The 72,089-nt window shown below is 42.6% G+C and overlaps 1 protein-coding gene and 1 long non-coding RNA gene across 3 annotated transcripts in view; both read right to left on the bottom strand.

Moving 5' to 3' along the window:
• The window catches only part of DDX3X (DEAD-box helicase 3 X-linked), a 15,117-nt gene extending 3,137 nt beyond the window's left edge, over positions 1–11,980 (bottom strand). For both annotated transcript variants that reach the window (XM_065916526.1, XM_065916527.1), the window contains exons 1-15: positions 11,830–11,980; positions 9,004–9,061; positions 7,411–7,458; positions 5,601–5,733; positions 4,460–4,615; positions 4,280–4,379; positions 3,512–3,647; positions 2,247–2,332; positions 1,979–2,077; positions 1,710–1,870; positions 1,224–1,368; positions 995–1,139; positions 632–813; positions 422–539; positions 1–150 (exon numbers count right to left, since the gene is read on the bottom strand). The exon at positions 1–150 is cut by the window's left edge and continues 4 nt beyond it. In XM_065916526.1, the coding sequence (XP_065772598.1) occupies positions 1–150; positions 422–539; positions 632–813; positions 995–1,139; positions 1,224–1,368; positions 1,710–1,870; positions 1,979–2,077; positions 2,247–2,332; positions 3,512–3,647; positions 4,280–4,379; positions 4,460–4,615; positions 5,601–5,733; positions 7,411–7,458; positions 9,004–9,061; positions 11,830–11,874 (1,762 nt within the window). In that variant the 5' untranslated portion in view covers positions 11,875–11,980. The remainder of the gene's footprint in view (positions 151–421; positions 540–631; positions 814–994; positions 1,140–1,223; positions 1,369–1,709; positions 1,871–1,978; positions 2,078–2,246; positions 2,333–3,511; positions 3,648–4,279; positions 4,380–4,459; positions 4,616–5,600; positions 5,734–7,410; positions 7,459–9,003; positions 9,062–11,829) is intronic.
• Positions 11,981–41,095: 29,115 nt separating this feature from the next.
• On the bottom strand, positions 41,096–61,754 carry LOC136154159 (uncharacterized). The gene is made up of 3 exons (XR_010660494.1): positions 61,476–61,754; positions 54,299–54,349; positions 41,096–41,293 (listed from the first exon to the last, which is right to left on the bottom strand). It is a non-coding gene; the product is annotated as an uncharacterized lncRNA (long non-coding RNA).
• Positions 61,755–72,089: the final 10,335 nt, after the last annotated feature.

Here is a 72,089-nt window from a genome sequence, read left to right as displayed (position 1 = left end):
TGGATCGTCCACGACTGCTACCCTTGTAGTGGTGTTCATAAGCCATGTTTTCTAACCAAGATGGCACTTCCTGTTTAGCTTCAACAAGAAGATCCAACAAATCCTTGGTAATATTTATGTTCCTCTCATTAAAGAATGAGGTGGCAAGGCCTAAAACAGTCCCAAAAAGTACATAAATTAAGGTCTTCCACAGAGCAGCACAATATTCTTCCTTTCATATTAGAAGTAGAATAATAATTTTTAAAAAAGATAATTTGCTATTTGTTCTTTGAACAAACCTTGACTCCCCCCCCACCACTTCTGATATTTTAATAGCATTCCATGAAAATCAGAGTTCATCTAAGACCCTGAAGTTTTTTGCTGTAAGAATCACACTGAAAATCAGAAATCCCCAGATCATCGTAAGTAACCACACACTTACCAAGGTTTCCCACACGTCCTGTACGACCAATGCGATGTACATATTCTTCAATATCACTTGGCAAGTCAAAATTGATAACATGTTTCACATTTGATATGTCCAGTCCTCTTGCTGCTACCTAGAATATAATTTTTGTTACATACGGTCCATTTAAAAGAAAGCAAATAGTTGAATATGCCGACCTAGAAAATAGGATTAAATTTTACATACTGCTGTAGCCACGAGAATTGGGCTTTTTCCTGAGCGGAACTGGTGAAGGGCCTCTTCTCTATCTCTCTGAGATCGGTCTCCATGGATACTGGTACAAGCATATCCTTCATGGTATAAGAAATCCTCCAGAGAATCTGCACCCTTTTTGGTCTCCACAAACACTAAGGTCAGTGAATCTTTGCCTAAAGTTAAAATATCACAAGGTTTCTGTCACTAATAGTCGTTTGGTTCTCTTTGCACTTAGTAAACTTGCAAATAGAGGCAAGTAGACTGTTTCAACAGAATGTATTGGATGAGAAGGAAAAGCACTAAAGGTGATCCAAATAGATTACCTAAGCCACCAGACTGATGCTAAAATTATACCTGTTGCATTTAGAAGATCAAGCAGAAATGACCGTTTGTCTGACTCTTCAACCCAAACTACTTTCTGTGTTATGTTCTCAGAGGTAGAGCCAACTCTTCCTACGGCCAAAAAGATATATTCATCCAAAAAGTCACGAGCAAGCATCTGAAAGAAAAAATAATATTGTTTTATCATCTATTGAGATAAACAAATTCCTAAGTAAATAAGATCTGCAGCACCAAACAATACCTGTATTTCCTTAGGGAAAGTAGCACTAAACATCATAGTGTGGCGAACTCCCTTTGGTGGCATAGTATCTTGTTCAACAATTCTACGTATCTGAGGTTCAAACCCCATATCCAACATCCGATCAGCTTCATCTAACACCAAGTACCTGCCATGAAAAAAAGTCCAGCTTAGAATTTGAGGAGAAAAGGTTGTTTCTGTTTCTATAAGCACAGTTAATTGTTCATTCAGGTAGTTTAGTTCTTCACACCATACAATCTGACCCACGTACGTAAGACACAGCACAGGATCTCTACCACTAAATCGCACAGCCAAATTAGCTCTTATACTTGACTCTTGGTCTCAAGGTAGCCTCTACTAAAAAAAAAAAAAAAAAAAAACCACTTCAAATTAAAATGACAATGAGCTAACTTTTTTTTTAATGCACTAACTTTTTATAAAAGTTGGAAGACTAAAAAGTGCATTTCACACATTTAAAAATTAACATACTTGCAGAAGTCTAATCCAATTTTTCCTCTTTCCATCATATCCACTAGACGTCCTGGAGTCGCGACTAATAAATGGCATCCACGTTCTAAGTCTCGAATTTGCTGACCAATATCAGCACCACCATAAACCACGCAAGGACGAACTCTAGATCGGTATGAAAACTGTAAGCAAAGAAAAATTTATTAATTTTAAGACCCAAGATTTTTACATGGTCATAAACACTTCATCAGAATCAATGAGAAGGCCAATAACCTGAAAGGTATACTTACTTTCCTGGCTTCCTCATAGATCTGTACAGCCAATTCTCTAGTTGGTGCCAACACCAAAGAGATTGGGTATTGTTTGCGGCGCCCGTATCTTCCATTTTCCTAAGAAATAATTTATTAAACTTAACATCCTCTCTTAAAGGTTCATTACAACATAATCCCCTTCTGCAATTTACGGATTACATGTAAATGCTGTTACTAATTATACAGATTAGAATGCAAGTCTTATTGTCATTTAGAAAACTTTCTCATTATATACAGAAATATTTACCTTCATGGCCCTCAGAGCCTCGCCAGGACCATCAGAATAAATCTGACTCAAGATGGGCAAGAGAAATGCTGCAGTTTTTCCAGATCCTATTTTAAAAAAAGCATATTCATTTAATCAAGAAAAACTGGCTTATTACTTTTGAACATATATTGGTAGATGATGGTATTTTAACTGCCCAATTACTTAGCAATTAATTAGTAATCTCATTTTAATTCCCAAATTAAATTTCTAAAAACAGGCTAATTTAAAAATATCATCAAGTGATGACTTTGATCTACCTATAATAGGAGTTAGCAAACTAAGTCTAAACTATTTATCTTTATAAAGAAAGCTTTACTGGAATATAGCTATGACCAGCAATTTACAGATCATCTATGGCTGCTTTCATACAACAGCAGAGTAGCTGCAGAGAAAACACGGTCCATCATCCAAAAAAATATTTTTGTTCATTTACCCCAAAAAAAAAAAAAAAAAGTACCACATTTTGGTCACTAACATTGTAGTAGTTTTTACTTCTTTGCTTCACCTGTGCTTCACCTGTGCAATATGTGTATGTGCTTAGTCACGCAGTCATGTCCGATTCTTTGCAACCCCATGGACTCTAGCCCACCAGGCACCTCTGGTCCATGGGGATTCTCCAGGCAGGAATACTGGAGTCGTCACGCTCACATCCAGGGGATCTTCCCAACCCAGGGATCAAGCCCTAGGTCTCCTGCATTGCAGGCAGATTCTTTACCATCTGAGCCACTAGGAAGCACTTGTGTAAAGATAGCAGGAATTCTGTCTCAAAACTGGTGTCAATTTCTAACACTTCCTTGTAGGTACTGTATATACTGATAGTAAGGTACTACTTTACCCATGAATGAACCTTCTTTTGGCCACATTCCCATGATCACAGGCTATTCTCTATCTTTCTCTAATTTTCTCTTATCCTAGATACAATAATATTCTAGTGCTCACTTCCCCACCACTGCAATCACAAAAACCTATCCACTTGTTGCAGAACTATCAGACTCATGACTTTCTATAGGCCATCCCTAAGATACCCTAGTGAAAGCACTAGAAGTAATATACCCAAAAGGCTAAGACAAGAGATACCATCCAGCTACTCCTTACCAAGGTGTACCAGTCAGGCTACATACAGGACTCAAGCTTCCTCATGAAACTTAAAATGTTCCATGCATATTTTCCTGGTATTGGTTTTATGAGAGTAAGCCAAGTCAAGGTATTCTTGACAACTTTTTACTTCCATCAAGTCTGCTTACCTGTTTGGGCACAGGCCATCAAGTCTCTCTTCTCTTTGATAATAGGAATAGCATGCTTTTGCACTGGAGTTGGGCGAGTGTAACGAGTAAGCTCAATGTTTCCCATAATAATTTCTCCCATCTCAACATCACTGAACTGTCAAGAAATTCATCAGGGTTAATTTAAACAAGCAGAAATGCTATCTGGAGCATTTTGTTTTATACAAATACAATGAGGGGGGAACAACTATCAACCAATTTGAACTTTCAAGTTGCTTTAGTAAAAGTCATCATATTACACATTGTGAGGAAAAACAAAACCAAACCACTCCCTAAGCTTAACCTACAATGGAAAAGTTTTGGGTTCTTCCTACGTTTGACCCACTTTCTATTTCTTTTTACCCCCAATCGTTTGCCTCATTTATTTCAACTCTCAGCTTAACTATTTACTTTTTAAGTTAGTTTTTAATAGGCAGACAATTACTTTACAATGATGTGTTAGTTTCTACTGTACGGCAAAGTTAAATCAACTATATGTATACACATCCCCCTTTTGGATTTCCATCCCATTTAGGTCAACACCCGACCCATTTTCTATTTCAAATTATTAGTAATGGTAACACTGAATTCACTCTCCCCCTTTCCACAAACCAATGAGGCAAGGTTTCTAAATTAACTGTCAAGATAAAGCAGGCAGTCTACATATGTCTTTAGGAAACCCATCTCATCGTGATGTGCTGTGAAAACATCTACATTTCCCTGTCTTAAAGGTCAAGCAAAAATACCTACACTTTCAATGTGTGGAGGACAGTTGTTGCCTGTTGCCTCAACTGGAATGTCATCATATTTTTCAAAGTTAATCCCAGTGTTGCCTCCAGAAAAGAGTTCTCTGAAATCAGAAGATTGTTAAGTTTGTTACACGGAGCTAATAAGGCTTCATCACAATTAACATACATTTCAGAAACTTACTGTTCCAAGCGTTCACTTGGTGGGAGTGGTTTTGACCAATCATCTTCATCTGATTTGTCACACCAGCGACTATTTCCACGTTCGTATTTGCCAAAACCACCTCTGTCACCACGGCCGCCAATGCCATCATAGTCACCTCGTCCACGATCATCAAACCTGAACAGCACAAGCAATTAATCAAAATCTTATTTAACCATTATCAGATTCCTACCACTAGAACTGTACCTGGAGAGAGGTTCATTACGGCTAATTTCAAGGATGTCACCAGTCCAATTCGGGCTTACTCTTACTTGACAAATAAGGCCCTCTAACCAGACTACACAATTTATATAACTTTATTTTCTAAATTCAGTATCCTTCTTTATTATCATATAGCCGATACAGTCCTCATACATGTTGAAATCAAGAATCAAGTCTTTGTACCTGAAACATAATATTGTAAAGCAACTACACTTCAATAAACATATAAATAAAAACCCTTGGGGCAATCAGTCTTATATGTGAAACCAGTACATTAACTTACACCTTTAAATGTTTTCATCCAAACAATTTTAGTGTAGGAGAAAAAAAGGAAAGTATCACACCAAATATCAATTGTCCTGGTTACATCAGGATGCTACTTAAAGGACAACTCAGCTGTGTGACAGACTTTGGATAAAAGGTAGAAAATAATCCTTACCTGAATTAAGATGTTTTTAGTTTTAGGCCTGTTTTCGAAAAAGCAGGACACACAGGACTAACCACAGCTATTAGGCGCATGAGGTCAGTTCATCACACTTATGTAATCAAAAATATAAGGTGTTTAAAAATTGTCATAGAATATCCACAAAAATGTCAATCAAATTAGGCCATTCACTAAACTTACTCTTTTAAGTAGAATACATAAAATTAGAGAAATATAAAAATAACTGATAATGCCAAAGGGCATATTCTTATTCTCAATTAATTTCGGTGTATTAAGTTCAATTTAGTAAAGACTTCTCACAGTTTAAAAAACTATGAATAAAAAGACATACTTATCCCAACAGGTGGTCCGCTAAGGGGGAAAGATAATCATGCTTAAGGGTCAGGGTACAGACCAATTTCTAAATTGCTTTATTGTACACATGCAAGAAAGGCAAGAAGATAATAAATCACTTACCTTCCCCTTGATCCACTTCCACGATCACTGAAGAAACTAGATTTCCCTCTTGAATCACTACGGGAACCAAAACTGCTGTATGCATCCTTATCTTTACTAGAACTCCACCCTGAACTGTCTTTATCATAGAATCCTTCAATTAAAAAAAAAAGGCAAACTCATTTTATTATAGTAATTAGAAAATAACACTACTTTAAAACATGATTTCTATGTTTCTGAATTTGAAGCCCTCCGATGACTATCACATCTCTGGACCAGAGGGACAATGGAAATATTCCTACCATGGTACTAGAACATACTATACACTGAACAAAACCATCAAGTCTGAAAATGTTCTGAATGAACACAACTTCTAAAAGGTCAGTAGGTTTGCCTTTAACACAATGACTATGGTCGTGTTACATGACCATCACAACTTAATTTCATTTTACAGACATGAATGAGTTTACTAGGAAAGAGCAATCATTATCTCTGTATTTCTTAGAAGTGATATTCATTTAAAACAATAAGACATTCACTTGGTTTAATATAGTATTTCTTGGTTTCAATAGTAAAAAGTTTAAGAACAGTGCTCTGTTCACATGAAATACATAGTACCAGATGAGAATTAGGAATACCTAGAAAAAAGGAAAATCTTGATACCTACACACTCAGTGTAGACAGGTTCCTAGGGTATAGCTATAAACATTCAGTAAGAGGGGATGACAAAGGTGTAAATTAGCCCAACAGGTATATGGTTTAAAGACAAGCAGAGGGTTTAACTAGCTTCAGTGACATTTTATTAAATAGCCTGAGATAGTTTACAAGTTAATTAGGTTACTTTCCTTCTCCCTTACGCCTCTACTAGCCCGGTGATTAACAGCCTTGGCTACCAATAAAGAGCTGAGTTAGATCTAAGACCGATTTCAGCTCCAACTCCTATAGAATACTGCCTCTCTCCCTGCTTTGATTCCTATCACTGCAATAAAGGAGGAAAAGCACTAAATACACATGGGGGTCAATTTCAACTAGTACATTCTAAGGAATAAGAATCCTACTCTACAGTAACTAAAAACAATGACGTGACAGTGAAGAAATAACATGGGAGTTCTTTTAATGTTTTTGGCCCCATGGCATGTAGGATTTTAGTTCCATTCCCTAAATTTTATATTCCATGTATTGCCTTGGATAGTGAAGCTAATACAGCCTACCTATGGATATTGAGAAATGATAGCAAATCATGTGCTCCTGTGGACTCTCCACCCTTCCAATCCTGCTTTCTTTATCCAGTATCTTCCCTCTTCATGACTTTTAGTTTTCCTGACCTTCCCTTTTCCTCTCAATCTCAGATCACCTATTTAAATGAAGCAGTTGAAGCCAGAGAACTCCTCCCATCTATCAGGAGCATGCCTAATGCTTGTTAACTATTCCTCAATAATCCCATTTCATTTTGGCACCTCTGCAAGACAGAAATAACTGGATTGTTATCACTGTGCAGCAGTTTTGTTTACACAGTAGGATCCCCACTCACCTTTTTCAAATTGAAATCATGCTGCTAATGATTACATACACAGAAGTTAAGCATAAGACTAGTGAAATTGTACAAAACCATGCCCTTGGCCTCAGAAGAGTTTGACACAGGAAATGCAGAGATTTCCTCTATCTGACATTAGATGAGTTTTTCCAAGCGAGTAAGCCCTAGTATCTGAAATTATTCTGACAGTAGCAGAGAAGAGCACAGTGTTCAGACTTCGAGGTGTCTCACTTTCCCTAAGCTCCGATTTTTAAATGCAGCAATAGTTAAGTATACCAAGTTGCTCAAAAAACTTACCTTTAGTAGCTTCTCTGTTCCTTAAGTGAGGAGGAATATAGCGCCCTTCTAAAAGAAATGACAAAGTTAATTTTCATATTCCAAAAAACTTGAAAGCTTTTTACTGAAATTTGTGATGCTAATAAAGTCCTGAAAAGAAAAAAATTAAGTCTCTAGTCTTCTAGTCTGGTCTACTTCTATTTTAAATGAGTTACTGCTTTAATAAGATGAATTTTAGAAGGGGAAGGAGAACAGGTTTGAAATGAATTAGAACCTAATAGTTGAAATCTACGAACAAATTTAATTTGCCACTAATGGCCAATTTAACACACTATTTTTAAAAAGTCTATGATTTCAGAGAACTGTCATAAATAACAAGAGTTGCAACACTGGTACTACAATAATCTAGCAAACACATAACAAAAACATTAACAAGTCTCTCATGGAGCATAAGCATTACTGTTAACAACCTAAAAAGTACTAATCGTGTATCTAGTCACCAAGAAGCTTTTTTGTTCCTGCTCTGCTTAAATCCAAAACATAGAGTACACATGTAACATGGGAAAAGCTGCAAAGAGTGAAATGATTTCAAGGAATTGTGGGTTTTGAGACTTGCACTGTTTAAGGAAGTCAACTGTTGTTCTGTATGCAAATAAAAACACAGCCTAGACTATGGGTGAGAACAAAAGCAAGTAATATATATCCAACTAAGTAACATCAACTTGCTTTATTACTAGTTAATCTGCAATTTAACCTCTTCATTTCTGGGTTGAATTAAATATTAAAGATCTCCATTAGAATGGTCAATTATTAAAAGATTCTTAGCCTGACAAAGTGAAATTTAAAACAAATACCAAGTAACTGCCCAATGAGGCCCTTCCTTCCTAAAAATAAACATGCTTTAACTATGCAATAAACAGAGTTTGAAGAAACAATGCTTTCAGACCTTAACAGTCAATATACATATTACATTTTTCCTTTCGGTTAATTCAATAGGAAGAGATCTGAGCTGAAGCAGGTCTACTGCCAGTAATAAACAGCCCTTACACCTTAATACTAATCTTTACCATGTCTCCAAAAAAACCCCTTCAAGAGAGAGAAAAAAAAAAACTTTTCAAAAAACAATACAATTCAGCATTTAAAATCCTAACCACCACTTGGAGATTCACTATAGCCTTGTTCTATTAGTAAGTCTCATGTTCTTCATGGGAAAGGAGTGGCTGTACCTGATGAGTGTGAATGTGAATATTCTCTTTATTCAGTTTAATTCCAGTAGATTCACTCTTAATAGTGAAATATACATTCCCACCACCTTTAAGCTGTGTTCAGGATTCATAACGGACATAATCAAACTCTATAATTTGTCTGTTGTATAAGGTCCTTAACGATGGTTTTCACTCAAGAAAACTACTCCTCATTATCAAAAGACCACAACGCCACCCATTCTTTACACAGTAAAAACTGGAAGGGAAATTCCTAAATTTTAAATAAATCCAATAAAATATTGTTATTATAGTTCTAATACTCAGTAACACAACATTGTAAATCAACTATATTCCGACAATTTTTTTTAAAGCTCTAATATTCAGTCAATGCATAAAATATTTTACTTACTGCTGGCTGTACTTCCTCCACTCTGATTATCTGAAGAGTTCAGGTCTAGGCCAGCAAACTAGAAGAGAGTTAAATTTTGGTTAGCAGCCCATGCGCAGAGAAAGGAAAACTTAGTGGAACTCTTAAGGAGAATGTGACTAAGAATGTGAGCAAATGCAAAATACTACAGTACTACAGTATACACTCCAGAAGCTACCTAACAAAGATGGTGGCGCTATCCAGGAGAAACTGGGTCCAAATTCATAATTCAATCAAAATGAACTTTCCCTGTAACTTATTCCATTGTAAAAGTTCAAAAAATTTAAATTATTTTAAAATGTCAAGTAGTCAGTGCATTCATTTTAGCTCCAAACATTTGGAGACAAATGTTTTCAATACCACCAACTTTCTACTTGGAATTAATTCTAAACCTACACAGCACACCTGAAAAATATTCAGAACAAAACTTGTATTGACCATTTCTTAGCTTTCATTTCTAAATACTGCAATTAGAGTAGCACTCTTCAGAACAAAAATTTACAATATAACCACTACACAATCTTATTAAGTAGGTATCTATTTATTCTTCCATTTTCACAGTTAAGCTGAGAACATTTTGTACATACATGGCACATTTTACTGCCTTTTTATTTCCATTTCTACCCATCCCTTTACACTGGTAACTTAAAGCCTCAACATTCTTAAACAGTGCTTCATCGAATTCTGTAATGACTAAACAAACTATTTACAAGCAACGAGGAGGAAACGATGTGCCAAAAGCAGTATTTCATTCTTTTAAAAATGTAACCAGCCACAGGGCACTATTGCCACGTATTTCCAATAAACCACAACGTTTAAGTCCTCTGATAAAAGCTTAAGATTATATACTGTCAAGTTGCAAGCATCAATGTAATCATTGAAAACTCTAAGATGCTAAATCTTAAAAAAATGAATACGGTTAACACTTTGAGGCAGCTCGTTTCCTAACTTCTATTAGCAAAACGCTGCCGTGTTTTCTCTGCACGATTGTCTCATCAACAGACTAACACTTTAAGGCACAACAACTTTCTTTTTGTACTTATTGCAGTACGTTTTGTTATTAATTTTACACTTGGCAAAATGAATTACGTAGAGCACTTTAAATGCTACTGTAAATTGCTAGGGTGATATTAATGCAGTGAATTTGCTTGCTGCTTACTTCTAACGACTGTGTATCTTTTTTTCCAATTATTTCGATGTCAAATTTTATTCCTGCTTACAATCTTAGATAGGTGCCGGCACCACCTATATGTTAAATTTTAAAACCGGGGACTGGCCATGTTCTTGATAACCAGATTTTTTTTTGTCTTTGCTCCATTTAACACGGAACATGTCAGCATTTGGAAGATTTATTCTGATTCATTAATGGAAAAAATGCTCCCCCCCCCCCAACAGATCGCTGAGTCCCTAAAAAATACTACACACAACTGAAAATCTATTAACAATTCATTTGTGTCACTCAAGTTCGTTTCAGAATTCTGGAGCTCGCGGTACGCAGTAGTTCACTTAAAAGCAACAAAATATCGATTGAAGAGCTTTTCTGAAGCGTGGTGCCACTGATGCTGAGGGATGCACTTCTGCCATCTCAGCCCAGAACCCCTCCTCTGCGATCACGCGCCCTCCCGTCCTCTACCTCTAAACCCTTACAAGAGGGGTTCCAATTAAGACGACAAATCCGGGACCTCTGACCGATTTCAAAATTTTCAGTCCACAAGCAGCAACAAGTCACCAAAAAAATTGCTTATTTCTTCCCAAGCCACATTCCAGGCGTTTTTTCCCAGGCCGAGCCCCGCACCAAACGCCCCCAACCTGAGGACACGGGTACACTCCGTGGTACCTCCCCAAACGACGCGTGGCTCGGAGCTAAATCTCCACACTGTGACTGCTGCGAGCACGTGAGGCGGAGCCGGCCGTGCCGGGTCGCTAACCTCCTCGCCGCGTTCCACCTCGATCTCCAGAGCCCGGCGCCACCGCGCACGCAGCGGCCCATTCCTCCCTCCTCTCCATCCCCCCCCCCTCGAATCTTCTGCGTCACAAAACTTTCCACTCCGGAAACGCGGCCTCGCGGGCCACGGAGCCGAGGCTGCGGAAACCGGGCTGGAGCGAAAGCAAAAAAAAAAAAAAAGCCCGAGGAAGGAAGCCCAGGAAGAACAAGATGCCCATCCATCCCCTTTTCCGGGCCCTCGGCGGCCCGTCTTCTCCCGCTCGGGGGGCGCAGCGCCGCCCAGCCACCCGACACCACACAAAGGAGGCCGCCGCCATTACCCCGAGCGAAGGCCGCCCCCCGCACCGCCCCCTCCCACATTCCAGGGCCGCGTTCCACCTCCCGCTCACACGCGCGTGCACACACAGACACGCCAACACCGCCTGGGTCTCCGAGAAGAATCCGAGCCGCGGACGCCCGAACTCTCAGGGCCATAAAGGTCCCCTTTCGCGAACCTCCGCGCCGCGCCCCTCCCCCCCGCAACACCCATGGGTCACTAGTCAAGTCGAGGTTCGCGCGTGCGCGCCTCCGTGAGAGCGCGCGCCCCCTCCCCCTCCGCCCGCCTGCGCACGCACACACAAAAGCCGCCATTGTGCTCTGCCCGGGGACAATACCGCCGGCCAAGCTGGGGCCCCTGCGACAGCCACAATCAGCATTCCCGTCACCTTCCCGTTCCCCCACAGCCCCGGGGCACTGATACTCGCTAGCCTGAGGGACCCAGGAAATGGGAACTGAGGGTACCAGATAGCACTGCGCCACAAGCCAGGTTAGATCGGGGGAGGGATTCCTGCAGCAACAATCCCGGTAGGCTCCTTGCGGCTCACCTGCTGGTCCAGCCCGAGCGCATTTTCCACCGCCACATGACTCATCCCTGAAGAGTACCGAGAACTCGGAGTCTTCCGCTGCTGAGCTAATGTGTTGGGTTCACCGCGAAGGCCCTCTCACGGGAGAACTGCGGCTCTGAAATGCACGGCGCGGCCACGGATCTAATATACCCGCTCGAGTGACTGCTACGTCAGCACGTACGACGTGTGCCCTCCCTCTCACACCCGCACTCCCCCCGCCGCTACGACTTTTGCCTAGCTACTGCGCGCTCGTTTAGTCCTAACCTCGCGGGATTTCCTAGTCGGTCGTGTCTGCGGCTCGTCGTCCTACCTTGGCACTCAGCGCTAAATGCTGTCCTAGATCGCTTGAGTGCCACTTCCCCTGTCCTCCGCTATTTTCTCAAGACTAGGTCTCGAGATCTCGCGAGACCTCGTCCCCTCCCGTTTTTCCGTCAACTAAGAGACCTGAAAATATAACCTAGACCTTTTTCCCCTTTTTTTCCCAAGGTCCTCAGTTTTCACTGTTCCTTTCTTTCTAGGGAGCGCTCTTTTCTTCTCAGTCCCCTAGACTTTGAAAGGTGGTGCGATTTCTCCAAACTAATAAGCCCATGTATTTTCCCGGGCAGAAGCCCCGAAATCCAAGTTAGGCAATGAGGGGCCCGAAGCCCAGGGGACAGCGGGTCACGTGACCGCAGGTGCCGAATGCGGAGGCCATTTTGTGGAGCAGGAAACCGTGGTTTTAAATAGAGTGCTCGGAATCGGGGGGGGGAGAAGAGGGGAAAGAGGGAGGGAAGAGACGGGAAGAGGAGCGGGGGAGGGGAAAAGAGGAAGGAGGAGGGAAGAGGGCGTGATGGTGACGGGGCGTAGGGGGGAGGGAGAAGTGGAGGGGTGCTGGCGGCGCGCGCGGGTGGTGGGACACTAGTTGCCTAGGCAGCGGGTGCGCCGCCTAGGAATGCCATAGCCCCTCGGTTCCCACACACATCTCCGACTCCCCCACCAAGAGAGCGCGCTCTGGCGCGCGCGTCCCCGCCCCCCGCAGTTAAGAAACAATGAGACAATCGCGCTGAACACGAGCGGGTGGTAGCACACCCTCTTGGGACCCCCGCCCTCCGCCGGCAGCACAGCTACATTAGGCCGCTGGTTTCCTACTGCGGGGCGTCTAGCGGCTCAGGGCCGATGGCCACCACCGGCGCGATGCTGCCTCCCTCAAAGCCAGAGGACTCTGGGGATGGAGAGCCGTTCTCCTAGGGAGTCGGAGACGTTCGTGGTTGGGCGCAATCTGGGCCTCCCCAAGAAAGTCTACCGCATCATCGCCCTGGGTTCAGGGTGACCCTCGGGCCACTGCGGTGGATGGGGAATGGCCGGAATGGATTGGAGGAACCCCTTATGCTCCCCTCCTAAGCAGGCGACCCCCGGTCCCAACCTCAGTGCCACAGAACCTTAAATAGAAGAAAATGTGTTGACTAGTGAATCCCTGGCTTTAAGCGAGCGGCGGCACATACACGGTTCTTAGAAACGTTTTTCTCTCTTTTCTGACCCTCAGCCTGACAGAATTAAATAATATACAGGGTTTCCAACCATCCCCCAAAGGATCTGCTGCTGCCAGAATTCAAATAGCTCGTTCACATCGCGTACTTTACCACTCTGCTTTTCTCTTCCAATTTTTAAAATTGAAACAAATTCTAACGAGACAGGGAGATAAAATAACACTTCTGTCCTGGGCAAGTTGCTTAACTGCTTTAGGTTTCGATTTCCTCTATAAAAGGAGCTGGACTACATGACCCCGCGAAAGATCAAATTCCTTTGTATAACAAATATTTGATAATGTCCCCTTTAACCATACTGAAATAGTATACCATAGATAATATAACCTAACTTAACAACACACAATTTCAAAAAACACGACCTAACTGGAGAATAAAAGCAAAATAATTATAATAAAGCAATATATTTTAATATATGAATGCTCCCACACAGGGGCACTAAATGATGATAGATACCTACCTAGCGCAGTCACAAATGCAAACTGAAAAAAGTGTTTTCACAATTCAAGTACCATAAGCAATGTTACATTGGTGACCTTATTTTTCAAAATGGCAAACTCTTGGTAATGTTTGAAACAAAAATACAATAGTCTTCCCTCGATTGGTAGTTTTATTCCTAGAATTCAGTGTATATCGAAACTAGGTAAAAATATTTTTGTTTATACGTAAAATATAGTGTTAGTTCTAAGCTTATACCATGATGAACTGTTTTTTCCGTTGGGTCAATTTTTCGCTGTATGGGACAGTTCAGATTTGAACTGTCAGATATTGAACTATTCGGATATAGCTAGAATATCTAGCAAACCTGGTCTCTGCTTACTAACTTTGGTAACCCTTGCCAATCATTGCAACAGCCAAAAAAAAAAAAATGTTCACAATGCCCCCGTGAGAACTATTAAACTTAATAATGATCATTAAGGTCCCTTTCAGCCCTATGAGCATGGGTGAGGTGTGTTTTCACTCGGTTTTGCTTCCTTTTCATATGGACCAGAGTAAACATTTGAAAACCCAGAGTTCCGACAGTTCAAACTGCATATAGCAACGATGGGATGTTCTGAGTACCCAGGTTCTGGGGTTTATTTTGCTTTTGAGTAGAGCCAATTAAAGGGTACTGCCATGGGAGTATCTAAAAGAATTAAAATATATAGCCGTTTCCCGTTTTCAATTAACCCCTGTTCACAGGCATTCTCAGTTCAAACCACTGGCATGTTTTGTTAATCAATTCGTTATCACTGGAATATCAATTTGAAAAGAAGCAAAGTAAAGATAAAACTTTGTTTTCAAACGCATTCATTCTGAAAAAGGATGGGCGCACTTGAGGTAGCTAAATGAGCCAACTTTCACAACACCCCAAATGACTTTACCTCTAAGCAGATATTTGCTATCTTTTCCATTAGGCCCTTTTTGTAGGTTTTATTTTTGTTTGGCCACACTGTGCGACTTGCTGGATCTTAATTCCCCAACCAGGGATGGAACTTGCACCCTCTGCAGTGAAAGTGAGGAGTCTTAACCACTGGACCTGGACCGCCAGGGAAGTCCCATCACAAGGCCCTTTGTGAATTTTATTTGAAGGGACCTAAAAATAGTTAGGAAAAATTAAAAAATAAAAAAATAGTTAGGAAAAGCTGAAACCAAAGAAACTTTTTTCACCTGCTCCATTTCTTACATTCCCAGGCATTGTTAAGCTGAGTACCCATGCTGAAACAAATATACTATTGGCACCACCCCAACTCTTGTCCCCTCCTCGCCCCTCCATCGGGAGCAGATCGCCTGCCATTCTACTGCTTACAAGCTGTGTGATTGGGGGTAACTTACTTGACATCTTAGAGTCTCAGGTTCTTTGTCTATAAAGTTAGAATAAAAATAGTTTAGTTTCTGCCTCAAAACGTGGTTGGGATTCAAGGGCTCACGCATGAAAGGAGTGAGAATATTTCTATATCTATCTCTCCGTTGTCTCAACTACCCCAGCAGAGTAGGTTGCTGGGCTCCAAGAGCACTCGCTGTTGAAGTCCCCACTCTAACACTCACTATGCTGTACTGCAGTTGGGTGTGAGCCCATGGAGGGAAGGGAACTTGTCCCACCCCAGGGCTGCACAAGGTGTGGTACACAGAGGCCCAATAGATGTTAAAGATGAATGAACAGTGCAGATATCCGGCCTCAGCAACATATGGGACATGTTAAGGGGTCTACATCCATTATTTTGCTTCCACACATGGCTTTAGGAAAATTTCATCACCACTCTCTGAGACTAAGATAGACTGAAATCACATTATCGTGATGCAAATAAAATAAAATGTCCAAGTAGCCTAAAACCTCACAGAAAGATAATTACAATAGTCTGCAACTGGAAGAAAAGCAGTAATAAGAGGAATTCCAAGAGACAGAAACCTCAGAGCCTTTAATCAACCTCATGATTGCCAGTCATTTTTCTGCAAGGTCCAGGAGGTCTTTTGGATCCAACTGACCCACACTTCCCTTTAGTGTGGATGGTGAATAAAGTTCAAGGAGGGCAGAACTCCCCTGTAATTGGAAGGATAATTATAAGCGTAGAGTTAAAGCTGTTGCCTAGTGAATCTCCTTTTATGTTTTAAAATGTAATTGCCTTTTTGAGTGTTTGTTTGTTTGTGGCTTCAGATACAACTGGTTAAGCTTCCAATGCCAGGTGATTTACAGTAATTAAGATGTTACTATGAAGGCAGATAAAAGTTCTAAAGGGAATAGAGGAGTCCTAGGCTCTAGAATATTGTTGTACTTTTATTCTCCAAGGATGAGAGCTGGTACGTACAAAACCAGCTTTGTTTTAGGCAATTATTATACTCCCCAACCGGCTTCCCTCAGTGGTAAAGAACCCGCCTTTAAATGCAGGAGACAGAGACATGGGTTCGATCCCTGGGTCGGGAAGATCCCGTGGAGAGGGAAATGGCAACTCTCTTCAGTATTCTTGCCTGGGAAATCGAGTGGACAGAGGATCCTGGCAATCTACAGTCCACAGGGTTGCAGAGAGTCAGACACGACTTAGCGACGAAATAACAACAGCGTACTCCCAAATAGCAGATCTGGCCTGGAATCTGCTTTCTTTCACAAAGATGGCAAGATTAAAAACAAAATTATATTGGAGGGCATCTTCTCTACAACTAACGTTGCTAAAAATATTTTCAAACAAAAAAAAAATATTTTCAAACAGAAGAATCCAGTGTCCTTCTGCCTTCATTCATGCAAAGTGATTGGGCAGTAATAGGGCTAAATAACAAAGAAACCTTGGGTAGAGGCTCTGAACTGGAGGGAAAGGAGCAAGGAGGCTGCCTTGCTTTGAGAGAAAAGACAAGAGGTCTTGGAAATACAGCAAAGGGATCACATACCTTCAAAATTCCTTGCTGTGTCTTAAGTAATACGAGCATTTTTAGCAGTTTCTCTCTCAGATGATAAAGAACTTGGCCATGACCTCACAGATAGGGCTGAATAGCAGTCCTTGTGTTGGAATTACAATCATTCCTCTGTATCCACGGGGAATTGGTTCCAGGATCCCGCTCAAATACTCAAATCCTCAGATGCTCAAGTCCCTTATATAAAATGGCATAGTATTTGCATATAAGCTATGCATATCCTCCCATATTCAGGCAGACTTTGCAGATTTCAGGTTCAGTTCCAGGGCACCACAATAAATTGAGTATTGCAATAACTCGAGTCACACACTTTTTTTTTTTTTTTTGCTTTCTCAGTGTGTATAGAAGTTATGTTGGGAATTCTCTGACAGTCCAGTGGTTAGGACTCCACACTGTCACTGCTGAAGGCTTGAGTTCAATCCTTAATCCCACAAGCTGCGCAGGGCTGCTCCAAAAGGAAATTAGTTATGTTTACACTGTACTGTAGTGTATTAAGTGTGCAATAGCATGTCTAAAAAAAATGGACATACCTTAATTTAAAAATACTTCATTGCTAAAAATGTTAACTGTCATCTGAGCTTTCAGAGTCATACTCTTTTTGCAATAGTAATATCAAAGATCATTGATCACAGATCACCATAACAAATATAATAACGAAAAAGCTTGAAATATTGTGAGAATTACGAAAATACGATGCAGAAAGATGAAGTGAGCAAATGCTGTTGGTAGAATGATGCCCGGAGACTTGCTCCATGCAGGCTTGCCACAGACCTTCAATTTGTAAAAAACAAATTATCTCAGAAGCACAGGAGAAAGAGATGTGCCTGTACTTGACACCGTCTCTCGATTACTTATAAAACCTAATACAATATAAAGACTATGTAAATGGTTGTAAATAGGGCTTCCCAGGTGGCACTAGTGGTAAAGAGCCCGCCTGCCAATGCAGGAGACATAAGAGACTCGAGTTCAAACCCTAGATCCCCTGGAGGAGGGCATGGGAACCCATTCCAGTATTCTTGCCTGGAGAATCCCATGGACAGAGGAGGCTGGCGGGCTACAGTGCAGGTCTTTGGGGTCCAAAGAGTCAGACGTGACCGAAGCGACTTAGCAGGAACCATGCAAAAATGGTTGTAAATACAATGTAAATGTTATGTAAATAGTTGCTAGAAAAGTGAAAGTGAAAGTGAAGTCGCTCAGTTGTGTCCGATTCTTTGCGACCCCATGGACTGTAGTCTATCAGGCTCCTCGGTCCCTGAGATTTTCCAGACAATAGTACTGGAGTGGGTTGCCATTTCCTTCTCCAGGGTATCTTCCTGACCGAGGGATCGAACCCGGGTCTCCCTCATTGTAGACAGCCACTTTACCGTCTGAGCCACCAGGGAAGTCCTTGGCACAGGGCAAATTCAAGTTTTGCTTTAGGAACCTTTATGGAATTTTTCTCCCTAAGTATTTTCCTTCCTTGGATACAGAACTCAAAGATATGAAGGGCCAACTGAACATACTCTGAACTTCATGAAATTAATTCACTTTCCCCTACTCCTTCCGATTTAGTGATTATTACTCTCATTGTCCTATAGACCTTGATAGCTAGTAGGTTTAATCATTTTTAAAGTTTTTAAAATCTTTTCAATGTTTTAATTTTTATTCTTTCAAAGACATCTTGTTTTGACTGTAATTTTGAGATTAATAATAAGAAATATATACGGCATTTGGTCTTTGACCTTGTTCCTGGCACAGAGCTCCTAAAACCCTAGGAATTTCCTGTGACGGGAGTGATTAAAGGTCTTTTGTTATGTTAATGAGGTGGCTTTGTGAAGGCTGCTAAAGATGGGGGCTGGTTGCCAGAGAAGGCAATCACGTGATTAGAGGGTGGGCACATTCAATCCCACGCCCTCATCTCTGGGGAGAGGAGAGAGGCTGGAGAGTTCAATTGTTCTGTCACTCAGTCATGTCCGACTCTTTGCAGCCCCACGGACTGCAGCACACCAGGCTTTCCTGTCCTTCACTATCTCCCGGGGTTTGCTCAAACTCACGTTTGTGGAGTTGGTGATGCCATCCTCTGTCACCCCCTTCTCCTACCCTCAATCTTTCCCAGTTTCAGGATTTTCCCCAGTGAGTCGGCTCTTCGAATCAAGTGGCCAAATATTGGAGCTTCAGCTTCAGCATCAGTCCTTCCAATGAATATTCAGGGTTGATTTCCTTTAGGATGGACTGGCTTGATCTCTTTGCAGTCCAAGGAACTCTCAAGAGTCTTCTCCAGCACCACAGTTAGAAAGCATCAATTCCTCAGTGCTCAGCCTTCTTTATGGTCCAACTCACATCTGTACGTGACTACTGGAAAAACCATAGCTTTGACTGTATGGACTTTTGTTGGCAAAGTGATGTCTCTGCTTTTTAATACGCTGTCTGGATCTGTCATAGCTTTTCTTTCAAGGACAAGCGTCTTTTAATTTTGTGGCTGCAGTCACCGTTCGCAGTGATTTTGGGGCCCTCTGGGGAGGGGAGAGAGGCTGGAGAGTGAATTCAATTACCAGTGGCCAATGATTTAATCCATCATGCCTACGTAATGAAACCTCCATAAACACTCAAAAAGACTGGTTTTGGAGAGTTTCCAGGTTGGCGTGGAAGCTTGTGCTCTTTTCCCATAGCTTACCCTATGCTCTCTCTTTCATCTGGCTGTCTCTAAGTTGCATCCTATTATAAATCGGTAATCTAGTAAGTAAAATGTTCTTTTTGAGTTCTGGGAGCCAATCTGGCAAATTAATTGAACCCTAGGTGGGGGTATGGGAACCTCCATTCTATAGTCATGTGGCCAGAAGCACCGGTGACACCTGGATTCACAATTGTTTTCTTAAGTCGGGGGAGCCGCAGCCTCCTGAGACTGAGCCCTTGGCCTGTGGGTCCTGCTTCTCCAGGTAGATGGTGTCAGAACTGAGTTGAATTGTAGGACACCCAGCTAGTGACAGAGAATTGCAGGGTGATGTAGAAAAAAAAAAAAAAAAACATACATTGTAATTGGAGCCAGAATTGTACTGTCCAGCCCATTGCTCTATTAAGAACTACCAAATCTGGTTCCTAGATAGAATCGTGGAGCTTCTGTGAATTCTCCCTTCACACTGGCCATTCTAATATTATAAAGCAAAAAGGCAGGGAAGATTCATCCTGGAAATACAGTTTAATTACAGACAGTCTGTGAGTGTCACCACATACACAGGGCGGGTGACTCCTCCTGGGATGTGGAGTCCGGAGAAGGTGCTTTGGAACTCTTCTTCTGGTTCTCTGGGAAGCTAAAGAGCTACAGGTTCAATGGTTTTCTAGGTCTATTTAGAAGCACTATTCTAAGTGCCTCAAGCGTAATTAGCTCGTGGAATTCTCACAGCAGCCCTCAAAGGAAGGTACGGTTCCCCACCCCCACCCCCACCCCCGGTGTACAGATGAGAGGCCCCAGGACTTGCTGTGGTTCACACATAAGGCTAGTAAGGCTAGTGAGATACCAGAGCATCTCAGACCCCTCAAACTCAGACAGTCCTATATCGGACAAAATGACTTCCTCCTACGGTCTTTATCTCAGATAAGAGCATCATCATCTCTTAAGATTTAGACTTAAAACCATTATGTCTCTTCTCTCCTTCCCGCTAACCATAAACAGTCCCTTTCTCTTTTCTACCTTATGCCTCTCAAATTGGTCTCCTTTTCTCACTGCCAAGTTCAAGCCTTTTTTTTTTAACTTCCCCATTAGTAGTGAGCATTCATTTTTTTTTTTTTGCATTAGTGTCAATTTAAGAACAATATACATGTTTATAAGCTGTCTTTTCCCACAAGAGGAAAAAAAAACAACCCTATCTTCTCCTAGATGGTTGGAACATGGCTCAAGCCTGCTCTTGTTTATCCCAGGAGCTTCCTCACTGCCTCTCCTCCCTCCCTCCCTCCCCTTCTCCACTCAACCCTTTACAGATCTGCCAGAGTTTTCCTCTTCAGAGTCCTAGTGTGCCACTTCCCTGCTCAGAAACCTCTGACACCTCCCATTGCTTCCAAGGTCCTTCCCGACCTAGCTCGCTGTTCCCCACCATTCCCCACCCCGCTTATGCACCTTGCCCTCTGCTGCGTGTCTCCAGCTCCTTCCTGGTACTTTTCACCTCTCCGCTGCACTGCGCAGTACTCTGAACACTCAGACTCCGTTTTTCTCCACCTCTGTTCCTTCTGTTCACAGTGTTTCCTCCACACGAAATGTTCCTCCTCTGTGTTCCCACCTCTCAGGTTCCTGCCTGAACCTACACACAGACACAAGCCTGCACACTCCAATGCAGCCTGCGATGTGTCCACTTTGGCTCAGCCATGGTACCCAGCCATTTGGTCAGATCCAATCTAGGCGTTGCTGGGAAGATACTTTTCAGGTGAGAATAACTTTTAAGTCGGTAGACTTTGAATAAAGCAGATAATCATCGGCCATCATGTACATGCATGTGTGCCTGCTTCGGTCGTGTCTGACTCTTTGCGACCCTATGGACTGTAGCCTGCCAGAAGAAGAAGGCTTTTGCAACAACAGCCTCTCCCTGCGTCTCCAGCCTCTCAGCTCACCTTGCATATTTCAAACTTCTGAGCCCCTACATCACATGAGCCAATTCCTTAAAATCTATCTCTTGATAGATAGAAAGACATATCAATAAGAAAGACACATACACAGAACCCTATTGGTTCTATTTCTTTGAGAACTCTGACTGACACACAGTTTCTGCCTGTTCTGTGCTCCTGCAACCCTTTCTGTTTCAATTGCTTCCTGTCTTGTGTAACATACATACATGTGTACGCAGGTCAGCACCTCCATGGGTACCTGTCCAGCGAGGGCAGAGACACATTCTTTTCTGCAGATCTCCATAGAACGCAGTGCCTCTTAAAGCTTGCCTCACCCAGAAAAGAGATGCCCCAAAGCGAAGGCAGAAGAACTGGGGAAATGGAGGGCTTGAACAGGGCAAAGTGGAAATAACCAACCCCGAAAGGAAACACACGGGCCGAAGGTTATAAACTCAAGACTCCTCAGGGCCAGACAGGCCCAGAGGATGAAGGAAGACAGTCAGACCTAGTGGGGGACATGGTGAAACTAGAGGGGCGGCTCCATGCAGGGCCTACTAATTATTTCCCTAGAGGAATGCAGGCCCAGGGGTGCCAAGTTTTTCCAGAGAGGCTAGCCATCCAGACTTTTGTGTGAAATGCCCCAATCTTACAGTGTGTGCCTAGAAGGTTTCAGGCTCTTGGTACTGTTCTATTTGTTAAGCCGGGTTGACGGCTATATGAGGGTTTGTTTTTCCTGATTCTTCTTGCCTCACAGATGTTCGAAATACCCATTTCTGTGCATTGCAAATTAAATTGAAAAGTCTGTAAACCCTTTATGTGAATGCAGTCGTGCCAGCAGACCACCCATCTGTGTCCTCTGCTGCAGGTTAGCTTGTTGTTTTATAAAACTAGAAGATTAAATGAAGCTTCTTGGTTATATACCTTCTCTTGAATAATGACTGGATTAGTTAAGCTTTACTTTGGGCCGAAAATAGAAAAAAGGCAGCAATGCTGTTTCTTCCACAAGAATTGCGCTATGAAAGGAAAAATGTTGCGGCTCACTGACTGCCACCCACTCCTTCCTCTCTGGAATGTTTTTGTATCTATCATCTGTTACCTTTTGCACAGCTTGATCTTGAATAGAAGGATATTAATTATACTGCACAAACCAAACTCTGACTCCAAGCATATACATGTCCCTCTTTGCAGTTTTGATGAAGTCTGGATGTGTGTGTAACAGGGCACAATTTGTACTCAGCGTCTGAGAGAGAGATCTAAATACTAGCACCATGGAGATAGCTCTGTCTTTGCTTCCAAAAATGTTCGGCCTCTATTTTGAATGAAGCAACTATGACTCCCTTGCAGCCGGGAACAAGTTACTTCACCATTCTTTACCTCAGTTTCCTCATTGATAAAATAAGAATAATGAGAGTCATCTCCTAAGTATCATGTATGGGTGATAGGAAATTATTTTATCTGGCTGGAGGAAGAAAACTACAGAGAGGGAAAAATATCAAATCAAATTATTATTTTAATCATTCTGTTACCAAGCCAAACTTGGGTCTACTCCCCTGTGTACAGTAAAGCCAATCTACTGACAACCATTGTCATGAAGGAAAAGTGCAGTATTTATTATAAGGCTTTGTACAAGTCATCTGGGCCAGCTAGTGCTGAAAAAACCCCAACTGGGTTTCAGAAACTTTCTTTTTTAACTTTTTTTTATTCTGCAAAATTTCAAACATACACAAAAGCGGAAGGACTAGTGTAATAATCCCCATGGGGGATTAGCCTTGATAATTATCAATACATGGCCAATCTCATCTCATCTATTTCATTCTCTTGTCCCTTTTCATTTATTTATTTTCAACTGGAGGATGGTTGCTTTACAATATTTTATCGGTTTCTGCCATATCTATTGTTTTTTAACAGTAGGTCCTTTTGTTTGTTATTTATTTTAAATAGCCGTGTGTACATGTCAATCCCAAACTCTAATTATCCCTCCCCACCAGGTAACTATAAATTAGTTCTCTAGGCCTATGAGTCTGTTTTGTTTTGTGAATAAGTTCATTTGTAGCGCTGTTTTTTTTTTTTTCTTCTTAGATTTCCCACATAAGCAATATCATGAGGTATTTCTTTTTCTGTCTTACTTCATTCAGTTTGAAACAGGAAAGCTTTTTTTTTTTTTTGAAACAGGAAAGTATTTTTAAAGGACAGGTGAGGGAGGGGGGTTGCAAGGTCTGTAATCATCTTATGCACAGTTCTCTGATTGGCTGATGGTGAGGTAGCAGGGGGATGTCACAGGGATGTCACATTATCAATCCTTAGGCTCCAGTAGGCCTGGAGGTTATGTACTCAGGGTCAGTAGATAACATAATTCCATGTGGGAGTTTTCACATCTGTAAAACAACTCAGATACTGTTATCTGGGTTATCACCTTCCAAAGGCCCCATCTCCTCCGGAGAGGAGCTTAAAGCTAAGGATACAGGGGAGGGGCCTATCCCAGGAATGCCCCATAAGGTCCTGCTGGTTATGATTCAAAAGATGTTTATTGAACACCATGATAAGAGCTGGATGTGAGGGGGTGGCAAGTTTAAAACATGGCCTCTGCCTTTGTATGACTGAGTCCCTTTGCTGTTCACCTGAAACTATCACAACATTGTTACCAGCTACACCCCAATACAAAAGAAAAAGTTTTTTAAAAAAGAAAGAAAGAATGCTAGACTCAAAAATGGCCTCTGCAATCATAGAACTGGGGAGACAAGACATACACCCAAAAAGCGATTAACCCAACATGAGGCAATATGTGGTAAATGCCTTCTAGACTGTGAGCTCCTCTACTACTGGGCCTGCGTTCTGTTTGTCCTGTTAAATGTGGACCAAATGAATGAGTCCAGGGCAAACTAGTGGGCTACAGTCCATGAGGTCTTAAAGAGTTGGACGAGACTGAGTGACTAACACTTTCTTTCAAATGAATGACTGGTGCCAACAGTACAATAGCTCTTCTAAGAAGGAAGATACCTTGGTGGACTAGGAAGTTCCAGAAGCCTTCAAAGTTGGAGCTTGAGTCAAACCTGGAGAAATGGTTAGGATTCAGATATGGTTAGGAACAGATGGGAGGGGAAAGGCGTTTCTGGTGGGGGTAACTGTGGGGATGAGGGAGAAGAAACCTAGTATATGGAAACTTGTGGGTGGGGTGGGGTAGAAATGGCCAGGGAATTTTTTGAAACAGTGAGTTTTAGAAACAATGGTTGGAGGGGACAATTTGATTGTTTATCAACAAAACAAAGCAGGAATACAGTGGTGAATAAGCAAGACTCCAGTCCTTGACGTCGTGGAGTTGGCCATCCATTGACTATGGTGTTTAAGTTTAGACAAATGGGGGAGACTAAAAGGTAAGTAGAAAAAAAGATAAGAAGAAAAAAAGAAAGTTAGATGGAAGCTGATTATGGAAAATGAAGTATTGACTTTATTTTGTAAGCAGTGGGGAGCAACTAAAAATTTCTAAGCAGGGAGTGACAGGAGGAACTGTTGCGTTTGGGATGTAAATCTATTGTTGCTTTCTTAGCTTATGCTGCTATCACAGAATGCCACAAGACTGGGTAACTTATGAACAACAGACGTTTACTTCTCATAGTGCTGGAAGCTGAAAGTTCATGATAAAGACACCAGCAGATTTGGTGTCCTGTAATGTTCCACTTTCTGGTTCATGGAGGAGACCTCTTACCATGTCTTCACAAGGTAGAAGAGACGAGGGAACTCTCAAGTCTCTTTTATAAGGGCACTGACCCTATTCTTGAGGGCTGCACCCCTAGGACCTAACCACCTCCCAAAGCCCCACCGCCTAATGCCATCACATTGGGGACTAGGCTTCGACACATGAATCTGGGAGGACACAAACTTTCAGTCTAGAGTGTACAGGATGGGTTGAGGCAGGGGGCAGAGAAGCTGAAGATGGATACGTCAAGTGTCCCCACACCAAGCTGAAGTAGGAATAGGAAGAAAGGGAGAGCATAAGGGAGAATGTACAGAATGAAGTCCTGATTAGACATAAGAACAGAAAGCATTCTCACGTTTTCAGCCTCAAGTATTTGTTATAATGATAATTTGATCAAGCTTTCTACTTAAAAGATTCTTGACCTAAACCACTGGTTCCATCCTTTTTTGTTGTTTGTTTTTTTCATAAGATTTTTCTTTTGTTTTGTCTTTTTGGCCTTGCCTGCAATGCACAGCTCCCCAAACAGAGGCCAGGGATCAAATCCTTGCTCCCTGCAGTGGAAGTACTTGGAAGCCAAGTCTTCACCACTGGACCACCAGGAAATTCCAAGTCTGATCCTCTTTTCTCACTTAAGAATCCCTAAAGTGTTAGCATTAGTCACTCAGTCATGTCCAACTCTTTGTGACCCCATGAACTGTAGCTCCTCTGTCCCCAAGCTCCTCTGTCCATGGGATTCTCCAGGCAAGAATACTAGAGTGGGTTGCCATTCCCTTCTCCAGGAGATCTTCCTAACCTAGGGATCGAACCCTGGTCTCCCGCATTGCAGGCATATTCTTTACTGTCTGAGCCACCAGGGAAGCCCCTAAGAATCCCTAGGTTCCTCCCGAATGAGTCGCTGGACATACTCTTCTAGGTCCCTGGGAAGGGAGCATCATACTTTACTTGGAATATAGGCCACTGCATAATAAATCTTGTCTTGCCTTCTTTGAAGAGTCAGTGCAAAATGAGGCAGCTTGTCATGTGAGTCCAGTCCTTTAAGCCTCTTGGGTGATGTTGCTATATTAAGACCAAGGACTGTTATGCAACAAGACCCAGCTACACCTTTTCTTGATGCCCGAACTTCTTAGTGAAGACCACCTGTTGAACTAACAGGTGTCATTTTATTTTTGAAAAATGATCACATCCAGGGGTGAATTCTCCATTAACCTCATAGGATTGCAGTTGGAGTATTAGTCAGTGGGTGATGTGGAAAGAATCTTCTAGAAAATGAACGAGTGGTCATTTTCATGAGAAGAATGGGTGGAAATGTTTTTACAAAATATACCATGACCTACGTATAGCTAGAATAATACTAGGGCTTCAACTCACCCATAACTGACAGTCCTTGAGAAGCTGTGTGAAAAGAGGCAAGCAAGAATCGGCGTTCCCACCTCCCCCGGTCAGAGCAAGTGCTCTATCTTGGGCTCCCACAACCTGCTCTCCATCCCTTACCACTGTCCATAGAAGGCACATGCTCCATGTCCCTGTCCCCGCTAGATTATAGACACCTAAAGTCAACTATACTTTATTCCTTTTCACATCACTAGGACCTGACTCTGAACCTGAAACATAGTAAGTGTTTAATAAAAACATTGGCTGGATGGATGGATGGGCAGACAGCTGGATGAAATATGTACATGACTTTATTTGGCATGGAAGGCAGGGTAGGCTGGGAGATCACTATATATATTTTTTAAGTTTAAAATGAAACCACATCCAAATTTCAAGCTTTACTCTGCCAAAGACCCTAGTAAGAAGAAGAAAAGACAAGTTAACAACTGGAAGAAAATATTTGCAAATCATACATCTTACAAAGTAGTTGTATCTGTAATATATAAAGAACTCTCAATTTTAATGATAATAAATAATACAATTAGAAAATTGACAAAAGACATGAACAGATATTTCACTGAAGAGAATATACAGATGGCAAATGAGCACATGAAAAGTTGTTCAATATCATTAGCCATTACAGAAATACACATTAAAACCACAATGAGATAGTACCATACACCTACCAGAATGGCTAAAATTTTTTAAATTCTGACAACACCAAATGCTGGAGAGGATGGAAAGAAACGGAATCTCTCCTATGTTGCTGCCGAGAATGTAAAATGATGCAGCCACTCTAGAAAACAGTTGGGCAGGTCCTTTTAAAACTAAAAATGGACTTACCGTACAACCCAGCCCTTGCACTCAGGCATTTTTCCCAGAGAAATGAAAACTTATTTTCACACAGAAACTTGTATACAAAGGTTCATAGAAGCTTTTTTTGTAATAGTCAAAGACTGAAAGCTACCCAAATGTCCTTCAATGGATGACTGGTTCAACTATGGTACATCTATACCATGAACACACTATACCATAGAACAAACTGTTGTATTATGGGCTCAATGTTTATGGACTCACGAAGTTGATATGCTGAAACCCTAATCCCTCCCTGCTCCAGTGTGATGGTGTTTGGAGGTGGTGCCTTTGGGAGGTTATTAGGTTTAGATCAGGTTTTGAGGATGGGACCCTCATTGTGGGATTGGTGCTCTTATTAAAAAAAAAAGAGGAAGAGATGCCAGAGTGTGCTTGCACTCGCTCTTCCTCCTTTTCCCTCCCTCCCCTGTCACCATCCTACACCCAGAGGAAAAGTCGGGTGAGGACACCCCAAGAAGGCAGCTGTCTGAAGCCATAAAGAGGGCCTTCACCAAGAATCCAGTCTGCCATACTTTGATCTTTGACTTCCAGGCTCCACTACTATGAGAAATATATTTCTGTTGTTTAAGCCACCCAGTCTGCAGTACTTTGTTACAGCCACCTGAGCTGACTAAGACACGTTGTACATATCACAACAAGGTGGACATATCTTCAGGGAATTAGTTGAGTGGAAAAAAAAAATCCAGTCTCCAAAGAATACATACTGTATGACTCTGTTTATATAACTTTAATGGAATAACATAATTCTAGAGATGGAGAATAGCTTCCTATTGCCGGGGATTCAGATTGGGGAGGTGAGAGGAATGGGTGCAGCAATAAAGGAATAACCTGAGGGAAATTTTGGAGATGGTGGAACTCAGTGTCTTGATTGCAGTGGTGGCTACACAAAGCTACACATGTGATAGCTTTGCACAGAGACCCCCCCAACCCCGACACACACACACAAATGAGTGCATGTAAAACTGATGAAATCGGAATACAGTCTATGTATTGTACATTTCCTGATTTTAATTTTGTACTAAGTTGTACAACTTCCTGTGAATCTATAATTATTTCAGAATTAAAAGTTTTTATACACTAACATAATATTGTGAATATACTTCAACTAAAAGAATTTTTTTCTAATAAAAAAAGATTGTTTTCTAAAAAAGAAACCAGTTAGCATTTCTGACTTGCAACTTTGTTTTTTTATCTTTATGTACTCCCTCTCTTTTAAATACTGCTTCTTACATCATGATTTGTGAGAACTTTGAGGCAATTAAAATATATCTCGAGGCTTCAAAGGTGCCTTTAAAGTTGTAATCTTTTTGTTGTTTTGTGGTGGTAACAGTGGAAGTTGATTTCTTCCTTTTTTGATTTCTTTTAGAGGCCCAATGCCAGTCCCCTCCTTTCCTTTCCTCCTGGTTAGTGAAATCATTATCACTTTCCTTCGTAAACTCTTCTGAAAAATGTTGGCCGAAGTGTTTTGTGATGATCCTGGAAGATGAGTAGAGAGTGTCCAGAGATGTAAATTAGTCAGTGACATACATGCTGAACTTTCCTTTTGTCATTTCCCCCAAAGGTTTATTGGACAATCATATTCTTCAATTAGCCTAACTTTAATAGCAGGCTGGGCTCTTTACTTGGTGGTTAATTAACCATCACAAACTTCTGTTACTTCTTGACCTCATCACAAGGACAACTGGAGAACTGTCTTGTCCATTCCGGCCGCTGTAACAAAACACTCAGACTGAGGTATCTGAGACTGGGTGACTCAGAAACAACAGACATTGATTTCTCACAGTTCTGGGGGCTGGAAGTCCAAGATCAAGACGCTGGCAGATTCAGTGTTTGGTGAGAACCCATTTCCTCGTTCCTAGATGATCATCTGCTTCTGTGGCCTCATTTGACATGAGGGGCTTGGGAGCTCTCTGGGCTCTCTTTTATTGTAAGGACACTAACTAATCCCATTCACTATGGCTCTGCCCTCATGACCTAATCACCTCCCAAAGGCCACACCTCCTAATTTCATCACCTGGGGAATTGGGTTTTCAATATTAGGAAGAACATTTCTCCCAGGTCCTCCAGGGACTCCGCAAGGGTTGGATGGTGAAGCAGAGAGAAAAGAAAGGCAAGTCCCGTCAGGGAAAATATTTTTTGAGAAAGATCTGGGAGTCTGTAGCTATAGGGGTGGGGTCAGGCCTCTTGTTCTGCTTCCACTTTCCTTGTCATTGGCTGTTGGGCCTCGGGTCTGCACTGCTTATATCTTCGCCATGCCCTTGGGGGCCCAAGAGAAACCAGCTATCACAGTCCAGTTCACAAGCACCTTTGTCACTTCTGAGTCTCTCTTCTGTGCGAGACTCCTTGGCGGTGCTGACCATAGGGTTTATGCCACACAGGTTTTATTTTAATTTTTAAAAAAGTTTTTATTTATTTATTTTTAATTGAAGGATAATTGCTTTACAGTGTTGGTTTGATTCCTGTTAGAGATTTTTTTGACATGGACCATTTTTAAAGTCTTTATTGAATTTGTTACAATAATGCTTCTGTTTTATGTTTTGGTTTTTTTGGCCACGAGGCAGGTGGGATCTTAGTTCCCTGACCCAGGATCCAACCAGTACCTCCTGCATCAGAAGGCGAAGTCTTAACTACCAGACCACCAGGGAAGTCCTCGCACAGGATTTTGAACAAAGCCTTCCAACGCACAACAAATATTTGTTACATCCTCTGAGATCAAACCAGTAAAAGATCAGAAATATTTGGTCTTAATATACAGGGCGTCCATAAACTCTGGAAACAAAGATGCTTTTTTTTTTTAACCTGATGATAGCCTGATGACATTCTTTACTTTTGCCCCTTTGCATTCTGGATGACTACCCTGTATAGTTAGCTAGGGTGTGACTCAGTTACACCATGAATGGAGCTGTTTTCAGTCCGGCTATTTATAGTATCTCTGTGGGTTACCTGACTCCAAGCTACTCAGTTTCAGGACTTCTAAGTCATAGATTCATTCACTAGGCAGACGTTTTTGAGTACCATCTGTGTTTCATGACAGCATTCCAGGGAGAAGGAAGAAAGCAATTCCCGTTGATTATCTACCCTGTGGGGGACACTGACCCCTGGACGAATTCTTTGTGTCTTATCAGCTCCATTAACAAAAGTAACATGTTTCGTTCCTTCTTCTGAGAGGAGGAAATTGGTGAAACTGGAATCTCTCCGTCAGCTCAATGACTGTGTTGTTCTGACTGCCTTCATGTGTATAATTGTTCAGCGTTGAGTCTACCAGCATCATCATCATCAACAACAACAATCCTGTGAAAACTCAGCAAGAAAACGACTGCTCTGCTAAAGTCGTTTTTGCAGCTCAAGGAATCTCAGGCAGAGTGCCCAGATTGTCTTTCTTTACTGACTTCTTTAAGCCAGTCTCTGAAAAACACCTGTACTGTGTTCTATGTCTCCAGAAGGACCCAATTCTTAGAAAGAGATCCTGGAGAAACATGATTTTAACTGAGAGCAGTGAAATGGTAGCAACAGGAAGCTGTTTTTCCAGTCAGCTCTGGAACATTGGCGCAGAATTACTTCCCGGGTTCCACCAAGGCTGCCCCACCAGAATGCTACCAGTAGCTAATGTTACCTTTATTCATTCAAGAGGCTCATGATTGTTATTACTTAATTTATTTTCCTTAATTGTAATCGCAAAACTTCCAACCTAGCAAAGGGGGCCCACAAGTAAGATCCAAGAAGAAACTAACTGAGATCTAAAAGCTGAGGTATAAGGGACTTCCCTGGTGGTCCAGTGGCTAAGACTCTACATTCCCAATGCAGGGGGCCTGGGTTCAATCCCTGGTTAGGGAACTAGATCCCATATACTGTTAACTAAAGATCCCACATTCTGAAACTAAGACCCAGCACTGCCAAATAAATATTTTTAAAAAAAAAAAGAAAAGAAAAATGCATATCTTTAAACAATTTTTTAAGTAAAAGCTGAAGTATAAATGCTGGGGAGATTCTTGATGTCCCCTTGTGCTGAGCATGCAGAAGGATGAGTGAGCACATCCTCATGGGAGTAGACAGTAGTTTGGAACTGAAATTTTGGTGCACTTAGGAAAGTGTTTGGGGCTTAATCTGGATGCTAGTTATGTATTGTTATATAAAAGACACCCCAGGGACTTCCCTGGCAGTCCAGTGGTTAAGACTGTATGCTTCCAATGCAGGGGGCATGGGTTCGATATCTGGTTGGGGGATTAAGATCCTGCATGCCACTCAGTGTGGCCAAAAATAAATAAATAAATAAAATAACCCTATGGATCATAGTCTGCCAGGCTCCTCTGTCCATGGGATTCTCCAGGCAAGAATACCAGGGTGGGTTGCCATGCCCTCCTTCAGGGAATCTTCCCAACTCAGGGATCGAACCCTAGTCTCAGGCATCTCCTGCTTTGGCAGGTGGGTTTTTTACCACTAGCCACACAGTTCTGAGGGATGATAAAAAAAAGGCTCAGCTCTGTGGTGCTTCCTTGAGGTTCTGAGTTTGGTTGAAGTCAAATGGTGCATAAGGCTGGACTTATCTGAATCTTCTTCACTCTCATCTGGCCCCTGGGTTGGAGTGGCTGGAAAGCAGCTGTGGGCTTCCTTACAGCATGGCAGTCTCCAAGGACTTGGGCTTCTTGAAGCTGGCATGGCAGCCAAAGCATGTGTTCCAAAAGCCCCAGGTGGTAGCTGCAAGACTCCTTAGAACCTGGCCTCAGAAGTCACACAGTGACATTCCACAGTGTTCTGTTAGCCAAAAAACAAGTTCCAGGGTCAGTCAGGGTCCAGGAGCATGAATACCAGTCCTTTGTAGAACTATGGAGCAGGCATGAGGAGGTTTCAAACACCAGTATTAAAGCAGGACTTACATGCGAGTATGTGAGTGGTGGGATACACATGGTGCCTTGCATGCCTTTCCCAACACCAGCTTACAGAACCCAAGCTCTCAGGCTCAGAGGAGCCATTCTGCAGGCCAGGACACTGGCAGACCCAAGCTTTCTTCACCTTCACCATTCTTTTTGCTCACCACTGTCTGTCACCATGCCAAGCAAAGTAATTCCAGTTCAGACTATCTTTTTTCACTTTTGTTCTCCTTCACATATTCCCCAGAGCTTCTTCCAACTAGTACATAGATAGTTCAATAATCTCTCTCCCTCTTTTAATTCCGTGTACTAGCCCAAGCCCCACCTAACCATGGCTGATGTTAAACCAGGGAACATTTAGGGCTATGGTTGTATTGAAAAAAGGCCATACATTGTGAACTAAAATTAGACCAAAAGTACCAGTGACTTCAAGTCCTTAAACTCTTTGAAAGTACTCGGAAGTACCTAATAAAATCTTCCTGAAAGCTAATGGCTTCTTTTCTACTTTCTATTAAGTGTGTTCTGTTGTTTTTTTTTTAAGTACTAGTGATTTGGATGAATAAAACCTGTCTTATTTTCTGTTCTGAAATTGTTTATCCTTTGTTTCTTTAAAAATTATTTTTGTAAAATGACAGTTTGTTTCCTACTAAGTTTTAATTATAAGATATGGGTATTTCAGCCATAATATAACATATATAGAATTTTGAGGTCTAGCCTAGAAATCTAACGACCATTTTAAACAGTACTGTTTTCCTCTGGGAAAAAGCATTCCAAGCTTGAAACCACAAACTTCAGCATGGCATTTTGTGGACACGCCCCATTTGTTTCTGACTTCTGCCTACTCATTCTCTTCTTTCCATGGAGTTATATCATGAACTTGGATTTGGTTGTATTACATTAAGAAACTGAAAAGCAAAGTCGATGGGGGAAGTTTCAAAATATTCTGTGTCTTCATGCCATGCTGTCACCATCTGTGGAAATCTTTAGCCTTACTGTAAAACCAGAGAAATGCAGGCATTTCCCTTTAGGAACAAGTTTCCATTTAAACAAACTGCTGGAATCCAGTGGTTAAGACTCTGCGCTTCCACTGCAGGGAGTACAGGTTCCATTCCACATCCCACATGCCCCACAACGCAGCCAAAAAACACCACCAAAAAACTGATGGTTGACATTGCTGGCCAGTTTTACAACAGTACTGTCTGGGCTGGTGACTCTGGGGTCACGTTCCACATTAATCTGCTTTCCCTCAGCTGTGCCTTTCAAGCTGCTGGTACCCAAAGACTGAGAAGACAGTGGGAACAGTTGTGACAGCAGAACTAAAAGCAAAATCCTTCCTACGGGTTCTAACAGAAAGTTCTTCATACATTAGTATTCTGGTAAACAGACTAAGTGACTTGCAGCCCTCTAGCTAGACAAAAATGTGAATTTGCAACAAATGTTATTATTTCATAAAGAGAATCACCCTGGGCATTCCTAGAGAAATTAGAAATAGGATTTCAGCTAGCCACAATTTTCTGGAATCCCAGCATGTCTGTTCCATAAAATAAGAAACGCCTTTATGCAGATGTTTGTTAATTATGGATGGTTTTTTATTTAGACATGCTCATTTTTTCCCTTGAATTATTAAATTATTGGGGCATGCCACAGGGACTTTGGGATAAGCCATAATTTGTTTATTTATAATTGAAGTATTGTTGACTTACAATATTATATTAGTTTCAGGTATGCAACAAATACACAGAAGAACTATACAAAAAAGATCTTCACAACCCAGATAACCACGATGGTATGATCACTCACCTAGAGCCAGACATCCTGGAATGAGAAGTCAAGTGGGCCTTAGGTAGCATCACTACGAACAAAGCTAGCAGAGCTGATGGAATTCCAGTTGAGCTATTTCAAATCCTAAAAGATGATGCTGTGAAAGTGCTGTACTCAATATGCCAGCAAATTTGGAAAACTTAGCAGTGGCCACAGAACTGGAAAAGTTCAGTTTTCATTCCAATCCCAAAGAAGGGCAATGCCAAAGAATGCTCAAACTACTGCACAATTGCACTCATCTCACACAGTTAGCAAAGTAATGCTCAACATCTCCGAGTGAGGCTTCAACAATACATGAACCATGAACTTCCAAATGTTCAAGCTGGATTTAGAAAAGGCAGAGGAACCAGAGATCAAATTGCCAACATCCGTTGGATCATCGATAAAGCAAGAGAGTTCCAGAAAAGCATCTACTTTTGCTTTGTTGACTATGCCAAAGCCTTTGACTGTATGGGTCACAACAAACGGTGAAAAATTCTTCAAGAGATAGGAATACCAGACCACCTTACCTGCCTCCTGAGAAATCTGTATGCAGGTCAAGAAGCAACAGTTAGAACTGGACGTGGAACAACAGACTGGTTCCAAATAGGGAAAGGAGTACATCAAGTCTGTATATTATCACCTGCTTATTTAACTTATATGCAGAGTACATCATGTGAAATGCCAGGCTGGATGAAGCACAAGCTGGGATTAAGGTTGCCGGGAGAAATATCCATAACTTCAGATATGCAGATGATCCCATCCTTATGGCAGAAAGTGAAGAGGAACTAAAGAGCCTGTTGATGGAAAGTGAAAGAGGAGAGTGAAAAAGCTGGCTTAAAACTCAACATTCAGAAAACGAAGATCATGGCATCCAGTCCCATCACTTCATGGCAAATAGATGGGGAAACAATGGAAACAGTGACAGACTTTATTTTGGGGGGCTCGAAAATCACTATAGATGGTGACTGCAGCCATGAAATTAAAAGATGCTCGCTCCTTGGAAGAAAAGCTATGACTAACCTAGACAGCATACTAAAAAGTAGAGACATTACTTTGCCAACAAAGGTCTGTCCACTCAAAGCTATGTTTTTTCCAATAGTCATGTATGGATGAGACTTGGACCATAAAGAGGGCTGAGCACCAAAGAATTGGTGCTTTTGAACTGTGTTGTTGGAGAAGACTCTTGAGAGTCCCTTGGACTGCAAGGAGATCCAACCAGTCCATCCTAAAGGAAATCAGTCCTGAATATTCATTTGAAGGACTGATGCTGAAGCTGAAATGCTAAGAACTGACTCATTGGAAAAGACCCTGATGCTGGGAAAGATTGAAGGCAGGAGGAGAAGGGGATGACAGATGATGAGATGGTTGGATGGCATCACCAACTCGATGGACATGAGTTTGAGCAAGCTCTGGGAGTTGGTGATGGACAGAGAAGCCCGGCATGCTGCAATCCATGGGGTTGCAAAGAGTCAGACATACTGAGTGACTGAACTGAACTTAACTGATACAACATAGTAATTTGATATTTTTGTAGATTATACTGCATACAAAGTTTTTATAAAATATTGGCTATATTCTCTGTACTGTGTATAAGTGAAGTGAAGTCACTCAGTCATGTCCCGTTATTACATCCTTGTATTTTATACCTAGTAATTTAATCCGCTTCACCTATTTTACCCTTCCCCCCACACCCCTCATTCATCAGTAACCACTACTTTGTTATCTGTATCTGTATGCCTGTTTCTGTTCTGTTCTGTTTGTTTATTTTTTAGATTCCACTTATAAGTGAAAACATACAGTATTTATCTTTCTCTGTCTGACTTATTTCACTAAGCATAATACCCTCTGGGTCCATCCATGTTGTCACAAATGGCAAGATTTCATTTTTTGTGTGGCTGAGTAATATTCCTCGGTATACACATATCACATAAACATACTATATCTTCTTTATCCATTCATCTGTTGATGGACACTTAGGTTGCTTCCATCCCTTGGCAATTGTAAATAATGCTGCTATAAACATTGGGGTGCATGTATCATTTTGAATTAGTCTTTTGATTTTCTTCTGATCAATACCCAGGAGTGGATTGTTGACTCATATGGTAGCTCTATTTTTAATTTTTTGAGCAATCTCTATACTGTCTTCCATAGCAGGTGTACCAGTTTACAGTCCCACAGTGCGCTAGGGTTCCTTTTTCTCCCCATCCTGGCCAACACTTACTATTTCTTGCCTTTTTGACAATAACCATGCTGCAAGCATGAGGCAACGTCTCATTATGGTTTTGACTTACATTGCCCTGATGATTAGTGATGTTGAGCATCTTTTCTTGTGCCTGTTGGTCACGTGTATGTCTTCTTTGGAAAAATGCCTATTCAGCTCCTCTGCCCATCTTTTAATCAAGTTGTTTTCTTTTTGGAAATTGAGTTGTGTGAGTTATATATATATATTTTTCTCTTGTCAAGTAGTTTTATTGGAGGATAATTGCTTTCCAGTGTTGTGTTTCTGCTGTACAACAATACGAATCAGCTCTAAGTAGACATATATCCTCTCCCTCTCCCCCTACATCCTATCCCCGGGTCATCACAGAGCACCCAGCTGAGTTCCCTGTGCTATACAGTGGCTTCTGGCTAGCTATCTATCTTACACCTTTATATATTTTTTATATTAACCTCTTACCAGACGAATAGTTTGTAAACATCTTCTTCCATTCAGTAGGTTACCTTTTCATTTTGTTGGTGGTTTCCTTTGCTGTGCAAAAGCTTTAAGCTTTTAAGTTGTCGGTCCCATTTGTTTACTTTTGCTTTTGTTGTCCTTGCCCGAGGAGACAGATCAAAAAAATACTGCTAAGATCAATGTCAAAGAGCATACTGCCTATGTTCTCTTCTAGGAGTTTTATGATTTCGGGTCTTATGTTTATGCTTTTGATCCATTTTGATTTTATTTTTATATATGGTGTGAGAAAATATTCTCATTTCTTTTACATGTAGCTGTCCAGTTTTCCCAGCACCATTTATTGACAAGACGGTCATTCCCCCATTGTACATTCTTGCCTCGTTTGTCATAGGTTAACTGACCCTACATGTGTGGGTTTATTTCTGGATAAGCCATAATTCTTAAACTTTAACAAGATATAGAAATTTTGACTTAAGCCAGGGATGAGAGGAGGGAATATTTTTCTTATATGGCCACGCCGAGTGGCATGCGGGATCTTAGTTCCCCGACCAGGGATCGAACTCCTGCACCCTCCAGTGGAAGCTCAGAGTCCTAATTCCTGGAGCACCAGGGAGTGAGAGGAGGGAATCTTCTTAAAGAGACACTAAATATTTATTTGTCACCACTCAGTCTCATGAACTCTAATCACTGCCTGAAAATTAATCTGTCACCATGTCAGGCCTCCTAAAATGGTAAAGGAAAGCAAAGTCATCTTCTATTGAACACCTGTCAGAGGGTTGCCAAAACTCTGGAAAGACTTCTCAGGCAATGTTAACTGTGCAATCCACAGCTAGAGCATAGATCAGCTGCCACAAGAGATGCCAGTACAACCTGAAATGTAATATTTCAAATTGCATATACCCCCTTACTATGGAAGAATAAATTGCAGTCAACCTTTATGGACAGCAATTTTGTCAATATTAAAGTCCTTAAATAAAAGCATTTATACCCTTTCATTTAGAAATTCTAGAATTGCATTAAAATAAATCAAAGATGTATTTTGAAAATGTGTGTAAGATGTTTATCACAATATTATTTATAATAGCAAAGATAAGCAAAAGAAACCAATGTGAAAAAATAGAGGACCCAAAGGACTGAGTACTCTGAAGTCATTTAAGTCATTAAAGTTCTAGAAAAATCTTTAATGTCCATAATACCTTAAGGAGAAAGAAGCAGGTCACAAAGGAACATCTTGTCCAGATTTTGAGGGATGTGTATACATTTTTTTGGGTGTGCTGAGTTGCTTGTGTGATCTTAGTTCCCTGACCAGGGATTGAACTGGAGCCCTTGGCAGTGAGAGCGTGGAGCCCCAGTCACTGGACTGCCAGGGAATTCCCAAAAGTGACTTTAGAGTCTTCTTTGTGCCCATCTGATTTCCCAATTTTACAGTGCACATATCAGTTACATATATAATATCATCAGGAATAAACACATTCTAACAAAATAGTGGTTCTGTAAGGCCCCTTTGTTCTCCTTTTCTGAACTTTTCATTTGTACCACAAATCCCTTTGCAAATCTGAGGAAAATTGTAAATTTTCTCCCCAGAAGTGTAAATACCCATCATCGGATTTCACTGAACATTTCTGGGGATTTACCACCTCCAAGTTGATAGGTCCCAAGTTAAGAACTGCTCAGCCACAGTCTGAATGGCTTCCACCTTGTGGATTTAATCACTCCAGTGGTGCTGTGGTCTCCTCTGTCTCTCCAAGAGCATGGACATGCCCATCAGCCTCTGTGGATTCATGGACCCAAGCAGGTACTTTGAAGGTGCCCTAGGATAGCCTCTCAGGGCAACATCAACAACTGAGAGGTGTGAGTGGAGACAATCATAGTGTTCAGAATCTCGCCTGTGAAGCCAGGGTGCTAAGAGTACAGCATGCAGGCCACTTGTGTGGCTCCCTAACGAGCCCTGGTCACTTGATGGTCCTAGGCGACTGGGGACTAGGTACTCAGATGACTGCTATTTAAATGCAGCCAGCATGATCCTGAGTCTCTGAAAATTAATAGCAAGGTGTCATCGTTGAGAAACCTGACTCCATGAAGGAATAAAATGATGAGAGCAGAAAGTTATGACACTGGAAAAACACAGTCACTGGGTTTCTGTCAGAAGTGAAGAGGGACATAAAGCTTCAAGCCACAATCTCACTGGACTTCAGAGGAAGATCACACATGTGGGCCTCACACACAGGCATAGGCTGAGGCTGAGGAAGCCTATTAAGGCTGGTTTCTGCAGACTTGGAGTCAGAGCCCTTCGGAAAGCCTCTGAGGTGGCTAGCCTGCAATGATTCCATCCATCAAGACCACAAATACATGAGGCAGAGCTAAGTGGGATGGCATAACAATGATGATGCCCTGCTGTGGGCTTGTTAATCTGAGGAGCCTGCAGGCATCCGAGTGGAAATGACCAGCGGGCATTAGGAAATAGGGAGCGGGAGCCACTAAGTAGCCAGATGACGTGGCTGCTAAAACAAACACAGTATTAGGCTGCATTTATAGCTGTGTAGTATTTAGGCAGAGGCTGCTTGACAGTCAGATCTTAGGTGGAGTGCGCCTCATTGTATCACTAGCAGTGGGGAGGGAGTGGGCATAGTTTCAGACTGACGTTAGTAACCCAGCTCAGAACAGGTCTGGGTGTGGTGGGGGATGGGGGGTGAGCAGGATGGTAGGAGAACTGGAAGTTGTGGTATACACACTGTGAAAAACTAGATGTCATTGTTTTCCGGAAAAGGAACTCTAGGTTGAATGCTTAGTGGGTAACCGACCTGAAAATGGAACCCTCTACAGAGAAACCGAGCAACAGTAACTCGGAACCTTACAGAGTGAGGTTCCAAATTGGCATCTGTCATCATACACAGATTTACAAAAGAAATGGTTCCTGGACTCTGGGGGTCAAGGATAGGAAAGGTCTGAGAGTGGGAAGTAGAAAATAGATGAAGAGATCTGAGGTAGAGATGGGTAGTAGTTGCCGTGTCTGAGACCCCACCCACCCCCTAAAAATGAGAGTTTATATGGGGAAGGATGTATGTGGGAGGTGATGCCTTTTAACCCAAAGCCTAATAAGGAGTCCCTCTGAGCTGGTGTCCTCACTGCCTCTTGAAAGCAGAGCCTGAGAAAAGGGCTTTGCATAGTTTTTTTTGTCTGTGTGTATGTGGAAATGTCCCAAGGGCTTCCTTTGTAACTCAGATGGTAAAGAATCTGTCCACAATGCAGGAGACCTGGGTTCGATCCCTGGGTCAAGAAAATCCTCTGGAGAAGGGCATGGAAACCCACTCCAGTATTCTTGCCTGGAGAATCCCATGGACAGAGAAGCCTGGTGGGCTACAGTCCATGGGGTTGCAAAGAGTCAGACACAACTGAGCCACCAACACTTCCCACTTCCCCAAGGAACAAGAATGAAGGACAGGGAAGAGTGAAACAGGGAAGAAGGGAACACCGATTCAAGTTCATCATTATTGTAGGGAACTGGGGTCTCATATCACTGGGGACTTCCTGAGGAGCCACGTAAAAAGTGCCTCAGGAATGTCTGTCTGAGTGATGGAAAAAGACAGTATTTTTAACATTTTTATTCAGGCTCCAAGCCTGAATAGATTGAGGGTTGCACTCAGGGTGTTTGCACACATGTAGAATGTCACATGTAGAATGTTGGGTTCCCCCAGCCTCCACCCAGGCACAAAGAAGCCCAGACCCCAGCTAGAGGTGCTAGTTCAGCTAGTTCAACATGCTGCTGCCGAGGCCCCAGGGACTGTGTCAACTCCATAGCTGAGAAAGCTAAAGCAGGCTGGAGACTGGGGTCTCCTCCCACCCCGGACATCTAAAGGGCAAATGACAGGCTCACTGCCTTGGTGACTAAGACAGGAGAACATTGCCATGTTGGATCAGCCTATGCTGTGTTGGGAGAAAGGTTGTCTGGGCATTTCCTTGGCCCTGAAAGGAGACAGCGTAAGAACGGGTTGTCTCAGACTACCCAAGAGGACTTCTGGGGTGGGGAGTAGGGAGACCTCTACTTAGAGAGAAGCTGGGAGGTACTGCCATCGCCAGGCCCATGAACAGTCACGAGGAAGAGAGAATCAGTTCTAGATACCTGCCGGGCCCAGAGAGAGAACCAGGTCAAGAGACACCACTCCTCCCCCTACTCCACCCTCCCCCTGAGGAGTTGGAGGTGCAGAAGGGAAGGGGAAGTGCAAGATGGAGAAACAGAAAGGGAAGTCAGTCACACAGACACTGCTGGATGGTTTCAATTGGAAGCAGGCCTGAGCTGGGGGAGGGGGGAAGTTATGAAGAGTGTCTTGGGCTGGATATTCTAATTATGGAAGAGAGGCTATATTTGTTACTTTGAAGGACTCAAAGACTCTATGTTACCTGAGCTGAAAAGTAATGGGGTCCATTGGAATATTTATCCAGTAATGGCATTTATTTATTCAGTGTGTTTGTATGAATTCTCCAGAGAAACAGAACTGATAGGATGTGGGTATATATATACAGAGAAAGGGATTTATTAAGGAATCAGCTCACGCTATTGTGGAGCCTGACAAGTCCCAAGGTCTTGAGTCGACAAGCTGCAGACCCACAGAGCTGATAATGTAGTCCAGGCCAAGTGACAGCAGTCTCAAGACCAAGGAAGAGCCGATGTTTCAGTTCCAGTCTGAAGGCAGAAAAAAACAATGTACCAGTTCAAAGACAGTCAGGTGGGAGGCATTCCCTCTTTAGTCTATTCAGGCCTTCAACTTATTAGAACAGGCCCACCCACATACAGGAGGGCAATCTGCTTGGTCTACAGATTCAAATGTTAACCTGATTCAAAAACACTCTCACAGGGGAATTCCCCGGTGGTCCAGTGTTTAGGACTTGGTGCTCTCACTCACAGGGCCCAGGTTCGATCCCTGGTTGAGGAACTAAGAACCTAGAAGCTGTGCAGCATGGCTGAAAAAACAAAACAAACAAAAAATCCCAAAGTACCCTCAGACACATCCAGAATAATGTTTGATCAAATAACTGGTCCCCTGTGGTCCAGTCAAGTTGACATATAAAATAAACCATCACATTCAGGAGATACATTTTAAAATTGTATTTATTTGGCTCCAAAGAGTCTTAGTTGCAGCACTCAGGATCTTCAGTCTTCTTTGCAGCATGTAGACTCTTTAGTTGCAGCATGCAAACTCTTAGTTGCAGCATGTGGGATCTAATTCCCAGACCAGGGATATCAAACCCAGGCCCCCTGCATCGGGAGTTTGGAGTCTTAGCCGCTGGATCAGCAGGGAAGTCCCCACTGAATGGGTTTTTTAAGTGACTCAGTAAAAGTCATGTTTTCATTATATGCAAGTCAAGCATAGACAACATGCCAGTTACACCCTTAGAACTAGCTCAGGACTTCCTGTGGGGCCTACTGAACCTGACTCTGATCCTTGGCTACCCTGTCCCCTTCCACCTTCCTCCTCTGTCTTGAGACATTGTTAGTAGCTTCCTGGCTTTCAGTTTTGGGCTCCATCCTCTGAACTGCAGGGAGCACCTCATAGTTATAACCCTAAGGAACTCACTGTTATATGTGGTCTTGTGCGTGAGTGCTCAGTCATGGCGTGTGCTTAGCTGCTTCAGCCTGACTCTTTGAGACCCCATGGACTGTAACCCATCAGGCTCCTCTGTCCATGAGGATTCTCCAGGCAAGAATACTGGAGTGGGTTGCCATGCCCTCCTCCAGGGGATCTTCCCGACCCAGGATCGAACCCAGGTCTCCCGTATTGCAGGCGGATTCTTTACCATCTGAGCCACCAGGGAAGCCCAAGAATACTGGAGTGGGTAGCCTATACCTTCTCCAGGGGATATTCCTGACCCAGAAATCGAACCGGGGTCTCTTGCATTGCAGGCAGATTCTTTACCAACTGAGCTACCAGGGAAGCCCCTCCACTATGAGAGATGGAAGCAAACGAGAATGGGTTGAGAGGAGCGTGCCTGGGATGGCCCAGAAATGCACATTGTGTCTTGACTCTATTGCCATGAATTGGATTGAATGCTGGTGAGGCCACCCTGGGAGTGAGGGGACAGGCCAATACAGTAAATCCCCTACCTTCGAATGAGTTCTGTTTCAAGAGCCAGCTCGTAAGTCCAATTTGCTCATTAAGTCCAACAAAGTTAGCCTAGGTGCCCAACTAACACAATCAGCTATGTATAGGACTGTACTGCAATAGGTTTATAATACTTTTCACACAAGTAATACATAAAAAACAACCACAAAAAATAGAACATTTTTTAATCTTACAGTGCAGTACCTTGAAAAGTACTGTAGTATGGTACAACAGCTGGCACACAGGGGCTGGCATTGAGTGAACAGGCAAGAAGAGTTACTGACTGGAGAAGGGAGAGGAGGTGGGAGATAGAGCTGAAGGTGGGAGGTAGAGCTGAAGAATCATCAGCAACAGGAGATGGAGGGCAAGCTGCAATTTCACTCATGCCTGACATCATTGGACATGTATATGCACATTGGCATCTTTGAAAGTTTGCAACTTGAAGGTTCGTATGTAGGGGACTTACTGTACCTCCTAGAAACAGTGGCTCTTCTGCAGCCAAGAGCCAGCCTAACTCCCACCCTTCCTAGTGCCTCTTCCTGGCTCTCTTCTCCCTTCTTGTGTGTGTTAGTTGCTCAGTCGTATCCGACTCTTTTTAACCCCATGGACTGTACCCCGCCAGGCTCCTCTGTCCATGGGATTTCCCAGGCAAGAATACCAGAGTGGGTTGCCATTTCCTTCTCTAGTCTGCAGAATTTCCTTTCTACAACCTCTCCTCTCCTCTCTCACCTCTTCTCATCATCCCAGCTTCTCTTTTCTTTCTTTCCCTTGCCAAGTAGCTGATAGCCTACCCGCAGTGAACTTGCTGTGGACCATCCTTGATCTGTCTCCTCTTCCTGGTGGGTTCCCTAGATTCAGTTCTATGTTAAATGTGATGCGACAAGGAAGGCAGCTGGACATATCTATGCATATGTTTTCATTTTATTTATTTATTTTTAATACATTATTAGTTTTTATTGAGGTATAGTTGATTTATAATATATTAATTTCAGGTGTACAGCATAGCAATTCAGCATTTTCACAGATTATACTCCCTTGAAAGTTATTACAAGGTAATATTGAAACTTATCATTCTCTGTGCTATACAACATATCCTTGTTGCTTATCTATTTTATACATAGTAGTTTGTATCTCTCTTTTTAAAAAAAAATTAATTTTATTTATTTGGCTGCACAGGGTTTTAGTCGCAGCACGTGGAATCTAGTTCCCTGACCAGGGATCGAATCCAGGCCCCTTGCATTGGGAACTCAGAATCTTAGCCATTGGACCACAAAGAAAATTCCCAGTAGTTTGTATCTCTTAATCCCATATCCCTAATTTGTCCCTCCCACCTTTCTTCTCCTCTTTGATAACCACAACTTTGTTTTTTATATCTATGAGTCTGTTTCTGTTTTGTTTTGTGTTCATTTGTATTATTTTAAAAAATCTATGTGTACGTGATATAATATTTGTCTTTCTCTGTCTGACTTATTTCACAAAGCATAATATTCTCTAGGTCCATCCATGTTGCTGCAAATGCAGGATTTCATTTTCATTTTAGAATGCTGAAAATTTTTTTATGAAAAAAGTTTATGAAAAATTTCAACATATACCCAAGCAGAGAAAATACTCTAATAAAATCCTTTGTACTCACTCAGTTTCAAAAATTATCAGTTCACAGCCAATCTTACATCGGCCATAGTTTTGCATACTTCCCTACCCCCAGAACACTTTGAAGCAAATACCAGACATCATATCATTTTATTTACAGATTTCTCAATATATATCTCTAAGATCTAAGGAGTTTTAAAAAAGAATGTAATTACAATTCAATGAATACTCCCCATAGCAATAATTACTCCATATTATCAATTATCTTATCTTATTCACATTTTCCCAATTGTCGTAATATGATTTTAATAGTTTGTTTGAATCAAGATGCAAATAAATCCATACATTGCATTTGGCTAGTATGTTTCTTAAGTCTGTTAATCTATAGGTTTCCTCTCCACTCATTTTTTTCTTGTAATTTTTCGTCATTGTTGAAAAAAATGAAATAAGAATTTCCCATAACCTGAACACTGCTTAGTGCATCCTCATGGTATGATTTCACATGTTCCTCTGTCCTCTGTATTCCCTGTAAATTGGTAGTTAGAGCTAGGCCAATGCTGTCCAATAGAATATTTTGCAGCTACAGAAAATTTCTATATCTGCACTGTCCAATATGGTAGCCACTAGCCACATGCAAATTTTGAGTTCCTGAGATGTGGCCAGTGTGACTGAGGAACTGGATTTGTAGTTTTATGTTCATTTAAATATAGATGGGGTTGCAGTGAATTGGAAGATTGAGATTAATACATACACATTACTATATATAAAATAGATAACTAATAAGGACTGTATAACACAGGGAACTCTACTCAGTACTCTGCAATGGCCTGTATGGGAAAATAAACTAAAAAAGAGTGGATATGTATAACTAACTAACTTTGCTGTACACCTGAAACCAACAAGATTGTAAATCAACTATCGCTGTTGTTCAGTTGCTAAGTCATGTCCAACTCTTTGTAACCTCATGGACTGTAGCATACCAGGCTCCTCTGTCCTCCACTATCTCCTAGAGTTTGCTCAGATTTATATCTATTTGAGTCAGTGATGCTATCTAACCATCTTATCCTCTGCCTCCCCTTTCTTCTTTTGCCTTCAATCTTTCCCAGTGTCAGGGTTTTTTCTAATGAGTCAGCTCTTTGCATCAGGTGGCCAAAGTACTGGAGCTTCAGCTTCAGTAACAGTCCTTCCAATGAATATTCAGGGTTGATTTCCTTAGGATTGACTGGCTTGATCTCCTTGTAATCCAAGGAACTCTCAAGAGTCTTCTTCAGCACTGCAATTTGAAAGCATCAATTCTTCAGCCCAATTAAAATATAGGTAGCCACACATGGCTATTGACTACTCTAGTGGACAATGCAGATCTAGAGGCTTGATCAGATTCAGTTTTGTTTATTATCAAAACTACTTCAGGTACTTCCATCATCCACCACTGTATTTAGTCCAAATTTATTTCTTTTTGTAATCAGTCTACCCTAGCTGTGTCTAAGCCTTTTATGCATGTCCCAACAGTCCACAGTGTGGCACTGTAGTCTGATCTCTTCTGAGGAGCCCACCAGAACCATGGACACAATTGGCTAGGACCCAGCTATACAGCAGTTCTTCCCTTCCTGTTTTGCTTGACTCTATTATGTTTCTTATAAAATCATGGAATTAGAACGTTTCTTCATTTTACAGGTGAAGAAAACAGAACAGGGAGAGGAGTAGGCTGCTTCTCAAAGCTGTGCTCCCCTCCTCAGTGAAGAGCCCTTCCTGAGAACCCCTTTGGAAGTGGGAGGGAAGGATGGAAAAAGTTACACAACTAGTCAATGGCAGAACAGAGATAGCACTTAATTCTGTCTTCTGATGGCCACCCAAGAGTTCTTTCAACACCAAATTGCATAATAGATTTGCTGATGCTGAACCATCCTTGCATTCCTGCAATAACTCCACTTGCCCATGTGTTTTAACATTTTATACACTGCTGATGAAAAAGTTGGGAAGTCATAATAACACAAACAAGAGGTATATTATGTGCTAATCTGTAAAAGTGCTGCTGTGGAGAAGAACAGCCGGTGCCATTGGACATGGGGAGAGTTGGACCTGTTGGGAAAGCCAAGGAGGGACTAGATAGGCATGGGGAGCACAGAGATAGTTTCAGGCAAAAGAAACTGCTAAAAGATTAAGGATATAGAAGGAGAGAGGGCATGGCTTCTGTATAAAAACTAGGTTGGGGTGAGAGAGAGGATCAATGGTATTAACGATATTCTTTCATGTAAGAACATATTTATATATAAGAATACATTCTTGTGGAAACAACCCAAATACCATCAATGGATAAATGGATAAACAAAAATGTGATATTGTCATGCAATAGAATATCATTTAGCTTGGAACTTCCCTGGTCCAATGGCTGAGACATCCTGCTCCCAATGCAGGGGGCCTGGGTTACATCCCTGGTCAGGGAACTAGGTCCCACATGCTGCAACTAAAGAACCCATGTGCCACAGCTAAGATCTGGTGCAACCAAATAAAATAAATAAATAAAAATTCTTAAAAAGAATATCATTCAGCCTTAAAAAGGAAGGAAATTCATACAACATGCATGAAACTTGAAGACGTCCTACTAAGTGAAATAAGCCAGGCACAAAAGGATAAATGTATAAATATTCCAATTATATGAGGTATCTAGAGTAGCCAGACTTATAAGACAGAAATTAGAATGGTTTACACAAAAATAAACTCAAAATGGATTAAAGATCTAAACGTAAGACCAGAAACTATAAAACTCCTGGAGGAAAACGTAGGGAAAACACTCTCTGACATAAATCACAACAGGATCCTTTATGACCCACCTCCCAGAGTAATAGAAATAAAAGCAAACATAAACAAATGGAGCCTATTTAAACTTAAAAGCTTTTGTACAATGAAGGAAACTATAAGCAAGGTGAAAAGACAGCCTTCAGAATGGGAGAAAATATAGCAAATGAAGTAACTGACAAAGGATTAATCTCAAAAATATACAAGCAACTCCTGCAGCTCAATTCCAGAAAAATAAACGACCCAATCAAAAAATGGGCCAAAGAACTAAACAGACATTTCTCCAAAGAAGACATACAGATGGCTAACAAACACATGAAAAGATGGTCAATATCACTCATTATCAGATAAATGCAAATCAAAACCACAATGAGGTACCATCTCAGGCAGGTCAGAATGGCTGCTATCCAAAAATCTACAAACAATAAATGCTGGAGAGGGTGTGTAGAAAAGGGAACTCTCTTACACTGTTGGTGGGAATGCAAACTAGTACAGCCACTATGAAGAACAGCATGGAGATTCCTTAAAAAACTGGAAATAGAACCGCCATATGATCCAGCAATCCCACTGCTGGGCATACACACCAAGAAAACCAGAATTGAAAGAGACATGTGTAACCCAACGTTCATCGCAGCACTGTTTATAATAGCCAGGACATGGAAGCAACCAAGATGCCCATCAGCAGACGAATGGATAAGAGAGCTGTGGTACATATACACAATGGAATATTACTCAGCCATTAAAAAGAATACATTTGAATCAGTTCTAATGAGGTGGATGAAACTGGAGCCTATTATACAGAGTGAAGTAAGCCAGAAAGAAAAACACCAATACAGTATACTGACACATATATATGGAATTTAGAAAGATGGTAACGATAACCCTATATGCAAGACAGCAAAAGAGACACAGATGTATAGAACAGACTTTTGGACTCTATGGGAGAAGGCGAGGGTGGGATGATCTGAGAGAATAGCATTGAAACATGTATATTATAAAGTGTGAAACAAATCGCCAGTACAGGTTGGATGCATGAGACAAGTGCTCAGGGCTGGTGCACTGGGATGACCCTGAGGGATGGGATGGGGAGGGAGGTGGGAGGGGGGTTCAGGATGGGGAACACATGTACACCCGTGGCTGATTCATGTCAATGTATGGCAAAACCACTACAATATTGTAAAGTAATTAGCCTCCAATTAAAATAAATAAATTAAAAAAAAAAGAAATTAGAATGGTGGTTGCTAGGGGCTAGGGGAAGGAGGAAGTGGGGGTTAGTGTTTTAAATGGTATAAAGTTTCAGTCTGGGAAGATGAAAAAGTTCTGGAAATGGATGGTGATGATGGTTGCACAACAATGCGAAAGTACTTAATGCCTCTCAACTTTTAATATTTCATCAGTTCAGTTCAGTCACTCAGTCATGTCCAAGTCTTTGCGACCCCATGGACTGCAGCACGCCAGGCTTCCCTGTCCATCACCAACTCCTGGAGCTTGCTCAAACTCATATCCATCGAGTCGATGATGCCATCCAACCATCTCATCCTGTGTTGTCCCCTTCTCCTCCTGCTATTTCATATTTTATACATTTAAAAAAATGTAACATATTTTAGCACAATAAAAATTAAATAAAAACAAAATACATACATTCTTATATATGAGAATATATGTATATCTCCTGAGGAATATAAACCAGGGTGAGCAGGTGTTGTTTCTGGAAGGTGGCATGTGTTCTCAGTTACTCAGTCATGTCTGACTCTGCAATCCCATGGACTGTAATTCGCCAGGCTCCTCTGTCCATAGAATTCTCCAAGCAAGAATACTTGAATGGGTTGCCATTTCCTCCGCCAGAGGATCTTCCTGACCCAGGGATTGAACACACATCTCCTGCAGCTCCTATGTAGGCAGGTGAATTCTTTACCATTGCGCCACTTGGGAAGCCGTCTGGAAGGTGGAAGCACAGAGGATGTTTTATATTATATTGGGTTGGCCACAAAGTTCATTTGGGTTTTGTCGTGCCATCTTATAGAAAAACCCAAATGAACTTTTTGGCTAACACAATATATTTTCACATTGTTTGAATGTCTTCCAAGGAGCACGCAATTTTTAATCACCAGATAATTAAAGATGAAAAAGCTCTAACAGAGGAGGACATAATATGATGGTTGACCATGAAAAGAGCATGTCATGGGACTCTGGCTGAAAGTCATCTCAGGAGAGGGTTTTCCTTTTTGGAAGAGGGAGGGGTCCGCTTTCGCTTAAATCCCTGGGAATGACTGGGAAAGAGGCAGACAGACGAAAGGTTAGGGCTCTGAAGGAAGCTGACCCCCAGGAAGTTGTGATGATTCTCCTGCTTGAGCAAAAGGGACTTGTCAGCAGAGCAAATGCATATCTCCAACCTGGGCCCTGGCCAGGGGTCTGAAGTGGTTAAGTATATAGGAGCTGAGAGACCCACAAGCCCCAAGACTTAGGCATCTGGCTAGAGAGCCTAGGCCAGGCCTCAGGGGCTACATAGCAGCCTCTCCACCCAGCAGAGACAGGCTCATACAGACATTCTCTGTGGCCAGCCTGCCCTGTGGGAGAAGCTGGCACGATCCAGGGGGCTGGGAGGGAACTGGCACTTGAAATGTTTGTTCCTCTGCTCTGCTCCCAGGTTGCTAGGGTGAAATTCATAAACACACTGACTGGCTTCGTTGCGGATTAATGAGCTCCAGCTTTATGTCTGACAATCCTTGGACTTGAACCAAGTGGCTCTCAGCTCCTCTTAACAGAAATTCCAAGGCTTGTGCTTCTCCCCCCAGCCCCACGCTCCACCAGCAGAGTCCAGAGGGATAGCTGGTCCTTCCTTCTTCACCGAGGGCCACTAAACCCTCAACTCCTCTCTCCTCATTTGCCTATTTAAAGTTCAGTCAGTTCAGTTGCTCAGTCATGTCCGACTCTTTGCAACCCCATGGACTGCAGCATGCCAGGCTTCCCTGTCCATCACCAACTCCCAAAGCTTGCTCAAACTCATGTCCATCGAGTCAGTGATGCCATCCAACCATCTCATCCTCTGTCGTCCCCTTCTCCTCCCGCCTTCAATCTTTCCCAGCATCAGGGTCTTTTCCAACGAGTCAGCTCTTCACATCAGGTGGCCAAAGTACTAGAGGTTCAGCTTCAGCATCAGTACTTCCAATGAATATTCAGGATTAATTTCCTTTAGAATTGACTGGTTTGATCTCCTTGCGGTCCAAGGGACTCTTAAGAGTCTTCTGCGATACCACAGTTCAAAAGTATCAATTTGCCTATTAGGTCCCTCCTAATTCAGAGACTGGCTGAGTGGCCGTGCCCCCTCATGTGGCTGACAGAGCACTTGTGTCCTTGAACTCATCCTTCTCATCCATATCTGAGACCTTTCATGATTTCCCTACTCTTATGTATTCTCTCTTGAACCAGACTTCATCTTCACAGGCTGTCCATGTGATTCATATTTCCTTTGTCCTTGAAAAAATAAAACCCAAACTGTGGCTTTTAGCACAGCCTCTGTTCCAGGCCATACCACATCTCTCTTGGCTCTCTTTCCAGCCCCCAAACCACTGCAAGTCATTGTCTAGGCCCAGGGCACCTCCTGTGTGTTTAGAATTCTTTTTTAAAAGACAGTTTTATTAAAGTATCCTTTACATATAATCAAAGAACCAATTTTAAGTGTATATTTTGATGAGTTTACAAATGTATACACATGTATAACTACTATCACAATCAAGGTATAAAAGATTTTATTACCCTAAAAAGTTCCATAGTGTCCCTACTCAGGCAACTACTGGTCCTCTTTTCTGTCATTCTAGATTAGATTTGTGTTTCTAAACTTCCACATAAGCAGAATCATACAGTATGTACCCTTTTGCATCTTGCTCTGTTTGCTCAGCATGTTTTTTGACAGTCATCCATGTTGTTACATGTCAGTAGTTCATTCCTTTTAATTGATGAGTAGTATTCCGTTGCGTAGAAGTACCATAATTTGTTTATCCATGTAGATGTACCATAATTTGTTTATCCATTTACCTGTTGAAGGATATTTGTGCTGCTGCTAAGTCGCTTCAGTCGTGTCTGACTCTGTGTGACCCCATAGATGGCAGCCCACCAGGCTCCGCTGTCCCTGGGATTCTCCAGGCAAGAATACTGGAGTGGGCTGCCATTTCCTTCTCCAGTGCATGAAAGTGAAAAGTGAAAGTGAAGTCGCTCAGTCTTGTCTGACTCTTCACGACCCCATGGACTGCAGCCCACCAGGCTCCTCTGCCCATGGGATTTTCCAGGCAAGAGTACTGGAGTGGGTTGCCCTTGCCTTCTCCGATATTTGTGCTAGTTCCAATCTTTTAAAACACATTATGAATAGAGCTGCCATGAACATTTTGCATCCAAGTCGTCTTCTTTTTTTTTAGTTGCAGCATGTGATATGTGGGATCTAGTTCCCTGACCAGGGATGGAAACCAGGCCCCCTGCATTGGGAGCTTGGGACCTTAACCACTGGACCACCAGGGAACTCCCTGTTTTCATTTATTTTGGGTAAATATCTAAGAATAAAATAGCTGAGTCATATGGTAATTTTATGTTTATGTTGATAGTTGTTGTTTAGTAGGTAAGTTGTGTCCGACTCTTTTGAGACCCCGTGGACTGCAGCCCACCAGGCTCCTCTGTTCATGGGATTTCCCAGGCAAGAATACTGGAGTGGGTTGCCATTTCTTTCTCTAGGGGATCTTCCCCACCCAGGGATAGAACCTGTGTCTCCTGTATTATAGGTGGATTCTTTGCCGCTGAGCCACCAGGGAGGCCTCCTTATGTTGATTAGGAAGTATCATTTTCCAGAGTTTCTGTAGCATTTGACATTCCCACTAGCAGTGTATGAGAATTCCAGTTCCTCTACATCTTGGTCAGCACTTGGTATTGTCAGTCTTTAATTTTAGCCATTCTAACCATTTTGTGTGATAGCACTCTGCTTTCTTTTAGATTTTTATCATGAAATATTTTCAGCATTTGAAACATTGAGAGGTTAATATAATGAATACCATCGACCCAGCACCTAGCTTTGTCAGATGTTAGCATTTTGCCATAATTGCCTCTGATCTAATTTTTTTTTATCCAGAGAGTCTACTGAGAATTCCACGTACAGCACAATCATAGGTCTACATTATGTTTGAAGAGAGAATTTAGTTTTGACCTTAGAAATAATTTTATTAAGCCAACCATTGACAACAAATTGCAGTAAATTTTAGTGACTATCAATATCAATATTTTTTTCAATATTTATTTTTAAAAAATTATTTGATCTTGATAAAAATTTTTCTAAATGAGCACTTTTTTTTAAATCAGAAAGTTCAGTGTATAAAGTGTGAAGTGGTGAAGCATCTTCTTTTTAAACAGCTTCATTAAGATATAATTTACATACATACCATTCACCAATTTTTTAAAAAATTTTAATAATTATATTTATTTATTTTATTTTTGACTGTGCTGAATCTTCATTGCTGCATGGGCTTTTCTCTAGTTGCAGAGAGTGGGGGCTACTCTCTAGCTGTAGTGTATGGGCTTCTCGTTGTGACTTCTCTCATTGTGGAGCAAAGGCTCTAGGCCACATGGGCTTCACAAGTTGTGGCACATGGGCTGAGTATTTGTAGCTCCTGGGCTCTGGAGTACAGGCTCAAAAGTGGTGGCACACGGCCTTAGTTGCTCCGAGGCATGTGGGATCTTGCTGCAGCAGGAATCGAACCTGTGTCTCCTGCATTGGCATGCAGATTCTTTACCACTGAGCCACCAGGGAAGCCCTCATTTTTATTTTTTAACCTCTTTTTTTTTTTTGGCTGCATCACACAGTTTTCAGGATCTTAGTTCCCCAACCAGGGACTGAACCCAGGCCCCTGGCAGTGAAAGCGTGGAATCCTAACCACTGAGTCACTAGGGAATTCCCTCACCCATTTAAAGTGTACAATTCAATGCTTTTTAGTATATTTACAGATGGGTGTAACTATGATCCCTCTGAGTTCTGAGTTCTTTCTATTTTCATAAATTTGTTGAAAATTGGACACTTTAAATAAATAATATGACAACTGTGGACTGTGGAAATCATAGTCTCCCCCATTCCAATGTTAGTTATTATTGCTACTGTGTATTCTTATTGTTTCTGAACTAATTCTGTAAAATGTATTCTTTTTTATGAGTGGCTGCTGAAGTCTGTTCATCAGCTTAGCGGGCAGCTAGTGAATGGCCAGCGATGTCCTTAAGTGTCTGGAACTAATAAGTCTCTCAGTCATTGCTGGAGGGCTTTGTGTATTTGTTGTTCAGTGCTCAGTCAGGCAGTTGACAACTCTGCCATAGCCTTCACTTCCTGTTGGCACAGAGCCTCAAGCTCAGTCAGAACTGAGAGATGAGGACTTTCTCAGGTCTCTCCTAGGCACGTGCACATCCTTATGCATGCAGATGGCCTTCTAGATTCCCTGGTGTATTTGGAACTTTTCAGAGGCCTCCTCTATGGACATCTCCTTCTCAGCTCCTCCTCCTCTGTCGTCCCTCTCTCTGTTGACAGTATCTCCAGTTTAATTGGGACTTTTTAGATTATAGAAAACAGTTTTTCCTCAGAGAGGTCAGCTGTAGGTCCCATGTGTGGAAATCAGGGATACGGGCCACAGGGCCTCTTCAGGCCACCAAAGGCAGAAAGAAGCCAGGTTAGTAGAAGCCTGAGACTCTTCCAGGTCACCCTCTCATCACATCTCCTCAGCTCTTGGGCAATCTGCTGTCTTCTCTCTCTGATGATCACATCCTAGGCTTACTCATTCATCCTTTCTGTTCCCTCATAACCTCTGCTGACTCAGGGCCTACCCACATCGTGACCTTTTAGCTTCTGCTCCCACTATTATCCGATGAGTTCCTCAGCATGTCTTAGTTTTAATCATCAAGTGAGAGGAAATCTTGTCTAGGCTTGTGGATTTATTTGTCTCAGGTTAAGTGCTCACGCTCATCTGATTGGCCTTTGAAAGTGGGTGGAGTCAGGTGTTTCATTGAAAACCATCTTCCAGGGGGCCGTGGCTGGGACAGTCTCACTCAGAAGATGGTGAGGATTGGCAGACATCACAAATGACATCCCTAGGACTGTCAAGTGCCATGGCAGAGCGTAATGATTAAAAGTACAGTGTCTGAAGCTAAATTGCCTCAATTTGCATTCTGGCTCCTCCACTTACCAGTTATGTGTCCTTAAGCAAGTTAACTTCTTGGAGCCTCAGTTTTCTTACCTGTAAAATGGGAATGGTGGTAATAGTCATACCTAGTGCAAGAGGATTAAATGAATTAGTGCGTGTAAAGCACTTAGAATAATGTCAGATGTATAATATGTACTCAATTAATGCTAGAAATCATTATCTAGCCACTAAACGTAGAAAATGCAGACTCACTTTTTCCTCTCTATCTCCCACTTCCAACATCACATTCTATCAGTTTTATAACCAAGTTCCCTTAAGATTCCATCTGGACTGCCTCACTGTTTCTCTCTGAGAACCTGGCAGGCACCTCCCAAGTACTGTCCTTGTTTTTGAACCTTCCCATTCTAGTCCCATCTTCTCACTGCCTCCAGAATTATTTTCTAAAAGACACAACTGGTCATGACACTTTCCTTCTTGAAAAAACTCTAGTAGCCTCTAATGCCTACAAAATAAAGTTTAAGTTCCTTAGCATTCCCAGGTTTGCCCCAACTGATCACTCTCAGCAGGATGAAGTACTGACCTAGTCTTTTATATGCTCTTGGGCAAGTTGGCCAGGCCTGTGTCGCTCCTTGCCTTAGGGCCTCTGAAGGGTCAGAAGTGAGCTGCTCTCACTGTTTACAACAGCCAAGACATGGAAGTAAACTAAATGTTCACTGACTGATGAGTGGATAAATAAGATGTGGTGTATATATATACAATGGAATATTACTCAGCCATCAAAATACTAAAATAATTCTATTTGCAACAACATGGATGAACCTAGAGATTAACTAAGTGAACTAAGTCAGACAAAGACAAATATCATATGATATAATACATGTGGAATCTAAAAAAAATGCTACAAATGAACTTATTTACAAAACAGAAACAGACTCATAGACATAGAAAACAAACTTATGGTTAACCAAACAGGGAGGGATAAATTAGGAGATTGGGATTAACATATACACACTGCTATATAGTGAAGTCGCTCAGTCGTGTCTGACTCTTTGCGATCCCATGGACTGTAGCCTCTACCAGGCTCCCCTGTCCATGGGATTTTCCAGGCAATAGTACTGGAGCGGATTGCCATTTCCTTCTCCAATATATAAAATACAAAAAATAAAAAATAAAATAAAATACACAACAAGGTCCTACTTCATAATACAGGGAACTATACTCAATATCCTGTGATAAACCATAATGGAAAAAAATATGAAAAAGAATATGAAAAAAAAAGAAAAAGAATATGTATATGTATAACTGAATCACTTTGCTATACACCAGAAACTAACACAACATTGTAAATCAATTATACTTCAATCAAAACAAAACGAAGCAAAACAAAACAAAACTGAACTATTCAAGGCAAGTCCTCTTTCCAGTCTTTAAAGAAAACCTGGTTGATGGACGAGGTCCTTCGGGCAGACAAGGGAGTAACAGGAGGGAGAAGCATTCATCCGAGAGGGCAGGAAGGGACACTGGCTAAGTTCTAATGCTTAAAGAACTCAAACTCCCCCACGGCTTTCAGGGAAGGGTTTTTAAAGTAACATTTTGGGGTGAGGGTTGTAGCTTGTGAACGTCCTTCTAATTGGTTGATGGTGTGATAACAGGGTGGTGTTTCAGGACACTTTAAAAAAATTTTTATTGGATATAATTGATTTACAATGTTGTGTTAGTTTCAGGTATACAGCAAACTGAATCAGTTATGCATATATCCATTCTTTTTTAGATTCTTTCCCCATGCAATTCCCAGGCAATTACAGAGTATTGAGTAGTGTTCAATAACAAGCCTACAAGTCCTTGTTAGTTATCTATTTCATATATAGTAGTATGTATATGTCAATCCCAATCTTCCAATTTATCCCTCCCCCAGTTAACCATAAATTTATTTTCTACATCTGTAACTCTATTTCTGTTTTGTATATAAGTTCATTTGTACCTTTTTTAGAATCCACATACAAGTGATATCATATATTTGTCTTTTTCTAACTTACTTCACTCAGTATGACAATCTCTAGGTCCATACAGGTTGCTGCAATTGGCATTATTTCATTCTTTGTTATGGCTGGGCAACATTCAATTGTATATATGTACCACATCTTCATCCACTCATCTGTTGATGGACATTTAGGTTGCTTCCATGTCTTGGCTATTGTAAATCATGCTACTATGAACATGGGGGTGCACGCATCTTTTTGAGTTAGAGTTTTCATCTTTTCCAGCTATCTGCCCAGGAGTGAGATTGCTGGATTATATGGTAGCTCTATTATTAGTTTTTTAAGGAACCTCCATACTGTGTCAGGAAATTTAATCATCAACCTTCTGGTTCCAACCAGTCTGGGGTCTACCTGCTTGTGGTTGGCGTGTGGTCGCCATCCTCTACCTGGGTTGGGGGGTCTTCATTTCAATAGAACAACTAAAAGGTATGTGTCAGATTATTATGTCTGTTCTTTTTATTTTATTATTATTTTAAAAATTTTTTTCGTTATGTCTGTTCTGAGAGGAGGAACCAGGACTCTGCTTCATTGCTCACTGTTGTTTAAGCTATCATTTTTCTTGCTTAACTGCTTTCCCTTTGTTTCTGAGTTCCCTCACTTCCCTAATTAGTAAGTGCTTGAGTCTGCTCTTTGGGAAGGCCTACGAGATTAAAGCTTTTTCTCTACAAACAAGAAATGGGAAACATGGGGGGGCTTTGGTACCCGGCAGGACCCTACAGGGTTCTGCTTGGTTTTACACTGATGTTTCCCTGAGACTACCACTCTAGTGAACATGGCTGTGGCCCAGATTTCTCAGCAGAAAGCTCAGACCATTACCTCTTACGCAGGATGGAGGGTGGGGCTGGCTGCAAAAGGTGAGTGTTGATGTCTCCAAGCCCAGAGATCTCCCCTTCACAAAGCTTCCTCTATTGTCTCTGGGATTAGCTCCGCTTCCCAGGCCACACCACCTGGTTAGACAGCAGCCAGGGCTGAGGTCTGTTCTAGAACCTGGGATCGCCCTGGGGGTGAAAAACTTGCTAATCAGAAATGGCAGTAGCCATACTTCTCCTCCTCCTTGTCCTCCTTTGTAGCACCAGTGATTTTCAAGGTGAGCTTCTGGGCCCACCGGCAGCAGCAGGACCTGGGAACTTGTTAGAAATGCAAATTCAGAAACTCCGAGGGAGGGGCCCAGCACTCTGCTTTAATGAGCTCTCCAGGGTAATGGGATGCAGCTTGAGTGTGAGAACTTGCTAAGCTCTTTTAAGTCTTTCCGGGGATTTGATTAGAGTGCATCTTTCCTCCCCACTAAGTAACTCGGCTGGGGTGGGTGTTGACCTGAGCAGCTTCTGCAGAGGATGGCGGAGCCTCTGGGATCAACTCTTTTTGATTTGGGAGCATTGATGGGTGAGGGACCTTAGGTAACTGGGTAGATGGAGACAGACTTATTTTATAAGCACCATAAAAAAATAAAGTTCTCCTGTGGTCCACCTGAATGTGAGATCATAAACACAGCTTTTTTGTTATCTTGTTTAACCTCAGGTGCAGAGGGTCAAATTAATAACACTGCTCTGTGGTATATCAACAACGAGGATCACATAAGACCGGGAGGGGGGGGGGGGGGGGGGGGGGTGTGTGTGTGTGTGTGTGTGTGTGTGTGTGTGTGTGTGTGTGTGTGTGTGTGTGTGTGTGTGTGTGTGTGTGTGTGTGTGTGTGTGTGTGTGTGTGTGTGTGTGTGTGTGTGTGTGTGTGTGTGTGTGTGTGTGTGTGTGTTTCCTTTTGATCTCCATTCCCCACTTCCATCCCCCCATAGACAATCATTCTATTTTTATTTTTTCATTTATTTTTATTAGTTGGAGGCTAATTTCTTTACAATATTGTAGTGGTTTTTGTCATACATTGACATGAATCAGCCGACAATCATTTTAATGTATATCTTTTCCTTTATATAGGCTCTTACAAAATGGGTACTGGTGTTTTCCATGAATGTATTTTTGGTTTTAATGTAAATTGTATAGCCATGTAACAGACATATGGAAAATGCACACATCATAAGTGCACAGCTGGATGGATTTCCATAAAATGAGTACAGCTGTGTAACTAGCTCCCAGCCCAAAAAAGACAACATGATGAGTGTTCCAGAAGCTTCTCTCCAAGGGCAATTTGTCCAGACTTCTAACAGCATCAGTTAGGGTTCCTGTTTTTGCAATTGAGATGAATGGCACCTGTATGCATATATTTTGAAATTACATTAATGGTACTGTGTTCTATAATTCATCCTGTTTCTTTTTTCACTAAGTTTTTCAGAAGCGTCCCTGGTACTATGTGCACATATAATCCTTTGCTTCTAATTTCTGCATGCTAGCTCTTTGCCGTCACCTCTAGAGCAGGTTTTAGGTTTTTCTGTGGACATGGTCCTTTTGCTTAGCTCCCCTTCACACCTGTGGTAGCCAGGCTCCAAGATGGCCTCCAGTGATCTCTGCTTCCTGGTGCTTTCTGGGGTTCATGCCTTTGTGTAAGCCCTCCTGTTGACTGTAGGTTGGACTTAAGAGTAGAATAAGGCAGAAATGATGGGTGACCAGGAGACTAGGTCATAAAAGGCAGGGTGGCTCATCTCTCAATCTCTCTCTCTCTTCCCCTCATCCCTCAGGCTGCGGGACCGCTTGTCTGGAGGAGCCCCACAGAGAGGCCCACGTGTCAAGGCACTGAGGCCTCCTGCCAACACAGCCACATGAATGAGGTCAGAAGCAGATCCTGTAGGCCCAGTCAAGTCTTGGGAGACTACAGCCCTGGCTGCCAGCTTGACAGTAGCCTTCCCCATAAGTTCCCCTGAGCATCCAGATTCCTGCCCCTCAGAAGACACGTGTGATAATAATAACTGTCGATTGTTTTAACCTGCCACATTTTGGAGTAATTCGTTACACAGCAATTTATAACCATGAACTCTGAAACTAGGCTGTCTGGACTTAACTCCTGGGTAGGCTACTTCGAGGTTGTGTGACTTTTTGAGCGTGTGACTGAATCTTTCGGTGCCTCAGCTTCCTCAGTTATAAAAATGGAGGACACTACTGTTACCTGCTTCATCAGGTCATGAGGATTAAATACATACATAAAAGGGGCTGAGCCAGGTGCCTGGCATGTAATTAGCAGTCGGTAAATGTTGATTGCTGTTGTTACGATTCTGGCTGATGGGAGAAGGCTGCAGAGGCTGTGTGAGGAGGAGGTGAGGGAAACACTGCCACAGCACCATGATCATAATTTCCAGAGAAGTAAGGGTGGGATGAGTCTTTGCCAGTCCTCCTGAAACAGGCCCCTGTAATTTTGCCTCCAGGCAGAGCATGGCCAGGCTCTGTATATTGCAGGTGGGACCATCCTGCCCAGGTGAGGAGAGGCAGCCCTTAGGACGGCTCCATGGATGCCAGGCCTCAGGTCATGCCCATTTTGAGTGAAGCGGCCATGATTCTGAGCATGCGTCCTTGGGTTTTAAAAATCCCTGCTCGGGAAGATGAAGTCAGAGAATGCTTTAGAAAGATTGGACTTTGACATATACACAGTACTATATATAAAATGGGCTTCCCTGGTGGCTCAGTGGTAAAGAACCTGCCTGCCGATGCAGGAGACTCGAGTTCAATCCCTGAGTCGGGAAGATCCCCTGGAGAAGAGAATGGCAACCCACTCCAGTATTCTTGCCTAGAAAATTCCCTGGGCAGAAGATCCTGGAGAACTTACAGTCCATGGGGTCGGAAAGAATCAGACACAACTGAGCGACTGAGCGTGCACACACACACACATATAAAATAGATAATAGCACAGGGAACTCTCCCCGATACTCTGTAATGATCTATATGAGAAAAGAACCTAAAAAGAGTGGATATATGTACATATGTATAACTGATTCACTTTGCTGTATATCTGAAACTAATACAATGCTATAAATTATAGTCCAATAAAAATTTAAAAAAAGAAAAAGTTTGGACTGTGGCTGAAACTGGAAACCCCGATTTCTAGTTTCCAGTATGCAGGAAGTATGAGTTTTCCTTTTCCCAAAGGAAAAACATTTGTTTCCAATTTATTTGTAAGGCTGACATAAGCTTTTTTTCCCTCAACTGGAAGGTATTATGGACTGCGTACTAAAGGAGAGAAGGGTTAGGAAAATGTAAGCAGCAAACTTTCACCACAAAAGTAAGATGAATTACTAAGTGAGAGAAACCAATCCAAAAAGCCATACATACTGCACAATTCCAACTATATGATATTCTGGAAAACACAAAGGTATGGACACAGTGAAAGGATTAGCAGTTGCTGGAGGTGGGGGAGGGATGAGCAGGAGAAGCACAGAGGATTTTTAGGGCAGTGGCTTCCTGTACGGCTTTCCCGATGGCTCAAGCTGTAAAGAAGTCGCCTGCCAAAGCAGGAGACACAGGAGACTCGGGTTTGATCTCTTGGAGTAGGAATGGCAACCCACTTCAGTGTTCTTGCTTGGAAAATCCCACGGACAAAGGAGCCTGGCCGGCTACAGTCCATGTGGTTGCAAAGAGTCGGACATGACTGAGCACACACTAAAACCCTAAAATGGTGGATACAGGTCACATTATACGTTTATCCGAGCCCACACAACACCAAGAGTGAACCATATGTAAACTCTGGACTTCGGGTGATGATGGTGTGTCGGTGTAGGTTCTTCAGCGGGAACAAACATACCACTCTAGGGGAGATGTTGATAAATGGAGGAGGCTGTGTGTGTGTGGCAGGGGGGAGGGCAGGAGTTATATGAGAAATCTCTGCACCTTCCCCTCAATTTTGCTGAGAACCTAAAACCGCTCTTAAAAAAGAAAAAAAACTAAGTAAAATGAAAAAGAAAGCTTCAATTTGAGGGCATATTATTTAGAATTCTGAGTACAAGTACCGGAAGTTTCAAGCTTCCTGAACCTCCAAGGAAGGTTATAGGTTATAGGTGTCTGGTGAAACAGAAGACAAGAGATTTTTGTTCTGGAAAGTGAGAGAAGGCAGCAGTTGGGGCTCGGAAAGGCCTGGAAGGCAGCAGGGAGTTCAGGCAGAATTCCTGTGGCCTGTCTCTCTACGCCAGCCAGCAAGCGTGTCTTTATATTCTCTCTCTCTCTCTTTCTCTCGCCACGCCTCAGCCTTTTGTTCTTTCACACAGCTCCCCTCCTCAGGCTCACAGCCTCCCACAATCCCCTACTTACACAGACCGCTTGCTGGCTCTTCATAAACACTGTTTTCTTTTTCTCCATCCCAATCCTAAATTCCTGGGCAAAGGGGCGCCGGTGGTCCAGTACCTTGGGGCGGGTGTCTGCTCCCTCCCCCTGCAGCTCGACCCGCGGGCTGGGGGTGGGGGCCACCTTACAGAGGAAGCCGCCTGGAGCCCATCCCTGCAGAACAACGAGTGAGGGTTCCCGGAGGTGGGCAGGGGCTGCGGACTTTGAGCTGGGCCGAGTTCTGTGACCTGTGACAGTCCTCTCCCCAGAAGCAGATCATGTTTGCTGCTGGCAGAACTCTGCCCCACTTTCCCTTTTGATTTAAGGCCGGTGCAGGGGCTCGGATTTGGAGCGACTCTTTACCGCCAGCTCGCCTTAATTCGTCCTTCTTATATAACCAAATGGCAACCGAGAGGATATTTGGATTCCGCTTGCTTTTTCTGTTGTTGTTGCAGTAGTTTATTTATTAGTGTGCAAAAAAATTTTTTTTTAATTTAAAAAAATTTTAAAAATAAAAAAAATTTTTTTAAACAGTTAAAAGGAAGAAATGAAATAACCTTGTTTATGTTCTAGTGCGCGGGTCTGTGTGCTCTTGTGTTTGCAGCCAGGCAGGGGGAAGGGGGACGCAGGGCCCCCGGGGAGGGGGCTAGATGGAGGGTGTCAGCATCTTCCGCTGCGGAGACGACGGGCCAATGCAATTCATTCCTCTTCCTCCCTCCCTCCCCCCACCGACTCCCCACCTTCCTCCCCGCTCCACCGCGGGTTCCGGGCGTCCTTGGAAGGAAAGGGCTTGCTGAGAGAGTGGTTTCGAGGCCAGGGAACTCGCCATCAGTCATTCTTTAAGGAAGCAGGGACGGGATCAACAGGGCGGTCGCAAGCCGCCCCACCTCCCGGACTGCCGGGCGCCCAGCTGCGCTCCTTCACTTCGGGGCTGCCCGCAGGCGTTACAGTCTAGAATCTGAGCCCGGGGATGCCGGGGTTCCGGGAGAGCGTGTCTCAGAGGGGCAGAATCCCGGAGAGCTTCAGAGCGACCTTTAGCCCCAGGGTGGCTCGCCTGTCCCCTTGCAAGGATGGAGGGCTGAAATTCAGGCTGGTCCGCCTTTTCCAGCCGCTTTCAGCCCCACTCTCACCCTCCCCCGGAGCCCGAGGCCGTACAGCCGAGCAGGGCAGGCGGGCCTGGCTACAGTCTTGCCCTGATGCGGCAGGAAGGAAGAAAGGAAGGCAGAGCGGGCTGCCCAAGCCGAAGTTCCTCATCGTCTCATACTCCGGGCTGCGGGGTTGGGGGGCTCCTGCCCCGCTGAGTCCTGCCTGCTGGGGGCCCCCAACTGCCCTAGGAGCTGGTTTCTCATCCTTGTTGGTCTCATGACACACCCAGAAATTTTATGTAATATCTCTATGACATTCAGGGGTGAACTGGAGAGTATTTGGAGAGTCAAAATGTGGCCTGCTGGGGGAAAAAATGTATTTCATTCTGTGTATTAGGTAATCATGTAAAAAAAATTAAATGTGTTGAATATCGAGTATGCATATACATTTTAAGGGACCTCCCTGGCGATCCAGTGGTTAAGACTCACCTCTTCCAAAGCCGGGGTGCTGGGAACTAAGAACCCACATGCCCAGTGGTATAGCTAAAAAGCAAAAATAGACATATACATTTAAAAAATATATTTATTTAGCTGCACTGGGTCTTAGTTGCAACATGTGGGATCTTTAGTTGCCGTATTGAGGGTCTAGTTCCCCCACCAGGGATGGACCCCTGGCCCCCTGCATCGGTAACATGGAATCCTAGCCACTGGAACACCAGAGAAGAGCCACATTTTTCCAATGAAATCTTTCCAACCCTCCCTTTTATTTTTAACTTTTTACTATGGAAAATTTCAAATATATACAAAAATAGATGAGTAGATAATGAATCCCCAGCTTCAGTAATTATCAAGGTAAGGCCAATTTTGTTTCCTCTCTACCCCCACCCACTTCCTCTGCCTATTATGCTTTTTCATTTTTTAATGATAAATTGAACTCGTTTTAATTACCTTTTCCTGTGTAACAAGCCACCCCAAGGGGTAGTGGCCCAAAACAGTAATAGTTTATGATGTGTTACGATTGTACTGGTTGGTTGGGTACTTCCTCTTGCCAGTTTTGACTAGACTCATTCAAGAGGGAGAATCAGCTGAGCTGGAAGATTCCAGATAACCTGACTCACATATCTGGCTATGGACTAGAGCTCCTCAGGTCTCCTCTTCTCCATGGCTTTTTATGTTCTAGTCGGCTAAGTGGACTCCTTTATATGGCAACCAGAACTTTCTGAGAGAATCAAGGCAGAAGCCTCAAGCTTCCTAAACTGACTGTGGGAGTCTCAAGTCACTTCCATCTACTGCTATTGACCAAAGCAGGTTACAAGGCCAGTCCAGACTCTGGGGTAGGTGGGTGAAGAAACAGACCCACCCTTGGATGGAAGGAATGAAGGGCAGGGATACATTGCAAAGTGAATACTAGAATGCAAGGGATTGTAGCTGTTAACCAGTCTAGTACACAGTTTTTATCAACATATGAGGTTTTATGCTTGCACTGCATGCATGCTCATGTCACTAAGCCATGTCTGACTCTTTGTGACCCCATGGACTATACCCACCAGGCTCCTCTGTCCATGGGATTTCCCAGGCAAGAATACTGGAGTGAGCTGCCATTCCCTTTTCCAGGGGGTCTTCCAGACCCAGGGATCGAACCCAGGTCTCCTGCACTGCAGGCGGATTCTTTACCATCTGAGTCACCAGGGAAGTTCCACAATATGAATGTATTTAATACCACTGAACTGTATACCCCAAAATGGCTCAAATGATCAATCTTATGCTGTGGATATTTTACCAAAATAAATTTTTTAAAGTACATCTTTACCCCAATAATTTGAAATGCCATATACTTTGTCATATACTAAATTGCCAAATATATTTGAGTCTCTTTCTAGACTTTCTCTGATCTATTCCACTGGTTTCTTTTCTATTCATGTACCAATATTACATTGTTTTCATTCTAGAGGCTTTATAGGATTTTTAATATATATTGGGGAAAAATCATGAAATTTATGCCAACAAATTTGACAACTTAGGTGAAATGGAAAAAGTCCTTGAAAGACAAACTATCGAAGCTCAATAAGAAGAAATAGGTAATCTGTTTAGCCTTATGTTGATTAAAGAAATTGAATTTATTGAAAACATTTCTACAAAGAAAACTCCAGGCCCAACTGGCTTCATGGGAGTATTCCAATAAATATTTAAAGACAAAATGAGTCAATTCTCCACAAACTCTTCCAGGAAATTAAAGAGGAGAGACTATTTTCCAAATCATTCATGAAGTGGTCAACATTACTCTATACCAAAATCAAACAAAAATTTTATAAGAAAACTATATACCAATGTACTTCAGAAACACTAATGCAAAAGTTCTTAACAAAATTTGAGCAAATCAAATTCAATAATATATAATAAGAAAAATACACCATATCTGAGTGGGTTTTATCCTAGGAATGCAAGATTAGTTCAATATTCAAAAATTAATCAGTGTAATTCACTATATCAATGATGAGAAAAACCATATAATCATGAATATGAGATATATATATATATCTCACATCTTCTTTATATATAATAGATTACATCTCAGCCATAAAAAAGATGAAATCTTGCCATTTACAAAAACATGGATGGATCTTGAGGGTATTATGCTAAGTGAAATGTCAGAAGAAAGACAAATATTGTATGATTTCACTCATATGTTGGATATAAAAAAAATAAATAAATGAACAAACCAAATGAAACAAAAACAAATATGTAGATACAGAGGGCAGAGTAGTGGCTACCTGTATGGCTGGTAGCATAACTGACGCTATCTTGGGCTCTTGCAATTTCTCCCATCTTTTCACTGACCCTACCTAGACTGTACTATGTAGTGAATCACTTATCTGTCATCGAGGGTTTTGTAGTTAATAGATGTCGTTTCATAATCATCAGGATCTGGTAGGCTCTATGCTTTCTTAGTCCCCAAATAATGATGAAAACCCTTTGTGACGTATTCCCAGTGCCCACATGACTAGCTACCCATTCATAAGTCTTAATTTAGGAATGCATGGCCTGCTTTCAAGTATCTGTATCCCTACCCTAGATTAACTATAAAATTGTCCCAATGTCCCTCACTGGTGCAAAGTGCAGCTGCCAACTTGATTATATGGAGCTGCTTACCTAATCTTTTGGTCTCAAGATGACTTCTCAGTTTCATGGGCACTTTTTGTTCCCTCTGTCCCCCAATATTACCAGAGGAAGGGGGGCAAATTGGGTAAAGGGGATCGACTGTATGTTGATGGATGAAAACTAAATTTTTGGTGGTGAGCATGTTCTAGTGTATAAAGAAGTAGAAATATGGGAATTTCCTCGTGGTCCAGTGGTTACGACTCCTCACTTTGACTATCAAGGGCCCAGGTTCAACCCCTGATAGGGGAACTAAGATCCTGCAAGCTGAAATAGAAATATGTTGTACACACGAAACTTATACAAAAGAATGTTACCTCAATTAAAAAAATTTTAGAAAAAGAAAAAACTGGCCGTCATTATTATCTTCTTTGTACCTTCATCCCTTTTCAATGCAGAGTAGCTGCCCCCATCAAGAACTGCAGCCCTTGAACCTGAGCTGGCCTTGGGACTTGCTCTGACCAATTGAATACAAAGTGAATACAAAGTGAATACAAAGTGAATACAAAGTGAATACAAAGTGTCCTGGTCCAGGCCTATCTCAAAAGGCTGTGAGCATTTTTTTTTTGCTGTTTCAGCTTACTCTTCTGCAACTCAGCTACCTCCCTGTGAACAAACCCAGCCTAGCCTTGGGAGATATGAGACCGCACAGAAGAAATACAATCTAACTAGCTGAGGCTATCTCAGACCAGCCTGTCCCCAGCCAACCTGGCAGTTGATGTCACAGACGTGGGCATGAGCCAAGTGCATCACTGGGGCTTAGCTCAGATTGCCAGTCTGCTAAATCCAGAGTTGGTACTTTAAGGTAGGGGTCCCCAACCTCCGGGATCTCATGCCAGATGATCTGAGGTGGAGCTGATGTAATAATAATAGAAATAAAGTGCACAATAAATGTAATGCACTTGAATCATCCTGAAACCACCTCGCTACCCCCTGGTCCATGAAAAAATTATTTTACATGAAACCCACCCCTGGTTCCATAAAGGCTGAAGACCACTGCCTTGGGGCAGCAAGCTTTGTGGTTGGTTGTTTTGTAGCAAAATCTCACTGACTCAGAGTAGGACAATGGACTTTTTTGATGAGGAGACTGACCCTCTCAGATGCTGGCTTCCTTAAAGTTGGAGAGTTTGAGGGACCCTGTTTGGTAATGTAACCAAGCAGGGCCCTATGGGGGCCTTCCCAGGACGGACACCTCCCCCCACCCTCTTGTCCTCCACCTGCCTCTTGTCCGCGGGAAAACTTTAGCCTTCTAGCCCTTCCCCGGGTTCCAAAGAATGTAATCAGAATCGTGAGAAAATGCAGAAAGCAACAGTCAAGCAGGACAAAATAACGATAGTTTACCCCTTAAACAAAGTCAGGGACATTTAGTTCCTCCTCAGAGGCTATAGATAAAATTCTGAGCCAAATCCTTTGAGCTGTTTCGCAGAGACCGAAACCCCCACCAGATGGAAGAAGTTAACTGTCTGCTGGCCACGAGCACATAGGCCCCAGACCAGGTGGAGCCAGGTGGTTGATGATGTTGACTTTTGATTACCTCATCACCAATCCATCAGAAGAATGTCCACCAGCTGATCACATAACCGGCAACCCTCTCTCTCATCTTTCAGCTTTCGCTGAAAGCCATCAGAGAGTTGGGTCTTTTGACCCTTAAGTACTGCCTAGGCTCTTTGCTGGAAGCCCTGAGACAGATGGTGCACTTTCCTTCCCCATAACTGGGCGTCACTAGTTGGGCTTTACTGTGCGGGAGAGCGGATCCAAGTTTGGTTCGGTAACCCTAAGCGTTAGGGGAAAACTTTTGGACGTGGCTGTTCCCTTCAATAATGCTGCAGAAGGCTTCCCTGGTGGCTCAGTGGTAGAGAATCCCCCTGCCTAATGCAGGAAGCACGGGTTTGATCTCTGATCCAGGAAGATCCCACATGCTACGGAGCAACGAAACCCGTGCGCCCCAGCTATTAAGCCTGTGCTCTAGAGTGCGGGAGCTGCAACTATTGAGCCCAAACATGCTAAAGCCCATGCTCCACATCAGTAAAAGCCACTGCAATGAGAAGCCCATGCAGCAACGAAGACCCAGCACAGTCAAAAATAAAGAAATAAAATTCTATAAAATAATGCTGAAGAAACCTAGGATTACTTGGAGGTCATGTTTCCAGCCATAATTGTTCTTGGACCTCAGACTCCAGTATGAAGGAGATATGGGTGAATCAGCGCCTGGATAGGAAGGGGTGGGAAGCCAAGCTGGCCCCCTAAAAAGCAGGCCCACTGGCTCCCCCATGGGCCTCCAGGATCCTTTGCAGCCAGCCCTGCAAAAACAACTCCCTGCCGGCCCCCCTTCGCCCCTCCGCCCCAGGAAGGCTGGCAGGCCCACCCTGCTTCACCTGGTGGGAGGTTCACACAGGCCAAGATTAACACTAAATATGGAGACTGTTATTCAGAGCTGGGTTTCACACCTTCTGGTATTCCATGCTAGCCTAGTTTTTAATGAAAACAACACTATTTTGGTGCTGTAAACCTATTTTTCACCATCTGGCATACCCTTGTGCCTCTTATGTTTCTTCTTCTAGTACAGCCTGACAGGAAAAAACCAACGTGGGACTAGAAGCTCTCCACCAAAGAGGATATTGTTGTACATTCGAATGGATAAGGCACCTTTCTGTAAGTTGTAGCCGCTTAGCTCTGAGCAACAGACTTTCAAAACAAAATCCTCTTTTTACAGATGTCAATAGGACAAGATGAAAGAAGTTTACCTCATGAAACATTAAGGTAAAACATGAAATTTTGTTTTGTTTTGCGTAACAGATGATGACAATCCTAAAATACCCAAGAGACTAACAAGGAAGAAAACTCACCCCTTCTGTCTGAGAGAATGGTGACAGAATGGCCCCAAGCTGTCCTCTGCAGCTTCTTTGGGGGATGACACTAAAGGAATGGAAGGCTCTGGGGGAACCAACAGCAAAAGTAGCTTAATGAGTGAAGGTCATTCTCATTGGATCAAGCTTTCAGTAAGTCTATGATTTTTTGTGATTCTCTGAATATTCTAGAGTCAAAGTCAGCTGTTGGACCTAATGTTCACCAGCACCTTTTTACTGATAAAAGAGCTACTTCAAAGCACACAAATGTCTCTAGAAAACAGATCATGTGCCTCTTTTTACTTAATGAGGCTATAGTTCTTGATTCTCAAGTATGTGATGAATGGTGTTGTGTGGGTGTTCGTTTGAGGCAGCTCCAGGTTTTGTGGGTTACTGAAGATTATATAACTTGGGGGGGGGTTAAAAAAGAACAGAAAATTAGGAATACAGAATTAGTTAGGAATGTTCTTTAGAATCAGAAAAAAACCCCACAATACATAACATTTTAAAAGCTGAGAAATACTTCAAATCTCACATAATTCAGAAAACTGATATAAAGTTTTGTTAACTGCTTGACAAACTCCTATAACACATTTCCCCCCCCTACAATTTTTGACTGCAGATGCTTTGCCTGCCTTTTCATATGACAACAATCTTGTAATACCATTTTCTAGCAAGAGGATAGAAAAATAATTCATGCTGACTTTCTTTTAGTTTGGTAGATGGAAATTTGGTTTTCATTATTGATAGTTTAGAAGTTTCAGCTTTGCAATTTGTTATTAATGCTGTGTACATTTTTAGAACTAGTGTCAAATTTCAGGAAATCTGTCAAGTTTCTTTCCTATGAAAGCTATACATTTTCTGGGCATATCAAGGTTTCATATCCAGAGACCCATCTTAAATACTCTGAAGTGACAATACTCAGTCAGCTTGACCTCAATGTCCTGTAAAGATCTATTATGAGATGTGTGTTATTTTTATCAGTGTCAGTATTTTGGTCAAGTCAGCAAGAAACTTAATTTTCCTCCAGTGTGTTCATATACTTCACTTCTTCTCATTAAGTATATTATTAATCCCCAAACCCATATATTGCCTCTATTCAAATTTTATCTCTTTCTCTTTTGGTATGATCTGAAAAAAAAATTGTTACAATTTACTTCTCCATGCCAGAATTGTTTCTGTTGGTTACATATGGACATATTTGAAAAATTTTTATAGAGGGAGTTTGCAATTATATTCACTGCATTATTGATGATAACTCTCAACAGGAAAAACTTCCGTTTTGAGCTGCTCATAAATTTAGGCATTTGATGATTGGAAGAATTTTCCACATACCAGCTTCCGGCTCTGTACATTTCAAACCTTGTTTCTCCTCCTCCTCCTCCCACATCCCAGCTGCTCTAGTGTCATGATGGCAGGTGGGCAGTGGGATTATTCCTGGAAGTCATTCCTACCCCAGGATGGCCAGTAATAGCTATCTATGTAAACAGTTCCCATTAAGGCCACAGTAAAATGTACCCCCAACTCAACTTGCTCTCAGGCAGCTTCTAATGCTTCAGGACCCGAGGGGAAGCGTGACAGAGTCAGGGCGAGAAGAGAGCCATCTTTATCTATTACGATTCAATACATATCTTAACTAATTTGCAGTTCACTCCTGCAAATGGTACCAATGCGTAGGACCAGGTGGATCCATTTCTGGCCGCGCCTCCAACCCCCACCTCTACCTCCGCCAAAGTCGTCTGCTAATGAGGGGCTCTGCCTCTTAAGCTCTGTGTAGGTACCAGCCTGTGAGGGGTTTTTGTTGTTTCTTTGAATTGACAAAAGCGGAAGCAGAATACCAAAGGGCCGACTCCGGAAGGCTTGGATTTGTGTCTCTCCGTGACCTTGAACGGGTTGTTCCCCTCTCCGTCTGCCTCGGTTCCCCCACTTCCCAGCCTCCCACGCGCGAAGGGCCTCCTAACGCCCACCCGGTGCCGGTCCCCTGCCGTGTCAGCACGCGGCCGCTAGAGGGCACCATAGCCCCGTCTCAGAGCCGGGGAGGCCAGGCGACTGGGCCGGGTTGCCAAGGCGACGGCGGCGGCAGTCTAGCAGCTGCTGGCTCAGCTCCGCCTTCTTGGATGCTTTACGCGACCAATCACGAATCGCGCTCCATGGGAAACGTCGACGCCCACAGAAAACTGATGAAGTGGGCAGGGCCTCGCGCAGACTCCGCTTGACTTTGGCCGCTCGCGATGCGCTGGGATCTTTAGAGAGAAGGCGGGTTTCGTGACGGGGAGTGCTGTGATCCCTGCCGTGGCCCTCCCTGCCACCAGGGGGCTTTGTCACCCCTCAGGCTCATGACACTCACAGGACACTCCTTGATTTGAGGTGTCTGGGACGGGGAGGGGCTGATCAAGTGATCTGTGACGGACTGGACCACCAATGAGAGAGCAAGGCTCAGGGCCTCCCAGGCGGCTGCTCTTCCGGCTCCTGTCCTGGAGGGCCTGTGTTGGTGGCACCGCCCTGGGCTAGGTGGTAGGATCTGATGGCGTCCGCAGAGCCCCCATTTGGAGGTCAGGTCATGCACCCGCAGAGAATCCCATCCTGCCGTGTGGCCCTCTTGCAGGGTGATGGGCATTGCTCAACGAAAGTTCGCAAGAGATTTTGTCTTTTATCCCTGGGCCTGAGGCAAGCGAGGGGACTCTGAGCCCACCTCCCATGTCTGGGTAGAAAGGGTGGGGGTGAGGAGGCAGAAGCAAAGGATGTAGGTGAGCGGAAATCGATCTGCCTAACAACAGTTTTCTGTCCCTACGAGTGAACCCTGGGATAGCCCTGGTCCATGGTGATGTGGAATTCCTTCGTGCAGGGCTCAATTTAAATCGACACTTACTGACTTGGGAGGGGGAGGATAGATGGCAGAAAGGGTCAGCCAAACAAAGAGGGTACAGGAGGTTGTGCAAGGAACTTGGGCATACCCAGCAGTGGGAGTAGGGGTGTGTGCAAGAGCTCCTTGTAACCACAAGGGGGCGCAGTGGAGGGGAAGCCTGTGTAGTGGGTGTGTGTTAAAATACACATAACATAAAAGTCACCATTTTAACAATTTGGGTTTTGGGTTTTTTTTTCTGCCCACTCTCTATGGCTGTAGGATCTTAGTTCCCCAACTAGGGATTGAACCCTGGCCCTCAGCAGTGAATGTGCAGAGTCTTAACCACTGGACTGCCAGGGAATTCCCAACAATTTTTTAAAGTATACAATTCAGTAGCATTTAATACATTCACAGTGTTGTGCAACTATCAACATTGTCTAGTTCCAAACATTTTCATCACCCCAAAAGGAAACCCTCACCCATTGGCAGTCACTCCCTATCCCTTCCCAGCCCCTGGCAACTACTAATCTCATCTGTGAATTTGCCAATCCTGGGCATTTCATGTAGATGGAGTCATACAACGTATGGTCTTTGTGTCTGGCTTCTTTCACTCAGCATGATATTTCCAAAGTTCATCCACGTTATAGCAGATGTTTAGTACTTAATTCCT

Source organism: Muntiacus reevesi, chromosome X (assembly GCF_963930625.1).
Source record: "Muntiacus reevesi chromosome X, mMunRee1.1, whole genome shotgun sequence".
NCBI lineage: Eukaryota > Metazoa > Chordata > Mammalia > Artiodactyla > Cervidae > Muntiacus > Muntiacus reevesi.
The sequence above is the reverse complement of the archived record's forward strand: the minus strand, read 5'-3'. Positions and strand labels throughout refer to the sequence as shown.